This window comes from Dipodomys spectabilis, unplaced genomic scaffold, assembly GCF_019054845.1.
Source record: "Dipodomys spectabilis isolate Male_0828 unplaced genomic scaffold, ASM1905484v1 ptg000633l, whole genome shotgun sequence".
In the NCBI taxonomy this organism is placed as follows: Eukaryota; Metazoa; Chordata; class Mammalia; order Rodentia; family Heteromyidae; genus Dipodomys; species Dipodomys spectabilis.
In genome coordinates, this window is record NW_024871310.1 from 75,917 (window position 1) to 148,005 (window position 72,089).

At 35.1% G+C, this 72,089-nt stretch overlaps 1 non-coding gene and 1 pseudogene across 1 annotated transcript; both read left to right on the top strand.

Moving 5' to 3' along the window:
* Positions 1-11,483: 11,483 nt before the first annotated feature.
* Positions 11,484-11,580, top strand: LOC122101144 (annotated as a pseudogene).
* A 3,883-nt stretch (positions 11,581-15,463) lies between these two features.
* Positions 15,464-15,570, top strand: LOC122101141. The gene has a single exon (XR_006146315.1). It is a non-coding gene; the product is annotated as a U6 spliceosomal RNA (small nuclear RNA).
* Positions 15,571-72,089: the final 56,519 nt, after the last annotated feature.

The following is a 72,089-nucleotide window of genomic DNA, read 5'->3' on the forward strand; positions in this document are numbered from 1 at the left end:
TTGGAAACAAATGCATGAAATAAAAAAATTTAAATACATATCTTAGGGTTCATTTTCCTATCACCTTATCTGACCTTTTCTGCTTGACTCATACATATACTATTGCAAATAAGGGAAACCATGGGACCTATGTTTCTTTGGGCTTGGCTTACTTCACTTCACATAATTTTTTCCAAGTCTAAGGAGAGTCTTAAGAGAGAAGATAAAAGTGGAGTGTTCTTCGGTTTCCTCGAAGCATCTTGTTAGCAAAATATATCTTTGAGGTTAGAAGTTATTGAATCAAAAAGTGGTGGAGTCCTTATTTTTGTGGGCACTTTAAACACAAGAAGACTTTCACGGTAAAAGAAAAAGTATAGCTAAATATTTGTGATCACAGCTCCTTAGACTGTTTTTTCAGAGACAAAGTTTTACATTAGAGTTTGTCCTCATTAATATAGATGTTGGGTTTTCATGGCAACCAAATGAAAGGGTAAAGTTTAATGCACTCTCTTGGACAAGATAACAGCATGATAGAAAAAAATGGTAAATAAAATTTAGTGAATTAGTTTGACTAATTACTTTGCCAGAACAAAAAGGAAAAATATAATTCAAAATCACTTGACTTAAAAGAATGATGAAAGAGTAGTGAAGAGAGATGAGAGAAAATATAGAGGAGTGTTCTGTCTCCAGTATTGCAATGGGTTCTTGATCTTGTTTCTTCCAATCTATCTTCACAAGCTATCAAGTGTGGCTTAGGACTGGAGTATCCAGTGCAGAGAAAGAGAACTCAGCGAAGAAAATATTTGCAGCAGATGCAGGTGATTTATAACCTTAGACAATCTATTTAAATCTGTTCAAAATTCTCTGCTACCCCAAACTTCCCTCTTTGAACAGTTTTGTTTGCTTTTCCCAAGACTACCCTTCATTAAATATTTAAAATTTTGAGAGGTCATATTTATTCTATCTAGAGGTTGCTGTTTGCTTGTGATTTTTGTGTGTTTTTGTTTTTTGTTATGTTTTTAACTGAATTTCAAAATGTTGTGCAAGTGTATTACAATAAATATGTCTATCTAATTTTCCAATGCTCCTGGGTCAGAGTGACTCCTTCTATCATTCTCAACCAACCCCTTCTCCAAGATTTATTTCAGATTTACCACTTCTTTTGTCACATGTGTACATTGAGTATTCTAGGTGTACTTGCCCCTTGTTCCATTTTTCATTCATTCTGTGTTTTTACTATTATTCCTTTCTGGTTTCAACTTCCTGATAGTCATTCTGTTAAACTATCTGTTAATACTTTGAAAGGTTTATATACATTTCATGGAGTTTCAATCCTGCATATACTTGAACGTATGTCAGCTTATATTTCCATATTTCATTCATCTGCAATAACAATTTGCAAGACTGGAGATGTGATAATATTCTCATTCATTTGGAAGATTAATCTTTAGTCAACAAGAAAGTTTAAAAATGCCTCAGAATATATTCCTAGCTACCAGTTTTTTTTTTTAATTTAATTTTATTTTATTTGAGAACATACTGTACAGAGGGGTTACAATTACATGGGCAGGATAATGCATACATTTCTTACCAAGCATTGCAGCCTCCTCCTTTGTTTACCCTTCACCTCCCTTCCCAGCCTCCCCCCTCCCCCCCCACCCAATCATACCCTCCCTCCCCCCCCCCACCGACATTGTAAAGCTGGTTTTGACATGACATTTTGTACTTCTCATTGTTGCAACAGGTCCACCTGAATCCTTAAACGACTTGTTTGTCCCCGTCTCCTCCACATGTTATACTGACATCAAATATAGTAAAAGCGGGGGTTACACTGTGGGGGAGGGACATACAAAGCAACAAAGAAATAATCTTATAAATACATTAGAAACACATGCATGAAAGAAACAGAAACATTAAAATACATATTTGAGGGTTCGTTTTCCTAACATCACATTCTCTGACTTTTTCCGCTTGACTCATACCTATACTAGATATTGCAAATAAGGGAAACCATGGGACCTATGTGTCTTTGGGCCTGGCTTACTTCACTTAATATTATTTTTTCCAAGCCTTTCCATTTCCTAACAAATGGGGCAATGTCATTCTTTCTGATGGAGGCATAGAATTCCATTGTGTATATATACCACATCTTCTTGATCCATTCATCTACTGAGGGGCATCTGGGTTGGTTCCATATCTTAGCTATGGTAAATAATGCTGCAATAAACATAGTTGTGCTGGTAGCTTTAGTGTGGCCTTGTTTGTGATCATTTGGGTAAATGCCCAAAAGTGGGATTGCTGGGTCATTGGGGAGCTCTATGTGGAGTCTTTTGAGGAACCTCCATACTGCTTTCCAAAGTGGTTGAACAAGTTTACATTCCCACCAACAATGAAGTAAGGTTCCTTTCTGTCCACATCCCCTCCAGCATCTGTTGTTGTTAGAGTTCTTGATTTTTGCTCTGCAATCTTATACAATCCCATTTGTCCAACCTTTCTTTGATTTGTTGTGTTTCCGGGTCTCTATTTAGAAAATTTCGGCCTGAGCCAAGGAGACCCAGGGTTTCTCCTATTCCATCCTGTAATGTTTTCAGAGTGTCTGCTTTGAGTTCAAGGTCTTTGATCCATTTGGAGTTGATTCTGGTGCAGGGTGATATATAAGGATCTAGCTTTAGTTTTCTACATGTAGTTAACCAGTTTTGCCAGCACCATTTACTGAAGAGGCTGTCTGTCTTCCATTCTATTGTTTTAGCTCCCTTATCGAAGATTAGATGGCTATAGGTCTGTAGGTTCATTTCTGGGTTTTCAATTCTATTCCATTGGTCCTGAGGTCTGTTCTTATGCCAATACCAAGCTGTTTTGATTACTATGGCTTTATAGTAGAGTTTGAAATTTGGTATTGATATTCCTCCAGCAGTGTTCTTTCCGTTGAGGAGCGTTTTTGCTATTCGGGGTCTTTTATTGTTCCATATGAATTTTTGGATTGCCTCTTCTATTTCCTTGAAGAATGAGGGTGGAATTTTGATAGGTATTGCGTTGAATTTGTAGATAGCCTTGGGAAGTATTGCCATTTTCACGATGTTAATCTTTCCAATCCAGGAGCATGGGAGGTTTTGCCATTTTTTAAGTTCTGTGTTGATTTCCTTTTTCAAGATTTTAAAGTTTTCATCATAGAGGTCCTTCACTTCTTTAGTTAAGTTAATTCCTAGGTATTTTATTTTTTGTGGGGCTATTACAAATGGAGTTGCTTTCCTAATTTCAGCCACACTTTTCGCATTGTTGGCATACAGAAAAGCCATTGATTTTTGAGGGTTTATTTTATAACCTGCTACTTTGCCAAAGTTTTGAATCAGCTTGAGTAATTTGGGAGTGGAGTCTATGGGATTCTTTAAATACAAGATCATGTCATCTGCAAAGAGGGAGAGTTTTATTTCTTCTTTCCCTATTTGGATCCCCTTTATGTCTGCATCTTGTCTTATTGCTGTAGCTAGGCATTCTAATACTAGATTGAAGAGAAGTGGAGAGAGTGGGCATCCTTGTCTTGTTCCTGAGTTAAGAGGAAATGGCTTTAGTTTTTCACCATTGAGTATAATGCTGGCTGTAGGTTTGTCATATACAGCCTTTATTGTATTGAGGAATGTTCCATGGATTCCTAATTTTTCCAAAACCTTCATCAGGAAGGGGTGTTGGATCTTGTCTAATGCTTTTTCTGCGTCTATTGAGATAACCATGTGGTTCTTATTCTTGCTCCTGTTGATGTGATGAATAATATTAATTGATTTGCGTATATTGAACCAGCTTTGCATCCCTGAAATGAATCCTGTTTGATCGTGGTGTATGATTTTTTGGATGAATTGTTGAAGTCGGTTGGCCAAAATTTTGTTGAGAAGTTTTGCATCAATGTTCATCAAAGAAATGGGTCTATAGTTCTCTTTCTTTGATGAGTCCCTGCCTGGTTTTGGGTGAGGGTTATAATGGCTTCATAGAATGTGTTCGGTAGTGAGCTTTCTCTTTCAATTTCATTGAAGAGTTGGAGGAGAAATGGTGTGAGCTCTGCTTTGAAGGCCTTCTAAAATTCCGCTGTAAAACCATCTGGTCCTGGACTTTTCTTAGCTGGGAGGTCTCTTATTGCTGTTTCTATTTCAATGCTTGATATGGGCCTGTTAAGATAGTTTAAGTCATCTTGGTTTAGTTTTGGCATGTCAATATTTGCTAGGAAAAGGTCCATTTCTGTCAAGTTCTCAAACTTATTAGCATAAAGTTTTGAGAAGTATTCCTTTATAATGTTCTGAATCTTGCTTGTTTCCGTGGTGATGTTTCCGTTCTCATCTCTGAGTTTATTAATTTGGGTGTGCTCTCTTCTTTTTCTGATAAGATTTGCTAAGGGTCTGTCAATTTTGTTAAGTTTTTCGAAGAACCAACTCTTTGTTTTGTTGATTCTTTCTATAGTTTTTTTGGATTCTAATTCATTTAATTCTGATTTAATTTTGATTATTTCTTTCCATCTACTGGATTGGGGTTTATCTTGCTGCTCTTTTTCAAGGAGGTTTAGATGTGTCATTAAATTGTTAGTTTCAGATCTCTCCAATTTGTTGATGTAGTAGCTCAGAGCTATAAACTTGCTTCTGACTACTGTCTTTGCTGTGTCCCAGAGGAGCTGGTATTTTGTGTGCTCATTTTTGTTGAATAGCATGAACATTTGAATTTCCTTTCTAATCTCTTCCATGACCCACTCATGATTCAGCAGTGTGTTGTTCAGCCTCCATGTGATACCGGACTTTCTTTGGTGGCTTTTGGTGTTGAGTTCTAATTTTATTCCCTTGTGGTCAGAGAGAATGCAAGGTATAACTTCAATGTTTCTGAATTTAGACAAGTTTGCTTTGTGGCCTAAAATGTGGTCTATTTTAGAAAACGTTCCAAGTGCTGCTGAGAAAAACGTGTATTCCGATGTTGCTGGGTGAAAAGTTCGGTAAATGTCTGTTAAGTCTAGTTGATCTATGCAGCTGTTTAGATCTGCGGTTTCTCTGTTGAGTTTTTCCCGAGTTGATCTATCTAGTGGGGAGAGTGGTGTGTTAAAATCCCCAACAATTAATGTCTTTGGATCTATATGGGATTTGAGGGAAAGTAGTGTTTCTTTGATAAATTTGGGTGCTCCATTGTTTGGCGAATAGATATTTTGAATTGTAATATCCGCCTGAAGGAGAGATCCTTTAATTAGTACGTAGCGACCTTCTTTATCTCTTTTCACGAATTTTAATTTTAAGTCTATTTTATCTGATATTAGGATTGCAAATCCTGCCTGTTTATGGGGGCCGTTTGCTTGTTAGATTTTGTTCCAGCCTTTAACATTGAAAATGTGTTTGTTTTTACGGGCAAGATGTGACTCCTGCAGGCAGCAGATAGAAGGGTCTTGTTTTTTAATCCAACTAGACAGTCTATGTCGCTTAATTGGAGAGTTCAGTCCGTTAACATTAAGAGATAGGACTGAGAGGTATTTGGGAGTTCCTGCAATGTTATCTACCTTCTTGGGGGCTGCGAAAACTGGGTTCTTCCTATGGTTCTTGGCTTCTCAGTTTGGGTGCAGTTTCTTGGCCTTTATTGCGGTCTTGTTGGTTTTCTATGTGTAGGACATCTTTAAGAATCTTTTGTAGGGCTGGTTTGGTGGAGATGTATTGTTTCAATTTTTCTTTGCTATGGAAGGTTTTTATTTGGCCTTCAGTTATGAAGGAGAGTTTAGCAGGGTACAGTATTCTTGGTTGATAGTTGTTTGTTTTTAGGGCATGGCATACATCATTCCAGGCTCTTCTTGCTTTGATTGTCTCTGCTGAGAAATCTGAGGTGTTTCTAATTGGTTTCCCTTTATAAGTGATTACCCTTTTCTCTCTGACAGCTTTAAGGATCTTTTCCTTGTTCTGAGTTGATCCTGTGTGGATTATAATGTGGCGGTGGGATGTCCTATTCTGGTCTGGTCTATTTGGGGTTCTAAAGGCTTCTTGTATCTGGACAGGCCTATCTTTTTGCATGTTTGGGAAGTTCTCTGCTAGGATCCTGTTAAACAAATTTCCTAGACCATTAACTTCTGTTTCTAGGTGCTCCTCTACACCCATTAGGCCTTCTGATGGTGTCTTCCAGGTGTTGGATAGATCTATCATATTTCTTGGACTTGTCTTGGATGGTTGTATGTTCTTTCTCTATAATATCTAGGCTGTCTTCAATCCCTGAGATTCGATCTTCTGCATGGTCTAACTTGCTGTCAAGACTCTCTACTTTGTTTTTTATCTCTTTTCCTTCTAGTTGGTCAGCTTTGATGGCTTCAAGTTCTTTGTTGAAGCTCTGTTTTAGGTCTTGTATGAATTTCTTTACTTCCTTAATTTGGTGTTCAGTGTTTGTCCTCAAATCACTTAGTTGATTGGTTATGGTTTCTTTGGGCTCCCATTCCTTCTGTTGGGTTCCATTCAGCATTCCCTTTGTGGTCTCCCTGACTTCCTTCAGCTCTTTGTTAATGGATTCCATGAATGCCTTTAGTAATCTTTGTGTGTTCTCTACCTGGTCTCTCAATTCCTGTATTACTCTTTGATTAGCTTCCTCCCGTTCGTGGGATTCCTGCAGATCTCTTTGAGTGTTCTCAGCCTGCTCACGCCATTCCTCCCTTTCTCTTTGAGTATTCTCAAGTTGTTCACGCAAATCCTGTATCAGTTTTTGAGTAGCTTCCTCACGCTTATGATATTCCTGTATAAACTTCTGGGATGCCTCCTCTCTCTCCCTATCACACTCATACAGAGTCCTTTGTACGTTGTCAAACTTTTCATTTATCATGTTTGCCAGCAGTGTTTGTAGAGCTGTTTGGGAACTCTCCTCTGGATTATTCATTATCTGTTCTAACCCCTGATTATCAAGATTGGGAATTGAGATACCCGAATTTGCCATTTTTCTTGTGTTTTTCCGCTTACTCTGCCCATTTGAGATGAAGATAGCACCAGTTTTGTGCTAGAACACTATCTTAAGGCAACCATCAACCAAAGTTTGCATTTGTACAGTCAATAGTCTACAGATACAATCTAATTCAACAGATATATCTATTCGACATCAAACAATTATATGTTAAAGGGCTTCGAACCACAGAGAGGAATTTGGAAAACCAGAGATTATTAGGGTTAGGGAGAGATGTGGGTAAAAAATAGGTATGGGGAGGCACAGGGAGAGTTACTATGTCCTAATCACAATGCAGGAAATAGGTTGGGTAGGTTGCAAGTAGAGAAAGAGAGAAAAAAAGAAGAAAGGGAAAGGGGAATGAAAAGAGACCAGAAAAAAAATAGAAACGTAAAAATTAATGTTATTTTAGAGATTAAAAGACCATCTATTTATAGAGGAATATGAATATGTTGAGAGAAAGGGAGGGACATAGAGGAGATGTGAAAAACTTTAAAAAAATGCTTAAAATATTATATAGGTATAAAGAGGTAGTACTGCTATTAATGAATTTAAGTCTCAGAGGTTTTGAATTGAGTAATAAGTTTGTGGATTAAGTGTGTACACAATGGGGGATAGGGTCTACTGGTTAACTACGGGTTTATCTGAGGATGTGCAGGACAAGAGTTAAGTCACATAAAGAAGAACAAAGAGGAAAAGATGGAAAGGATAGGAAAGTGAGAAGAAAAGATCAGAAGTTCAGTAGAGCTAGACAAAAAACAAAAAGATAATTTAGAATGAAAGAAAAAGAGAAAGAAGACAAGAAAAGAAAGGAAAACACACATTCACGTATTCCTAAAATAAAAATTATAAGAGGAGAAAAAAAAAAAAGTTAATGGAAACCAATTATTTTTTCAGAAGAGGCAAAAATTAAAGATTAATAAAAGTTTTAGAAAAGCAAAAAAAATTTTTTATATATATAAGGTAACAAAAAATGAAAAAAAAAGAACAAAACAAAAAAAAAGAAAAGAAAAGAAGAAGAAGAAAAAAAAAGTTCTTTGATTTTTTTTGGGGGGGGAGGGGTGGGAAGAGTCCTGTATCTCCCTTTTGTCTGTAACCAGAGTCTGGTTGGAGTCTCTGGTCAGCTTGAGGTCCTGTGTCTTGATTGGTTTCTTAACTCAGTTTGTTGGAACAGGCAGAAAAATGCTCTGCTTTAACCAAGATTTTGAGATCCCCCTCCCAGGTTAGTTTACTGGGAGGGTGATCTGCTTTGAGAATCACAAAAGAGGGGGATGCAGTGATGAGGCTAGGTTCTGGGTAGAGTTGAGGCCTTTCAACAAACAATAGCTTTTCCCTGGAGCTCTTTTGTGAAAAAAACTCACAGCACCCAGCCTGGAGCCATTCTCAGGGTTTCCGTTTTTCAATTGATTGTGGTGGCTGCTAGAGGGAGGGGCAGCCTCTGGCTCTGGTTACCCGGTGAGGAGAGCCACTCCAATGGCTGGCGCCTGATCTGGGTGACTTTTCCCTGGATGGAACTGAGTCTGTGAGATCACTTCGCCGTTAAGTTCTTGTGACCTGCTAAATGACTCGTTTTATTCCAAGGCCTGAGCTGGAGCTAGCCGCTCCTCCGAGCTTTGTGGGTATCCAAGATGGAGATCACCGGTGCTGGGGGGGGAGGGGTGGCCTTCCCTCCTCTGCTCCCTGAGAAGGAGTGAGGAAGTCGGGCTTCTACTCACGCCGAGTCTTGGATCCTGGGTAGTCTCTGGTCTGCAAAGTGCAGGATGAAGTTGTCCGCTCCTTGTCGGTTCTTGCTGGTGTTGAGTAGAATCCGCTCGTCCACTGCGTCTGGCTCCTTCGTCCCGGACTGGGTCTCAAGTATGGCCCCCACGGCGGTGGTCGCTGCTGCGACCCTCCCGCCGCAGCAGCAGCTGCTGTCAGGCACTCAGATGTGTCTGCTTAGCTTCCCCTCTCTTGACTAACTCTCTGTCCTGTGATGGCACACTTGGTGTGATTCTCTGGCTTGGGACTGTTCACTGGAACTCTGAAACTGTTTTCTATGCAAGAGCTTGTTCAGATTCCAGCTTCTCCTCCGCCATCTTCCTGGAACTCCATCCTAGCTACCAGTTTTTATGAATGGATTTGTACAAAGTTTTGTGATTATTTTATTTGACATGGGATAATATTTTTACTACCTATAAGTTTTGGAAAAGGAAGAAAACTAAAATTTACTATTATAGAGGAATATGATTGAAATAGAAGACAGATTTTATATTTGTCACATCTCTGATGAGTACCCATATTCAAGATTTAAAGTCTTATTTCATACTATGTTAGACAGATAGGGAAAACATAAAACAACATATGATAAGGCAACTATTTGTGACTTTTTAAAATGTACCTTATTAAGTGATGAAATTTACTTTATTAGCTAGTGTTTGGGTTTGAATTATGGGAGGTTGATCTATTTAACACATTTCTGGAAGGCACCTACTGAACAAAACAAATATTGGGGGGTACTATTTCTACACTTTAATGAATGGTTGAACGTGTTTGGCTTTAGTGCTGGGTAAATAATTCAACTCTATTGTAACTTGCTCCCTACACTTGTAAAACTTGTAATGTCACTAAGTATCATTTACTTGTCAAATGTTATTTTGGTGAATGTGATTTTAAAAAGTTTTGAAAAAGAATATATTTTCAGGAGATTAAAGGTAGGTTATCATTGCCTTGAGAATGATAGCATTTTTAAACTACAGAACCAAGATTTACTGTAGTACCAGTAGTTTGAAGCATTAAGGATCTTCTCAATTAATGTTTTTCTGAATTATGATTGACCTGTAAGTAAAGTTTTCCTTGCCTTGGTAGACCAATTATGGATCTATCGTTCCCAGAACAATTTTTAGGCCTACTTATACTGGACTGAAATCTTTCAGTAATCATTAGGAGAGGGGTATAAAAATAATTTTGTGACATTTGTGATCTTGTTCACTCATATGGGCTGGGCATCTGTAAATTTAAAGTTGTAATTACTGTACTTTCTCTCAGATATTGTGATCTCATCTTTCATTTTAAGTTGTCTTGCATTTCACAATTGCTTACTGCTGCGGTCCTGAAATACTATAGGAAATGAGAAATTGAGATGGATTTTCAATTACTTTCTGTTGGCATGTTGCATGGGCCTAGGTGAGAAATCTTGCCCTTGTTATCTAATGATGCGGATAACTGGAACCTGGGATCCTAGGACCCTTGGGTCCTGCAGAAGAATAATACCTTGTAGACATCATATCAGCAAAATTTGTGTATAATCATTAGGAATGCTTCAGAAATATGGAGAAAATCAGTGAGTTAAAACAATAAACAGAGTAGCAGCGTAAAATCCCTTATAGATTAGAGGAAAACTATTTTTTTTTGCAATGTGAATTCAGAAGACCAAGAACATTAGAATGTATCACAAGTTTATACCAAAGATATTGCATTGATATTTTTATATTCTAATATGTATTCTAAACCTAATTATTTATATTCCAATTCTATTTATTGGAATAAATACCTATTTATTTGTCAAATTATCAATTAATTCTAGTAAGTTTCACTGTGTGAACTAAAATATCAGCACATATAAATATAAAATGTATAACTATATATAAGAAAAAGGCACACGTTTTGCAATATTCTGTTGTGGTTAGAGTATCAAATTATTTAAAGTATTTAATGTATTATTTCATTATCTCTACCTCAGTGTTTGGTAGAGTTGGACCTAAAGCTTTACCATTTGAAGATTTACAGCCTAGTGGCAAGAGGAAACACTTTGATTAAAACATTAACAATTTAAGGCCTAATATCGAGGAGAGACATATAGACTTCTCTTGTAACTCTGAAAATATTTGGTGATAGAAATGCAGTAGTGTAAATTCCTGCCTGGTTGGATGGTAGACTGGCCAGGACATTAGTTAATCATGCATATGAACAATTTTTTCACCTTCTTGGCTTTAGATACTTTTGAAATATTAGGTATAATAACCAATTATATTTTGATAAAATACCTTCTAGCCTAAACATTTCTATCTGAACTGTTCCTGTCTCTATGATCCCTTGTAATTAAGATTAGTTTTGTTCCAGTAAGAAAATCTATGCTGTCAGGGTAAGATATTCTGGTTCGTCTGTTCCTAAATGGAAGACAGGTAAAGGGTCAGGTAGACATTTGTGCCAATAAGATCTCATATAGGAATTTTTAAGCTGCAGAAGTTTAGAAGTAGCTCTTAAGCAAGGCTTACTTTGAATCCTTAGCTCCACAAAGCTAACTCAGCTGATAAATAAGTCCTTGAAAAGCCATCACCTTTGGACCTAGCTTTAAATTCTTCAAAGTATGATGAAATCTAAAATGAAAAAGACTTAAAATACTCATTGACAAAAAAATTGCAAATGTGAGCAATCGAACAAACAATATAAGTTTTTTTCCAATATACACAGAATTTTAGAGAAGTAATATCAATAGCATTTTTAGGAACAATATGTTTTCCTAGTTACAAATAGTCAACCAAGGATATATGCCTGTATAAAGATTGCATCATTAACTACTTAAATTTAGAGGATACTACATGCTTCAACAGCAAATCTACCCTAATTGCAATACAAAGTTTAACACGGCACTTGCACAAGGATGATAGGAAAATTTGTGTAGTATTCCATATTTTTCATTCTTCAGATGCAAGAAATGAAAAAGTTATTAAAAATTGATTACAAAAATACAGTTGTAACGATACATGTAATTCATTGAATTGAAAGTTAGTTTGACATCAGTGTATTAAATCATCACCTTAGAAAGGCCTTTACATAGCATAACCTTTACAAGACTTTTGAAATTAGATAACATTTTCAATTTATCCCAAAGAAATAAAATACTATAAGGATCTAGGGGAAAAAAAAGAATCTTAAACTATTTCTATATCGAATGCTATCTGAAATGACACATTTATTAATGAACCTATATATTATGAAACAATATAGAATTAAAAGTATTATATCTAGGAGAGAATTAAATAGATTATGGATATTATACAAACAGAATACAGATTACTTTAAAATATCCTTTTTCAGACAAGCAACAGAAATATCTTTAGTTTCTGTATCACTCATTTCAACAGATAAGTTAAAATTATTTCTGATTATAAAAATCACAAACTTTGCAGAAATCATTATAGATGTATACAAACAAATCTTGAATACATTTTGACATCGAAGTTAGGCAATTCACTTGGAAGAATAGCATGGAATCCATGAATATTTAAAGTAAGATATTAATGTGGTTTTGTATTGTGAAAATATTTTGTATGGACACAAAGATGGATAGGCATTTTTGAAATTTAAGAAACTTAACCAAACCTTTATGACTTAGGAGAAAAATTTTTGCAGCCTTCCACAACTTCAAAGAGGTGATACATACTTAACCTTTTGGCAATATCAAATGCAGCTTCTTCCAAGTTGTTCTTGACCTGGTTTGATATAATATTTCAATAGAAGCAGATCCAGCGTACCTTTGTTATTTCTATTCCCAGCAGCAAGATGCAAGGTTGTCAAGACTTCTTTAGTTTGGGCATTGGTATCTGCATCATGATGCAGTAAGAAAGAAGCCACTCTGGTATTATTCCACATATAAGCACTATGTCTAAGTATCTACTGTAGGCTTCTGGCTGAAGAGAGCTATACTCATCATCATCCCTAGTATTCATATGAGTGGCCTTTTTGGAAAGTAGTCTCTGCACTGTAGTAAGCCGATTATTTTCAACAGCCCAATGAAGAAATTTGCTTGGACACTTCTCTATTTTTTTCTAGCAAATGATACCATTCCTCACTTTTTCATCTAGTTCCTTGTCTTCATCAGAATTTCCTAACTAGAGACTTTGAGTACCAGTGGGAATGAGGTGTACATGTATTCCCCAATAGTTCATGTTGGTTGAAGTAGTCAGAAAAATCCAGTGAATTTTCTACTTCTGTTTTTTCACCATGATTTTTTTCTCTTTTTCCATTTTTACTATTTGAAATTATTCTAACTGGAGAATAGGGAATGGATAGAGAGCAGAAGAAATAAATCCAAAAACAATCTTCACAGAAGCAAATTCTCAGAGCTATTTCATGACTTTGCAAAGGATAAAGTGGCTGAAGTTAGTATAAATTTAGAAGTATGAAAATGGGAGGGGGGACCAAGATGGCAACAGGGCAGTAGGGAAACGTCACAGCTCTCCCCAACCAAAAAGAGAGTTAGAGTTCCTAAGCTTAACCTCCCCAAGAGACCGACAAAAACAAAAAGATGAACACCCAGAGAAATACAGGAGGTGGAAAATAACAAAAAAGAAAGAGAGAAAAAGAATTTCAGAACAGAGAAGCACGAAGACTCCACCTCCAGTGCTTACTGGTGGCAAGCAGCGCAGCAGGGGCTGCTGGAGTCCCAGAGAAAAAGGAGGCTGCCTGCAGATCACCCACGCAGAAGGACTTAAGAAAAGAAGAAACAAAGAACTTCCACTCCTCTGGTCGAACCACTATTAAATAACCCCATGCTGCTGATCACATGTATGGTGTATATGTGTACACCATTATATGTTACAGACCGTGATAGACAATTTGCTCCAGGAAAGCTACAATGAGTTTGTGACTTTAAATGAGCATCATCATCCCAAAATACTGTGAAAATTGGCAAATTTTGTAATCACTTAATTACAAAAAAAAAAAAAAAAACCCAGAAAACTACAAGTGGAGCTATGGCTCAAGTGGTAGAGCATGAGCCTTGAGCTGAATTGCTCAGGGACAGCTGCCAGGCCTAGAGCTCAAGTCCCACGACTGACAAAAAAGAGAGAGAGAGAGAGAGATCTTTCATGTGATGGATTCTAACATATTTATAAAATTATGTTTTTATTGCTTTGTATGTCCCTCCCCCATGGTATAACCCCTGTTTTCACTATATATGAAGTTGATGTATGTGGAGGAGAAGGGAAAAAACAAATCGTTAAAACAGAGATACGGGGAGGACCCATTTCAACAATGAGATGTACAAGTCTTTATGTCTAAAAAAGAACTTTACAACTTTGGTTGGGGGGACGGTGGGGAGGATACGAAGGGATGGGAAGGGGAAACAAAGGTAATGTGCTCATTATCTTACCCATGTAATTGTTACTCCTCTGTGCACTATTTTCACAATAAAAAGAAGTATGAAAATGACCAAAATGTAAAAAGATATTCATATATTTCATTATATAACCCAAACCAGAAAGCAAATGTTGTTTAGATGATTTCTTAAAACATAGTCTTTCAGAAGCTGGGAAGGGGGCTCAGTGGTAGAGTGTTTGCCTTGCATGCATGAGGTCCTGGGTTTGATTCCTCAGCACCATAGAAGAAGAAAAAGACAAAAGTGGTGCTGTGGCTCAAGTGGTAGCACCATCTTTGAGCTGAAAAGCTGAGGGACAGCACTCAGGCTCCAGAGTTCAAGCCCCACAAAAACAAAAACCAAACCAAAAAACTAAACAAAACACAGCTCTCACATTTGTAGCCTCAATTCTGTAAAGACACTGCTTCAGCCTAGGACTAAGATTTTAAGTGTATACATTTATCAACACTTCTGATTCAGATTTCTACTTGAGAAAATTTTAAATCAATATTTTGTTCTTAATTTTTCTCTTTGTACATTCACATGCATCAATAAAAAATGGTGTGGACATCCCAGTAACATTCTCAAAGTACCTCCTGATGATGATTTATGAAAAGTTGTATTCTATTACAAAAAGGAAAACAATGCTACAAATAAAGAAAACCAATAATTAATTATTAATGTTTAATAAAATAAAAACCAAACACCAGTGTTTCCAGTTTTTGAAGTGTTCTACATATTAGATTTTCCTATTTACTCATATTCCTGTACATTTAAAACTGGCTAAGATTATGATTTCACAATAGTTTTGTAGGCTACGGGTAGCCTTTAAAGTTACCCACTAAGGTTATTCTTTCTTTATGGCTCATCTCATCATTTGTATATGGCTTATATCATCATTTGTTTCTCACTAACATATAAAAGAAGCCCTCAAGTTTTAACAGAAACTGTGTAGTTAAAATCTTAACTCTTCTCTCTGTTTCTTTACACAGACTTTGTAACTTCTCATAGTAAAGTTTCTATAAACTCTGAAATGTACATACTTAGTAGTATATGTCTGCTACCATAAATCTTAAATACTTTATGGAAAAGTTTTATGACCTGCCGAACAGTCTTAATTTTGGCATATATAAGCAAATTCCCAAAATTAAACATATTTAAAACAATAAAATTTTTAACAAACCTTAGCACTTGCTACAGTGCTCATTATGACAGGTGCCATGTATAGAATAATTGAATTTCTACTCTTACACCTCTCTTGAACAACAAATATCTGGAATTATTTTGTTTTTGACATATCTAACTTGACTTTATTCTTAAATGTGTGCTTACATAAGAAATATATGGTTCTAAAATTTCACGACAAGTCTTTTGAACTTATTTTTGTTGAATTTTCTAGTTTAGGAAAATCAATTCCACTTTATGTATAAAAACTGTTCTGTGATCAGTTTGGCAACACATACACTAAAATTGAAAAAATACAGAGAGAATTAGCATGACCCCTACGCAAAGATGACATGCAAATTCATGAAGATTTCCACATTTTTACAACAACAGATGCTGGAGGATATGTGGACAGAAGGGAACCCTACTCCATTCTTGGTGGGAGTGAAAACTTGTTCAAGCACTTGGAAAGAAGTATGGCGGTTCCTCAAAAGATTCCACATAGAGCTCCCCTATGACCCAGCAATCCCACTTTTGGGCATTCATCCAAATGATCAAACAAGACCATACTATAACTACCAGCACAGCTATGTTTATTGCAGCATTATTTACCATAGCTAAGATAGGGAACCAAACCCGATGCCCCTCAGAAAATGAATGAATCAAGAAAATTTGGTGTGTGTGTGTGTGTGTGTGTATGTATTTTCCTATCTATCTATCTATCTATCTATCTATCTATCTATCTATCTATCTATCTATCTATCTATCTATCTATCTATCTATCTATCTATCTTTCTATCTATCTATCTATCTATCTATCTAACTACACACACATATATATGTATATATATTTGTATATATGTATATTTATATACATAAATATAAATATAGATTGGAATGTATATATATGTAAGGTATCCCTTACTTGCAATAAATAATATAAGCAGAAAACTGGGATAAGCAGAAAAGATCAAAAGCTACATGCATATTACTAAATAAGATGATGTTAAGCTAAATGAACCCCAAGATAAGGACAGAAGTGTTTTTTTTTTATTCTTTCTTACTGTTGTTTCTAACATATTTATAATGTACAATGTGATTTTTTTTGTTTTTTATTTGGTCCTCCCGCACAGTATAAGCCCTGTTTTCACTGGATTTGATGTTGGTGCACCTACATCCTGAAAATACACTTCTCTAATTTGGGGAAAGGGAAAAATCAAAATACTTAAATAGAGATAAAAGTTGAGCCATTGTAACAATGAGATGCACAAGACAACATGTTGGGGGGTGTGGGGGTGTGGGGATGAGAAGTGTACTTGTGGAGGTGGAGGGGAAGGGATGGTGGGGGGAAAAACAAAGGAGGAGGTAACAATGCTTGATAAGAAATGCACTCATGACTTTGCTCATGTAACTTTAACCCCTCTGTACAGTACTTTTACAATAAAAAACATTAGAAAATGTTCTGAGATGGAAGAGTTTATTTTATTTTACCCATATAATATTGTTAACAAAGAAATTAATGGGGGGAGGATTGGGTGGGGGGCCGGGGGGAGGCTGGGAAGGGATGGGAAGGGGAAACAAAGGAGGAGGCTACAATACTTGATAAGAAATGTGCTCATTATCTTGCCCATGTAATTGTAACCCCTCTGTACAGTATTTTCACAATTAAAACACACACACACACACACACACACACACACACACACAAACAAAAAAAAAAGAAATTAATGGAAAAGACTGACACAAAGATATTTTGAGTAAGTGTGTGAATGTGTGTGTGTGTGTGTGTGTGTGTGTGTGTGTGTTCGTGCCTGCATGTTGGTGTGCTCAGAGTTTTAACTCAGGGCTTCATGGTCTCGCTAAGCCTTTTCTCTCTAGATTGGTGAGCTATTATATGAGCTACATCTCCATTCCTGGACCTTTGCTAGTTTATTTAAATTTTGGAAAAATAATCTTAGGAATTTTTTGGCCTGATTGGCTTCCAACTCTTATCCGTAATTCTCAGGGTCCTGAGTAGATATGCAGAGTAAACAGGATTACACGTGTGACCAACCATCACAATGCTTTCAGAATAATTTTAAAAGTAGAAAAAAATTTACTTCACGGGGGGACTGTTTTATCATTTCCTACTTTTAAAGCATTTTGGAGTGATTATATGTGAATTTATTTCATGTTGAGATTCTTAAAAGAGAGTAAGTGATAGTATTTAAAAGTTTTAGTACTTTTTTAAAAGAATACTGGAACTGTGGGACAGAAGAAATTTGCCTCTCTTTGGACCTCAATTTATAAGCTCAGCTCTGTGCACGATAACCCAATGTCACCAACACAATCTGTGTTGAAGACAAAATGTGACAGAAAACAATTACCATGGGCAATAATTGCTATGCTATTATTTATTGGACAATATGAATATTGAATTGAGAGTGTAAGAGAATGGAGATATTTCACCTACCGTTTTTGTATTGTTGAAAGGCTTTTGGAAACTTTGACTCATTTCCTTCCTCACTGTGTGTCTTTGGGCCATGCACTTAGTGACTTTAATTACAATTTTTCTCAACTCTAAAATGGTAATAACATTAGCATCATAGCAAATGTTTTCTTAAGAACTAAGAGACATAAAACTTGTGAAATACTTAACATAAATTACTAATGAACTTTGAGTTTAGCCAGCAGTTTTTTTTAATACTAAACAGAATGTGCTATGTATTACAGAAATCAATACATGTAGTGAGCCACCAGAAGTAACGTTATCTATTGACTATGCTGTGCTTCCAAGGAAGCCAGGTGGATAACTTCTCATGCTGTAAATCAAACTGCTTATCTTATGTCTTGATAGTGCTAAACTATCAGGGTCAGAATAATGAAGGAATTGTAGACTGAGCTAAGATCCATATGAAAATGTTCAAAATTGATAAAGCCTAAAAGTAACTAAGCAGTATATTGTGTTTTTCATTATTTAAGTTAAATTGCAAAGAAAGGGAAGACCTAGAAGAATGAATTCTCTTTTTGATAACCTATCATAGGTCCTTAGCAGGATGAACTCTTTCCTCATTCTTGTAGAGTCATCATCAGATGAGAGGAACTCTATTATTTTGGTTGAGTCTTCCATTTATTCTTCAGTTTGAAATCTGAACTACATGAGACTGAAAGAAAACAAGGAAAATTAGACACACAGGCTTTGGAAAAAGCAATCAGAGTAAAATAAACTAAATACATATAGCCTTGTAAAAGGCTTCACTAAATTGAGTTATATAGTCTCAAGCATAAGCAAAAATGATTTAAGCAATATCATGTTATTGAAAATTGAAAAATGTTAGGTGTTGCTCAATATTTTCCTTTCTACTACCTGGAATGTATTATTGATTTTGTATAGAGAGATTAAAGATGAGATAAACAGGAACTTGATTAAAAATCGATAAAAGTTCTGAATAGACATATTTTCCAATATGCCCTGAAAATCACCAGTGGCTTTAAAAAGTTGTGTTTAATATCACTTCTATGCTGGCTTAATACTGTGTGAACAGAAGTCATTAGAGAAATGCAATTCAAAATTACTATGATACTACTACATAACTATTATAACTCTTATCAAAAATATTCGAAGGAACTTGGTGTGGTGGTAAAGGCTTGTAATTCCAAGCATTTGGGAAATTGGAGTAAGAGGATTTCAGCTTAAGGCCAGCCTGGGATACTGCACATAATAAAAACATGCCCTTTAAAAAAAACTTAAAAGGTAATAATGTTGGTGAGAGTGTGGAGCAAAGGAAATTTTCTACACTCTTGGTCAAAATATAGGTTAGTATTCTCGTTGTAGAAAGTAGTATGCAATTTTCTAAAGAAATGCAAAGTTGAAATATCATCTGACCCACCAATCATATGATTAATTCTTTCTGGGTAACTCGTAAATATATCTGTAGTTCACTGTTATTCACATTATTCACAACAGGCAAGATATAAATCAAAGTTATGTGTTCAACTACAGACTAATAAAGCAACTGTGGCACATGCACAAATATAATTTTCTGTTTCATCTTTAAAATAGCAAGAGATTTCTCCCATTAGCTACAACTTACAATGACCTAAAAGATGTAATCTAAATGATGTAAAATGTTGCTTTCTGATCTTTGTAAAACCACACACACACACACTCACACACACACACACACACCAACCTAAGCAAGAGAGAAATTTTTCAAAAAGTAAAGCAACTGATATTGCTCGGGCATTTAGGTCACAATATAGATGATAGTGGATATACAGGATGACCAAGTATAGAGTTGTAATGTATAACGTGAGGATACAGGGGACAACACTGGCCTTACATAGGAATGAAGCTAAATATGTAGGAGTTGGTCTTCCTTGTAGGGGTTTCTCTTTTAGGTGTTCTTCCTTCAGTAATGGATGAGATAAACGTAATTCTTTACATATACTTGCCTGTTTGCAGAAATAATAACAAACAATATAGCAATAATGTTTTATGCTCAACATGGAACAAAATGCCAAATTAATGTACATGAAATTATCCTTGATATAAACTAATTATTATTAATAAGGGAACCCATGGGACCTATGTTTCTTTAAGTCTGGCATCACTTGATGTGATTTTTTTCGACGATCTCCTATTTCCTTACAAATGAGGTGGTATCATTCTTTCTGATGGAAGCATAGTATTCCATGTGTATGTATGTGTGTATGTGTGTGTGTGTAACATTTTCTTGATCTATTCATCTACTGAGGAGCATCTGGATTGATTCCATATCTTAGCTGTGGTAAATAATATTGTGATAAACATAATTGTGCTGGTAGATTTAGTGTGGCCTTGTTTGTGATCACTTGGGTAATGCCCAGATGTGGGATTACTGGGTAATAGGGGATCATGATTGTGTACATCAAGGATAATATTAGTAGATGAGCAGAAGAGGTCAATTGCTATGTAGATATGACCATATAAGGTGATTCCAAGTGAAATGAACTCTAACACATGTTCTTCGTTGTTGTTGTTCTAATGTACTATGTGATTTCTTTTTAACTTTTTGTTTTTCCCCACTTATGATTTATCCCCTGCAGACACTATATTTGATTTTGATACCCTGAGTAGTGTAAATATGTTGAGCTGAACTAGGCAAGGGAAAGGGAAAAAACAAAATGGTGAGACAAAGGAAAAAGGGGGAACCTAGGTAACAGTGATACTCACAAGACAATATGTAGGAAATGATCTTGGTGTGGGCATTGGGAGGGAAGAGGGAGAAAAATGAGGGACTGGGTTACAAGTTAGAAAAGAAATAAATCTATTATCTTACTTACATAACTATAACCCTGCTTTAAATTACCTTGACAATAAAATATAAATAAAAAATAGAATAAAATATTCAAGAGCAGCAATACAGGAGATGGGAGTGGGGGAAATACTGTACTATACAAAGAAGACTACAACAGCTGTGGAGAACAGGAATTTTACTTTATCATAGGAAGTAATGAACTGGCGTACAGATTTTCAGCCTCATGTCAATCACTAAAAAGGGAAAACAAAATGCACAATCAGCAAACCAATAAAATAGAAAACTAAACAAGGTGGAGAGATGACTTGGACGAAGAGAAACAAATGACACAACTAGGAAACAAAAAGCTGGTAAGTTTTAAAAATATTACCCATAATTCTAATAAATGTTTTTTGCATCACAATTTGTTAGAACTATACTTCAAATCACAGTTTAATAGTATATCATTTTAATAATAGGTTACACATTATTGATTTCTTAATATTGAATGCTTAATATATAATTTTAATTTCAGCAGCTATAGAAAAGAAGAAAGTGAAGCTAATTTTAATGATATATTTTATGAATTGTAAAATTGAGAAGCATTAGAATTTAAATAATATATATTATTGTTTCATTTCTGTGAATTAATGTATTAGTTCAAAGTGTATTCTACACTTAGCACTCATCTTAACATCAAATAATAGATTATTCCACAATACACTTGGTTTTAGGTGGAAGGGTTCAGCACTGTGGTAAAATTCACACCACACAGTACACGAGAGTATGACTTCTCTCATCTAGCTTAAATGGTGGAAATTTGATTTCTGCATGCATGTTAAATACGTGTCTAGGTGATATCTATTAAATTATATACATGAGGAGTATTTCAGCTGATAATTAAAAGTCATACTCATTAATTAAATTTTTATTATTTTACAAAATAAATATTTATGGAGACTGAATTTCTGAGTAGATGATGGGTTATGTGTGCCAGATTATACATATTGAGGCTTATTTTATATTCCTGACATTGTTTCTACAGTTAGATTTAATTTTCCATAAGGGGTTAAGTGTATTATGTTGAATATATGAAAGTAAACTGAATGTTTATTCCATTAATCCTTTGCAACTTGTCTAATCCCAATATAAATTATCCATGTGCTTGAAGTAATGAAAATAACAACAGATATAAGCAACAGATATGAATCAGTCTTAGTAGACAAGTATTTTCACCTTTATTTTTATAGTTGATCCTCTTTTACACTACAGAATATTATTGGGAAAATGTGCTCCAGGCTGACCACAATTGCAGAATATTATGGTTTGATCTATCATAAGAAAAGAAAGGAAGGGGAACATTCCTTCCAAAATTCTCCTCCCAGGGATGTGATCAGTTTTATGGTGGTAAGTTGGAAATGAACATTTTTCACAGTCAACCTTGAAAAGCCATCTTGATAGACTATTTCTGCAAGTGGTTACAGAGGATTATTCATGGATTTGCAAGGATGCCAGATTGCCTCATTTTGAGACAAATAAAACAGGAATTTAGCCAGCTGTTTTTGTATCTTTAGGAGAATAACACATTGACTGTACACCAGGGGATCACTGGGGCCCAGAGAAGCTAATACATTGAATAGTAATCCTAGACCTCTAAAAACAAAACAAAACAAACAAAAATCTCCAGTGAGCACAGCCAGTCAGGGCTGCTATCACAGCCTACATTAAATCAGGCAAAAAACAAAAGCTGAAAGTCATTTAGCTGATAACTAATATATTTCTTATGATGCAGACTGAAATGAGAGTCCCAAGAGTGGGTCAGAAAGACTGATTAAAGAGACTAAAATTGGTAATACAAAGATTGGAAAGTAGAATTCCTTGTAGAACAAATAAATCATAGAATGACTGTGTGTGTAGGGACAAGACAGCAGACCAAATATCAGAAATGCACATTTTCTTAGAGGTCAGCTTAATGAAATATCAATGGAACTCTTTGAATTCTTAAATATTTGACCACATGTGGAAGAAAGCCAATTGCTAAAGAGAAAGAAAAAGTCATCACTCTGTTAGGAGGTCCAATGAAGTAATCAATCACAGATTTGTAATAAAAAGAGAAAATAATTATTCCAAATGAGGTTTTCATTTGTTTTGATGTAAGTGTTCTTGATTTAGGTGATAGAAATTACCATACAATTGATACAGTCTCACAACTGAGTTGATATTGACTGCAGTATTCCCACATGAAGGAAAAGAGAAAATTTACAAATGTCTGATGAAATGAGTTGAGGATGAAGTGTTTTAATAGTGATAGTTGAGGTTTAGACACTGGTGAAGAGATGAGTTTTCTTTTATTAACCTCCACCCCATTTTTAAACTGATGACAGTGGATCACAGCTGTAATCCTAGATACTCAGGAAACTGAGATCTGAGGACTGCTGTTGAAAGCCAGCCTGGGCAGGAAAGTCCCTGAGACTCTTATCTCCATTAAACCACCAGAAAACCAGAAGTGGCACTGAGGTTCAAGAGGTACAGACCTCACCTTGAGTTGAAGAGCTCAGGAACAGTGCCCAAGCCCAGACTTCAAGCCCCTGGACCAACAACAATAAAAACAAATCTCCCTTTTCTTGGACTGCCTACATCTTTTCCTAACATTCAAAAAAGCCATTTTATCACCCACTACAGTTAAGTCCTATCCTAGCTGCTGCAAATAGGATGATTTGATATCTTATGTCAAAAGTTTCATATTTGAGGAAACAAATACCAGCAGTGGTAACTTTGCTTCCCATCCTTGAACTCTGAGACTGGGCCCTTAACATGTTTATGCTGGTAGCTTTAATGTGAAGTTGGTTGTTATTTATTGGATTACTGCCCATGAGAGGAATTAATGGGTCATAAGAGATCTATGTTTAATCTTTTGAAGAAACTCTGTACTTCATTCAAGATAGGTTAAAAAGTTTAATTCCCCACCAACAGTGTAATAGAGTTCCCATTTGGCTACATCCATGCCAGCATTTGCTATTTTTAGTTTTCCTCATAGTGGCCATTCTAAGTGGGACGAGGTAGAATCTGTCATGTTTACTTATACATTTGTTGGCACCTTCTAACTACCATAAATTAATGAATCTATGAAACCTATATTGCTCTGAGTCTTCATTCCTTTCTCTTTGTAATTTCCCCAAGCCTTTCATTTTCCTTAAGACTGGTGAAAAGTCATCCTTTCTTGCCGCGGACCGGCTCTGTGGGGACAACGGAGGACACCTAGTGGAGGAACTGGAATAGGTGGGGAGATGGCAAACAGACAACTCACACACAAGAGGAGTGGATGCTGAGTGCGATTTAATGCAGGGGATAACAAACTTTTAAAGCAAAAGTCTCCATGAGAAAGGGCAAAAGGTTACACAATCTCCCTGCAGGGCTTCATTCTTGGGTGGTCACCAGCTGGTTGCCTGATAGGCACTTGTTTCCGGCTTTACCTCTATTTTTAAGAAATACAATGGGTTTCGATGTTTATCACCAATTAACCATTACTTTTTTCTATAGAGGCCTTAACTGTCCCATAAGATCTTTCCTGTTCCTTCTTTAATAGTAAGCACCAAGGAGGCCTAGATCTAGCAAGTCTCTTAGTAAATGAAAGAGAGTAACAGGAAGTTATTTCTCCTAAGTAGTTCTCCCAGCAATTGCCATACATTCTTTCTGTTCTAGCCACGCCTACAGCTTCTTGTAAATCTCTTACAAACAATTCTTTCTGCTGAAATGAAATTGTGAAACCCCCAATACTTTTATATTTACTTATGACTTGTCTACTAGCCTCCATAAGAGGGGCTTTCAGGGTAGCACTTAACTCTGGTGAGTCAGTCATATTTTTAAGACACTCATCAGATGTTGGAGTTGTCAACACTCTTAAGAAAGAGCCTTGAATAAGGGAACGTTGAGCATGAGTAAGCACAATGAGCAGCAGGAACAGTAAAAGATTAATAGGCACTCCTATACAGTGAAGAAAAGAAAAACAGGGACAGAAACACATCTTTCCCAGGGGCTTGCCAGCCTTTCCAAGAGGTAGGCCTCTTTGAAGCCCCATTCTCTGAGGTAGACTTCGGTGAAGTCCCATTCTCAGAGATAGGTCTCTGTGAAGCCCCATTCTCAGGTCTGAATGCAGGTTTTCTAAGCTAAGCAGACTCCACCGGAGTAGGCGTGGCACTTTCTGATGGGTGAATAGAATTCCATTGTGTGTGTGTGTGTGTGTGTGTGTGTGTGTGTGTGTGTGTGTGTGTGTGTGTAAGATGACAATAGGCCCATGAGTTCCTTTCTAAGCCTTTTGTTTCAACTGTAATTTTGTAATTCCATATTAAATTTGGATTGCTTTCTCTACTGCATTGAAGAATATTGTTGGGATTTTGATAGGTATTGCATTGTCAATTGTTTAGGGGCAGTATTGCAGTTTTCACAATGTTAACTCTTCCAACAAGGAGCATTGAAAAGCTTTCCATTTCCTTGAATCTCCTTCAATTTCCTTTTTTGGAGTTTTAAAGTTTTCACAGTAGAGGTCCTTCACATTTTTAGTTAAATTAGTTCCTACTTTTATTGTTGTTGTTTTGTTTTGTTTAGGTTTGATTTGATATTGAGGCTAATACATATGAGGTGGTTTTTTGGATTTCAGCCTGTGTCTTCCCATTGTTGGTAACACAGAAAAAGTACTGATTCTTGTGGGTTTTATACCCTGCTACATTGCTGAAGGTTAGCATCACCTTTACTAACTTGAGGTAGGAAGCTATAGGGTCCTTTAAATACAGGAACATTTCATCTGTGAAAAGTGATAGTTTTACTTCTTCCCTATTTAAATTCCCTTTATGTTTTTCTCTTACCTATAGCCCTTCTAGAAAGTCCATTACTATTTTGAAGAATAATAGAGAGAGTGGACATCCTTTTCTCATCCCTAATTTTAGTATCTTCATGCTTCCACCATTAGGTACATGCTTATTATCTCTTTTTCATACACATACTTTAAAATTATATTGAGGAAATTTCCATGCGTTCCTAACTTCTCAGACATTTTAACCATAAAGTGCTATTTGAGCTTGTTAAAAGCTATTTCTACATCCCTATAGATGATCACGTGGTTCTTGTCCTTGCTTCTGCTGATGGTGTGCGTTATGTTTATTGACAAGTATATTGAATCCAATTGGATCCTAGGATGCATACTGTTTCATCATAGGATATGATTTTTTTGATAGTTGCTGAAATTGGTTGGTGAGAATTTTATTAAGAACTTTTGCATCAATGCTTATAAAAGTGCTGGGTTCATAGTTCTCTTTCTTTAGTGAGTCCCTATCTGATATGAGGAAGAATCTAATTCTAGCTTCATTGAATGTGTTTGATAATTCCATTTCCCTTTCTATTCCACTGAAGAGTTAGATCTGAGTATTGTAAGTTATATGCACGCCTTAATTTCATGGTAAATCCATTGAGTCCTATATTTTTCTGGTATGGAAAATTGTTTATTGACATTTAATTTTCATTTCTTTTTATGTATCATTTCTTGGTTCAATTCAACTATAGGAAAGCATCAATTTCTCTAAGATTCTCCAGGTGATTGGCATATGGTTTTCAAAGTTCTCTCTTATCACATTCACAATTTTGCTAATTTATGTTGTGATGTCTCATTTTTTTCCAACTAATTTTATATATTTGGGTGAGTGCTTTTAGGAGCTCTTAGGAGCTGTGCCTCATCTACTCTTAATGTATTTACCTTGTTCTCTCTTAGGGAACATCTTATATTACCAGTTTCTTTTCTTCATGATCTTCTCTATGTAGGATACATTTGATTCACTTCTATCCTGCTGATCTGGTGGAGATAAATTGTTTCAAGTTTTCTTTGTCATGATTTTTTTTGGGGGTGGTGTGTTCATGAGACCTGAACTCTGGGCCTGGGTGCTGTCCTTCAGCTCTTCAGCTCAAGGCTAGCACTCTACCACTTGAGCCACAGCACTGATTCTGGCTTTTTTCTTTTTTCTTATGTGGTGCTGAGGAATTGAACCCAGGGCCTCAGGCACGCACGGCAAGCGTTCTACCAATTAGCCACCTTCCCAGCCCCATAAAATATTTTTATATATCCTTTAAATATAAAGGAGAGTTTGGCTTGGGATCATATTCACGGTTGGTAGTTGTTTGCCTTTAATGTTTGTCATCTATCATGCAAGCCTCTTTTTTCCTTTTTACCATATCAGCTAAGGAATCTGTATTTATTCTGACTGTATATCCTTTATAAATAATCAATCTTTTCTCTATGACACCTTTAAGAATCCTTTCCTTGATTGTAGGTTACATGGGCATCAAAGATGGCACTGAGAGGGAGTTGAGTGGGCAGAGCCCAATTTACTGTAGAGCACATGGGCAGCAAAGATGGTGCTGAGAGGGAGTTGAGTGGGCAGAACCCAATTTGCTTTACATTCAGTGCATAACCAGCCTGTGGAAGCTTAGGTGCATGATAGGGTGTGACTTTGACAGTGATTGGTTCCTCTTCCTCCCCTGCCATGCCTCCCACTCTTTTTTGCTTTAAAAAGGGCTTGCTCTGTTAATAAATGAGTTTCTTCCTGCCTGACTTGACTCCCTGCTGCATCTGATTATCTCCTGGGTTGAGGGAGGCTGGGGAATGGGCGAGCGTCAGCACTTACCTTTCCTCGGGCCCCATCCATCTTTCGTGGGATGGACAAAGTCCCGACATCTGGCGCCTAAAGTGGGGCACAAAGGTAAAAGATACTTGCCGAGGCTAAGCAGTCTCTCAGGGTAAGTGAAACCCTTACTATGGGTAATGCTATCTCACAGAAGAAGGAAGAGGAGACAACATTAGGCCTAGAAAGAGTACAGGAGGACTTGGGAAGTGAGAAGGAAAAGGAATGGGTCAAATTCGACTGAGAACACACTGACACATGCACAGTGGAAGTCAAAATAAGGGTGAATGTTACTCCCTCTAACTCAGATGCTGCTGATGGTTGTAGGCCCCCTCCCTATTCCCCCTATTAGAGGGGAGGCACGGTGCCTTATGCAACCTGCAAAAGGGACTTGCAAGACCTGTACCCCTACCAACCTTCCATGGATGGGCTGAGGGCTGGGGAAGTAGCCTACTCGGAGGCCGCCACTGGAAAGAAAGGGCCACCACCCAAGAGCCCGGACCCTAGGCCACAGAATTCATTTCCCCAAGTGTATCCAGTCAATCTGGCACCAGGAGCTAACAGGCCCTTGGAATGGTATCCATGGGAAGCTAAGAATCTTGAAGAACTCCGTAAGGCAGTGGCGGAGGATGGCCCAAACTCCTCGGGCCCAGACCCTATTACCAGACATTGCTTATCACCTGTGTGTCCCTAAGGACTGGCTGGATGTGGCCAAAGCTGTCCTTACTTGTTCTCAGTTATTAAATGTTGTGCTTTCTTTAAGGAGGAATGCAGAGTGTGAGTGGAGAATAACCGGCAGGCTCAACCAGCTATAGCTATTACTTACTCATGTTTACAGGGATGGGGGAAAGGTACTCCACTGGCATCCAACAGGCCGCAATACCTGGCCTGTACCATGACCAGGTGAGGCAGCAGGACTTGCCGCATGGTACAAACTGGATGATGTGCCTACTGAGTCCCCCATAGCAGGAGTGAGACAAAAACCAAGTGAGCCTCTACCTGATTTTATAGACCAAGTCCAACAGAGCATTCACTGGAAGCTGCCAGCAGGGAACCTCCAAGATCAGTTTGTAAACCTGCTTGTCTGGGAAGAGATGAATGCAAACCACTACATGGCCTGCACAGGATTGAGAGAGAGTTCCCTGGGCAGATGGGTGGTGGCCTCGCAGGATGTGGACAGGCAACAGCACCAGTCCCAATCACTGTTTTAGCTTTACAGGCTCAGACATCTGTAATGACTGAGGCTATTACCCAGGCACTGGCAGCCCAGGGCTAAAGAACCCCAAGACCATCGGGGAGAAGTACTTGTTTCAAATGTTGCCAGGAGGGGCACTTTAAGAGGGACTGTTCACAACAATCTCCTGCCAGCCAGCCTGGGAGCAAACTACCCCCTACACCCTGCCCCAGGGTCAGGGAGGGATACCATTGGAAAAAGAATGTGTATCCAAGTTTGATTTAGATGGAAAGCCTTTAAACTAGGGGAGGGGCATCCTCTAGCCCCATTAACTCAAGGAGGAATCCCCACTGCTGTGAGGCCCAGGCAGCCTCGTGGCAAAAAGACAGCCCATAGGATCATCCCCTTGGTGGAAGGACTCCACCCTACAAATGGATGTCATGTTCACTACAGACCATCAAGCATCCTATGATGATATCCTGGATGGATATGAAGCACAAAGTCTTAAACAGGATCTAGAGGGAGTTAAGAAAAAGGATTTTTTTAACTTTCATAACTACAGAGAAGAACAAAGGGGACTCGCTTGTGTGCACCCCCAATCCTAAAAGCCACTGCCCCCACGAGTACCTCCCATTAGGTGGAAGCCGGGAAGCCCAATCTGGGTGGAGCAGTGGCCATTGAACAAACCTAAACTTGTAGCCCTCCACCTTCTGGTGGAGAAACAGATAAATCTTGGGCACATATGTCCTTCTATGAGTCCTGGGAACACATCCGTATTTGTTATTCAAAAAGCCTCAGGGGATTGGCTTATGCTCCAAGATGTAAGGTTAATGAAGGGATGGAGCTATTAGGAACACCCCTAAGAGGCATGCCCTGGACTTCCTCTCTACCTTCAGAATATACCTTGGTTGTAATTTATATTTGTTGGGAGCCGACAGTAAAGCTCTAAGGTCATCTTGACCCCTGTGCTCACTTGGAGGCACGTACAAGGAGCTGGCTTACTTAAGAAACACTAGGTGGGCTGGGAAGTTGGCTCAGTGGTAGAGTGCTTGCCTTGCATGCCTGAGGCCCTGGGTTTTATTCCTCAGCACCATATAAGCAAAAAGAAAAAACCCAGAAGTGGCGCTGTGGCTCAAGTGGTAGAGCGCTAGCCTTGAACTGAAGAGCTGAGGGACAGTGCCCAGGCCCAGAGTTCAGGCCCCACGACCGGACCAAAAGAAAAAAAAAGAAAAAAAAGAAACACTAGGTGCCCGGGATTGCTTTGCTTTGTCTGCAGAGTTTTTTTTACTCTCTATCAGTTGACCTTGTCTTGTTTTTACTGCACTCTGTTTTTCCTGAAATTTACCTTGTTTTTCTGGACTATTGTAACCTTATGTTACCTCTTGACTTCTAATAGTATATATTAGGGAAAGTTAAAAATAAACGGTGCTGCAGTCTTTAGCTGCAGACCTCCCAACCCCATCCTGTGTCTTATGTCTTTATTTTGCCGCATCCTTGCCCCCTAATTCAGGATTGCCTTTCGTTGCCGGCAGGCTCCAGCAGATATTAAAGATTATTTTTTTTCTGTCCCCCTGCATTCAGATGACTGCGAGAAGTTTGCTTTCTTCATCCCTTCTCTTAATTTTTCCCAGCCTGATTAGAGGTGTGAATGGACGGTGCTGCCACAGGGAATAGCCAATAGCCTGGCCTTCTGCCAACAATAGTTGGCCACACTTTTACGGCCTGTTCTGGGTTCAGATACCTCTCTTGCCTATGCCTACATGGATGATATAATTCTGGGGCCTCAAAACCCAAGCTGCCTGGAGGGCCTTCTGGCTCAGGTTCTTGCCATATTCAAAAAGTGGGGGGTTACCATAGCCCTTAATAAAATTCAAAAGGTACCTCCTTTGAAGGTGCTCAGGACTCACCTTACCTTGACTCAGGCCAGCCCCCTTAAGCCTTTGCTGGATATTCCAGCCTCTCTAACCTTAACCCAACTTCAAAGATACAGACTGAAAATGAGGGCCAGTGGTGTCTTCATATGAAGCTTATTCTAAGAATGAGAAAATATGAAATAATGCCTTCTATGTAAGTGCTTTGAAAACAAAAAGTGAAATGATGCAACAAAAAAATATAAAAACAAAATAAATTAGGATAATTATTGAGCAGTCATATTATCTATGAGAACCATGAAAGGAAGAGGAGAGAGACAGATGTGCAATAACCTAGCTATCCACAAAATCCATGCCTCCGATCAATTTATAGAGTAAACAATTGTATATTATCTGAGTCAAGCAGAAAAGGTTAGATAAGGTGATGTTAGGGAAATGAACCCTAAGATATGTATTCAAATGATTTATTTTTCATGTGATTATTTCTAACACATTTGTAAGATTATTTCTTTGTTGCTTTGTATGTCCCTCCCTCACAGTGTAACCCCTGATTTCACTGTATTTGATGTCGGTATAATTTGTGGAGGGAAAGGGGAAAAACAAATCGTTTAAATAGGGATACAGGTGGACCTATTGCAACAATGAGATGTACAAGTCGTTATGTGGAAAATAAACTTTATAACTTTGGTGCAGCGGGGGGGAGGGTGGTGGCAGGGGAAGGATGGGAAGGGATGGGAAGGGGAAACAAAGGAGGAGGCTACAATGCTTGATAAATGTACTCATTATCTTGCCCATGTAATTGTAATCACTCTGTACAGTATTTTCACAGTTAAAAATAATAATAAAAGAGATGGAAATAGAATTTATTTATTTACCTGAAATTAGTAAATACATTTTTTAGTAGCCTATATAAAGAGACATAGCTGTGAGCAAATCGCAGACAAGAATCTAAATCCGATAATTCTAGTAACAGATATGACTGAAATCAGTTGAATCACACTTTTCCTGTAGAGTGAAGGAAAGCAGCTAGAGAAGGCATGTCGATTGTATCTGGGACAAAACTTTGTGGAAAATGGGATCAAGGATTACTTACTGGTGATCCACTTGCGCTGGATGCGTGATCTTAACAATTGCTTGCTGATTCTGAACTATTGCTTTAACCATTATATTTTCCAAGAAGAAAAGGTGAGATTTAATTGATAGCAAAGGACTACTAATACACTTTGACTTCTCAATAAGCACATTCAATCATCAAAATCACATGAAGACATAGACAGGCCTACTTTTTTACATGAAAACAAGTGTCTTTTAAAAATCAAGGAATTTAAGTATGCCCACAAAATACTTCTATTTTACTACTGCATTATACACTTTTTTTTCCTAATGTTGGGTAACAAATAATGGATCTATTTAAGAAAGCTCTTAAAGCTCATATGTTCAATAGTGAGTTCTCTTATATTATATCATGATATTTTTTGTTTATGGTCTTAAGAAGAAATTTACTAGCTTAAATTTCTGACAGGACAATATCATCACTGTACATCTTGCTTCTATAAAGTTTTAAATTACTATCTAAGTATTTGCATTAAATAACTACAGAGGAAAAAGTAGATGCCACATTGTTGGCTCATGTCTTTAATCCTAGATAATCAGAAAGATGAAATCTGAGGTTTGTGGTTTAAAAGCAGACCAAGAAAAAAAAAGTCCATTAGATTCTGATTTGAAAGTCACCAGCAAAAGTTAGAAATGGAGCTGTGGTACAAGCAGTAAAACTCTAGGCTTGAGAAAACTAAAACAAAAAAACAACAACAAATTCTGGGACAAAACCAGTCTCTGAGTTCAAGCCTGAGTACTAGCACCGAACAAATGAATTATTAAATAATTAAAATAAATTAAGTGGTCACATGTGGCGAGGCAAGTAAAATGTAACACCCATGGTGACTGGATTGTGCATTATTTTGTAATAAGGCAAATTATCATTTGTCCTAATCACCAATATTTTATTTGTACTTTTTTTGGTACTAAATCCTGAATTTGCATGCATGTATATGTGTGTGCATGTGCACACGTGTGTATGTGTATATGTGTGCGTGTGCTGTTGCAATGTTGCTTGCCAATGTGGACAGAATGAGGCTGAAAAGAGCTAACTGTGTTGCCATGTTTTTATTTATCAGTGTTCTGTCATGTCATTTCAGTGGAACCACCCTTCTGTACATTTTATTTGTCAAATAATATCATCACAATATAAGCATTTACAACATTAAGTTAGATAAATGAGATCACTTTCAGCTCTTAGTATATATTAGGTTAGAAGATACAGATATAATTAGGTAGAAAGTTATTGCTGTAAGATGACTGTCAGTACAATATATGTATTTGACCTCTTAAATTGGTTATACTTTTAAGATATACTCAAGGAGTGCGTTTGACCGAATTGACCAAACGGGTATTACTCTCTGTTTATTCCTATGAAACACAAGGTTGATAAACTCTTTCCGGATTTCTGTTGAAAATAACTTTCTTTGTAAAATCATATCTATTCTCACTAAGAGATAATCAACCCCATATTATGTTTGAATATCCCATCTAATTGACTGAAAATAAGTATTGTTAGATATTCCTTTCAAAAATGAACAAACAAAAAGCATGTGTCATCTTGAGATTATGGATGTATTTGAAGTTGTTTTGTACATGCACAAGGATCTTCACTAATGGTTCTTTTGTGGGAGTAACTATCACAACTTTAACAAATAAGGTTTTTTGAATATCTTTTCCAGTATACATAACATCCCAGAGAGGCTCTTGCAATTTCTGAAAGGCGTTTGAATATTTTGGTATTCTTTCAGTTCATTGACTATAGAGCTAAAATTTCTGAAATAAATATTGTTAAGATGTAAGTGAAAATGTAAGTGGGTATATAAGCTTTTCTATGCGTCATTTTATGAAAACCCAGTTTTTATGAAAGTAAATGAAATAGAATAAAAGAATGTAAGTGAGTTTGTTAAGCTAATTATTATATAACTTTGTTTTCTATTAACACAGTCCTTTGATGTATGTGATGTAGTTAAATTATTTCCTTTGTGTCTCTCTACTTCAGTTAGTTTTGGAATCTTTGTAGTTATGAGTGAATTTTTAGGATAAATAAAGGTCTTTGAAAATGATTAGGATTAATCTTGGGTTTTGTGTCCTACTCCCAAGAAAATGAGTTATTTTCAAGTGTTAATATTTTATGATTGAATCTTCAATATCCAAGAAATTTTGAAAATATGCAGTAGTATTGATGTCTTTTTAAATCAATGGTATTCACAAGTTTGAGTGTCTTTAATTCGTGCTTAGGTCTTGGTGTCTATGATTTTTAACCTCTCATTCCTAACATTAATGAGGGGTCAAACTGCATTTTTAGGTATATGAAACGTAAAATATTTATCTGGGGTCAAAGCTGATTTTTATGTCAGTCTTGCTTTAATAGCATTTTAAAGTAGTACCTTTCTCTCAAAATGTTAGGTAAGAAAGCAATCAAAATACTTCTAATGGTAAACAAATTAGGTGAGCTACAATGTGGAAATGATTGGTGCATAAGTACTGTAGTCTGTTTCCATCAGGAATTGGGCAAGTCATTCTTTCAGTATGACTGTGTTAAACAGTGATGGGGGTGTCTCCAGGCAGTGCAGTTTTGAGTCATGGGATAGATTATGATTTCTACAAGTTTGAGCTAGAAATAAAGAATGTTATAGTTTAACAGCTCCTTTCACCAGGGAGGTATAAATTGATTATGAACTTGGAGTTTTCATGTTACATTTACTTATTTCCTTTTTGTTTTTATGGTTGGTCGTGGGGCTTGAACTCTAGGCTTGGGCACTGTCTCTGTGCTCTTCCTCTCAAGGCGAGCATTTTACCGCTTGAGCTACAATGCCACTTCTGGTTTACTAGTGGTTTATTAGAGATAAGAATCTCTCGGACTTTCCTGCCTGAGCTGGCTTTGAACAGCCATCCTCAGGTCTCAGCCTTCTGAGTAGCTAGGATTACAGGCGTGAGCCACTGGCATCCGGCTCATTTACCTATTTTCTAACAAGGATAAAGTGAAATATTATTAGAGTGTGGACAGTAATTCTGGGAAAATTTCCTAGATTTAGTAGACTAAGTGCTGGTATTTTAGTCATAAAATAGAATGAAGTTATTTGATACAGTGGGAATGGGCCGCAGGCTAGCATTTACCATGTGTGCAATGTTGTACTAGTAATTCCAACTCTGAAGACCTCAATATCATCATCTGAGCATTAGAAATAGATGTAGTTCTACTTCATGGGATTATTGTGAGGATTAAGTTAGATACTATAGGTAACGTACTTGGAAAAACAATCAATCAACATTTGATATTTTCTACCTGTTATTTTATCATGTGATGAATTCTAACATTGTTTTCTCTTAAAACGTGAGTCAAAATAATAGTTTCCTCCACAGAAATTTTCTTTGCAGGTATTTTCCTCATAATGACAGAAAAGTGACCAACACAATGAATATCAATACATCACCTTCCATATCCTAAATGCTGGATGCATTGGATCATTTACACCATCCTGAACTATATAGACACTAAGATTTGAAGGACTGCAGGATCCAGGCAAGCTAAGGTAGGAAGCTAGAGACGTTGGTTTGCAACTCTGATGCCATTGATGATGGGAAGGATAAAAGGACAGATCAGGTGCATGTTCTTGTGGAAAGGAATCCCTATCCTAAAATTAGCCACTGATATTATGCCAACCTAGCAAGAACAATATCCAAAGTTGAAATACCCACAATTTCCCACAACCAAAATAAGTATATACATTAACATCCCAAAACTTAGTACAATCTGTTCTTTGTTTTAATATCATCTTTAACTGATTATCATATGATGTGACAGAATAATTCTTTATTAAACTTATGATATATTTAAAAAGACCTAGAAAATTAATTCTCACTTATTATGTGCAAACGAATGGAAAATTGCCTCATTTCTTACATATTTGACTACCACTAAAAATTCATATAATGATCATTATAGTAATATATTCTGATTTACTACTTAACTTTGTAACAGTTTTTAAACATTTTGATTCTCTGCTGAAATTTATGTATTTATATATTATCCTCAAAATATATCCCTTGGGTAAGTGGGGCAGATTTTACAAAGTTTTTAACCAGTGGTTTCTAAGAATTCTTAATTGGAATATTATTTGGTTCATTTTTTAATTTCAATTTAATTTTATTATGAAGGTAATGTAGAGGGGGTTACAGTTACATAAGTAAGGTAATGAGTACATTTCTCATGGAAGGAACATTGTTATCCCCTCCATCAATTTTATTTATACACTCAACTACTGTACTTTTTCTTTCTTTGTTCATGTATTTTTATTATTAAATTTGATATACAGATGGTTTGCAGTTACATAAATCAACTAAACAGTACAATCCGTTTTACTGTGTAAATTTCAAATTTTGAACTTAATTACTTATTTTCTTTTGTTTCTTTACGGTAATTCTTTTTTCATGGTTGTAGGATTAGTTAATTTAATTTTGCATAATTTTAACACATGTAAATTATTCAGACATATATATTTTACTTTTAAAATATTTAATATGTGAATATCTAAAATTATTTTCTGAATTTTATATGGTTGGTGAATTTAAATAAATTTATTTTCTTATAGTGCTAAACATATTTTCCAGGTAACAAATACTTACTGTATTTCTAAGAAGCACATACTTTTAATAAGAAAGGCTTCATTACCTGTTCACTTTTTGGTACTTGTATTTGGTATTTGTACTTGAATTAAAAAAAGGTTTGAGCTGGGCATGGTGATTTGTGGCTTCCATTTTTTAGCAATGGTAGGAACTGCGAATAGGGTTTGTAATTCGGGAGAGCCTGAGAAACTGAGACCTAATTATAGAAATATCCACATTGAGATGATTAGAGATATAGCCATCCCTAGTGAGATATAGAGCAGCCTGTTATCATATTCTAAATCTTGAGTTAAAACACCAGTAGCATCAATCTTTTGTCAAAATAAAAGGATAAATATTTCAAAATGTTTCTTATTTAAAACTTGTTTGCAAAGGTTCTCATATCTTCTATTTCTTAATTTTCAATTAACTTCATCTATAAAAATCCAAGTATATTGTGTCTATTTTATTTCTACTAAATTTTTAAATAGTATGAGCTATATTATGATTTCATATATTAACTTACTTTTACTATTTGTGATAATTTCCTCTGTTTAATATGATAATAACAATATTCCAAATGTGTGTATGTGGTGTTTGTGTGTGTGTGTGTGTGTTTATGTTGTTTTTGTGTGTGTATGCTTTGTGTGTACTTTGTAATGCTTGGGAGATCACACCATTGTTTCACATATGCTAGGCCAAGGTTTAACCACTGAACTATACTGTGTAGTTATAATGTAGTGTTTTAAATTACGACTTTTAAATTTTCATGCCTAGTATGTTTTTTTTCAAAATTATATATGCTAAAATGTGATCTATATTCTATCCATGTTAGCAATTTTTATTATTCTATTGTATTTACAATATTTCCAATGCCTTTCCACTTCCAAACTCTTGCATTTGTTGTTGATAAAGGTTTTACTTTTCTTCTGTTTTTGGCTTCATTCTTTTTCTCTTTAGAGATTACCTATTCTTTCTCTTATTTCTTTGGAAATTATTTTTCATATTGCTATTAATATTTCTTTACATTGTAAGTGGTCTATACAATGCTTTATTTTCTATTTTATTTTTTCCCATCTTCTCTGACTTTCAGTCCATACTATTAGGTGGATTAAAAAGAAAATTGATTCAGGACCCTTTGATTATTTTCCTCCTTCTCTTCTCTGAAGAGTTTCTGATTTTTGAAACACAATACCAATGACATACAGCTCCTATGTGGTCCATCATTCTATTCTATCCCCTCTCACTCTCTTCTGTAGTACAGCTCAAGTCATTATCATTCGGGTTTATTATGGTATAGTGCTATTCATATATCTAAATCTATATCTAAATTTTAACTCATTCCTAAATTAATTTTAGTTGTTTCAAGCATTCTCTTAAGACTTTTTCTATATATAATATCTGGGGTCTTGTGTTTTCACAAAGTGCACAATATGAGTGACTATCAAACATCTAGATAACTCTGTAGAATATTGGTCCAGCTGCTCAATAAACCCATGTGTAAATTCAAGGAATACAGGTCAGTCAGAACAATTTTGTAAAATGGTGTAGCTTGAGCCCCCATACTAGATTTGAATCTTATTACCATGTTTAGTGGTGAAGACAACATTGCACTACTATAAGGACAGACACATAGAAGAATGTAACACATTTATCAAAAATAAATTCTTAGATTTATGGTCAATAGATTTTGAAAAGGATGCCATGACTTTATGAAATAAAAATAGAATCTTAAATGGGTGTATTGGCACTATTGCCTTTCTTGATCTTAGACTACTTCCTCAAAACTTAAAAAAAAATTTAAAATAAAATATGATTATCAAACTAAATGTGAGATGTAAAAACCTATAAAACATAAATGTAAAAATTAATGACATTGGATCAGTAAAGGTTTCTAAAAATTTGAAATGGAAAGCATTAGTGGCTAAAGAAAAGCAAGAATTAACTGGTTAAGATCAACTGATAAGTTTTCATAATTCTATGAAAGAAGTGAAAACATATCCAACAGATAGAGGGCACATATTTGTTAAAGCTACAATGATACTGAGTGTTAAGTACTTTTATATCTTCTAATTTTATATAATTTTTTCCCAAACAGGATATTTCTTTAAAGAATATATGTAAATTAATAGTGAATAGGAGGAGCATATGAAATAAGCTCCTCTTTAGTATCTAAGAAAAAATAAAATGAAAACTCACTAGTATGACCATAATATAAAAAGATGACACAAAATATAGTAATGCATTTGTGGAGAAATTTATATAGTCCACATATTGGATTGATTTGTATAATTCTGCAATCATTTTAGCAAGCAAGTTGTCAAGTCTTCAAATGGTCAAAGAGAATTGTATAAGATCCAGCCATTACACTTTTATGTCTGTATTAAAGAGAATTTAAAAAAAAAAAAAAACTTGTTTGGACAGAGAATGTAGTTTATTGACAGTGCACTTGAGTAGTCTGTGTGAGACCCTGGAAATAATCCCCCAAAACGAATTTTGAAGAGACACACTAGAGAGGATGTATGCTGGACAAATACTTGTAAGTGAATTTTATATCTATTTTAATGTATGTTCTAAAATTTACAGCATTTCTATTAGAAGAATCGCAAGTTTGTGAAAATTAGGCTTGGCAAAACTATGATTGTACAATTCACTTCCAAAGCACTAAAATGTATACTATAGATGGAGATCATATATGGCATGTGAATTACATGTCAGCCAAAAAAAAAACTATTGTTAAAAATTCTTCACAAAAATTGCAGAATATCTGTAAAGATGTTTTCGGTGTTGGCTAAAAACTATTTGTAAACTACAACTTTTTAAACAAATATTTGATTTCTGTTTATTTTGAGTTTATGCAGAGATAACTCAATCAAAAAGTGTATGTGATAACTAGAATACCTGGGAATTGTGCATCACTTGTAAGTAATTGATAACATTTTCTGGAAGAAACTTTTAGCAAATGACAGAAGACCCAAATCTGTGCATCTGCATTTTATGAAAGCCATATGTTACTTACTGAATCCAATTGCTTTTCTCTACTTTCCTAGGAAAAAATTATTCTCAAGGTAAGAGCCATTAGCAGTAAAAAAGATACAAAATACATAATCATCATGATTTATTTGTGAAAATAACAAATTAAATAAAACAATTCCACTTAAACAACTCCAATATTAGTACCCATGAAGATGTTCCTGAATGTCAATATCCATTGAATTTTTGGAATTTTAATTCCTACGAATTAGGACAAACATAGCCTTAGCATAAACCTTGGACTAATTTTCTTAATTGTTTTGAAATTACAAAAGAATTGATACCATTAAGAAAATGATTCTTTCCTATGGAAATCACGTAAAAATATTTATCACTTATTATAATTCAAATACCAAATAAAAGTAATTTACGTAATCATTACAAATATCATTTTATTACTATTGTAAAATAGAATAAAAACCAGTCTCGATATATTATCATTATTCTTAATTCCTAATCATTACCTAAATATCTTAAACAATTTAAATAGTCATGTATTTAACATAGATGTAAATATTCTATACTTTTACTTAACATTTTCCAGGGGCATGTATACATGTTTCTAAGAAATGTTCACTGCAGTTAAAAGATGCTTTTGTGAAATTAATGTAATATATTGTGTTGCTGTTGTTTTGTTGTTTATAAGGCCTCGGCATTGTCCCTAAGCCTTTTTATGCTCAGTTCCAGTACTCTACAACTTGAGGCACAGAGCTAATTCTTGTTTTTAGTGGTTAATTGGAAATAAGAATCTAACAAGTACTTTCCTGTCTGGGCTAGTTTCAAAAACAATTCTAAGATCTCATTACCCAGAACAGCTCCATTTATAGGCATGAGTCACTGGCACTTGGTTTGATGTATTTTTTTAATTTTAATTATATTTTAGGATTTCTGTTTCAGTATAATGTACATTTTTCTATACATAAATTTAGATATATAATTATATATATACATATGATGACAAATAATCTATAAAAATGTATGTCTTTCTATACACACATATGTGCATATATATATATATATACATATATATATATTTCTGAAGACAGACACCTTCTAAAACTTTGATGCTACTAATTTTTGACCTTTTTCACTTCTAAGATATACTGTCTATTTTTACAAAACTTTCCTAGAATAAAATAACTAACCTTCAATAGAAAGTAGAGTTTATTATTTTCAAGGGAATTTTAGATATACACATGATATTGTAGTGATATTTGCAGTATATTACTTGAAATGATCCCGTTACAACTCTTAAATATTTGTGTGTAGTGCTGGGAGAGAGGAAGTTAATTCATACTGGTTAGGAATTTGTTCATAGGGAATTGTTCAGAAATTTTTCAAAGGGAAATATAGAAAGACAGATTTTTAGAAAGCAAAGGAGATCAGGTATGAAAGAAGGATATAAAACTTATCTCAGAGATATTAAGAACTAGCTGAAGAATTTTAGAATGCCAAAGGCGATGAAGAATAAGCCTAGTTGATAACTAGTTCTTCAATAACTGAAAATGGTTCCCTAGAACTGTTTTTGGTATAACTTAGTTATTATTATCATTTATTCCTTCCATCTGGAGTTATTCCTTCTCTTCTGTCAAAACTATTAATTATGTTGTGCCTTTTTGGTGCCATGCTTGACAAAAACATTTCCAAAATCTCACTTAGACTACCCTTCTCATTGTGATTAGCATTGAACACTCAAAAGTTTGGAATCTTTGAATTTCCAGCATTATTTTTCAACTGATATCTAAACACATTCCTGTCATTACTTGCCGTGACCTATTAACAAAAATTTTTTTGCTCAACAAGGTTTTTTTTTTTTTTTAAATATAGGTAAAGTACATGAATTAAGGACTATTGTCAGGTATCAGTATGGAAGGAGCAATTATATATTCTATGGATGGGTTATTTTGCATTTACTAACAAAATGACTTATTTTGCCAATCCTGGAGCTTCAACTCAGGGCCAGGGAACTGTTCTTGAGAGATTTTTTTTTTTTCTCAAAGATAGCACTCTACCACTTAAGCCACAGTACCACTTCCAGTGTTTCTTTTTCTGTGTATGTGGTACTAAGCAATGGATCCCAGGGTTTCATGCACGCTAGGCAATAACTGTACCACAAAGCCACATTTCCACAGCCCTAAACGAGTTTCTTAAGATGGCATTACTTTTTCATTCCGTTACTTTGTATTATAGTTTTGGCCAGGTGGTCGAAAAGAAGTGCAAAACAGTACTAAGTTTAGTAAGCTGACATTCCTATCACATCACTAAAGAAGTACAGTGTTAAAACCTGCAGGACTCATAGGGTTGTTACATATGACATTATTATGTAAAACACCATTAACAGTCATCTCTAACATCCATAACATTCTGCTTCCACTTTCAAGGTCAAGAGCTAAATATCTAAGACTTTTTATTGATTGGGTGTGTTTCCTAGGAAGGAAGAAGGAGGATGTGGAAGGTGATGATGGAAAAATACGTATATTGGCTTCCTGTCCACATTTTTTGCATTTGTAAAAAGTGCTACTGATGAAATCCCACATACATATAATTGACTATGCTATCTGCAGAAGATGCAGATAAATGAAGTCATTTATTCTGGTGGAGAGTCACAAATGTTAACAAAACCCATTTCTGGAAAAAATACTAGGTAAGAAAGTATAACGTATTGTATATAAAATGGTTTCTTCTCCTAGCAGAACAAAATGTAGTATTGAAATGACTAATCGAGGTTTCTTTGAGATTTTCTGCTGTCTCAGTATCAAAATATTCTCTAACTCCTGTAACATCCAAGCATAAAATCATGATTTGAGGATCTCAGTAATTTTAGAAACAAAGGTACATAATACTTCCTTCCTGCAGAGACATGTGATGGCAAGTATGATTGATTGTATTATAGTTCTCTTCTTTTTCCTCTTTATCACAAGTGTTGTATATCTTGGCATATTTCTCTGTCCTGCTTCCTGTAGGTGAGATTAACCTCTACTCTGCAATGTCAAGATGGGTCATGTGACTTACTTCAGCTTACAAAAATGAACCAGAAGTGGTCAAAGGGTATTTCTAGGGGAAGATTTCTATCACATTGTCTGTGTCTAACAGATGATTTATTTTCCCTTAGCCCTAAAAACAGCATATTTCTAAAGGGAGTCTTCTTTCAGCTTATATAGTGGAAGAATATAGCATGGGAAATAGAGGCAAAACTCAAATACAGCCACACACACACACACACACACACACACACACACTCACACACACACACACACACACACACACACACACACACACTCACACACACACACACACACACATATATATATATATATAAAACAGGCAGAACTAAGCTAATATTAGAATATGATATTAAGATGTTAGTTTCTTACCATTCTTGTATAGATTTATGATAGATGAGTATAGCACTAAACAAATAGATAACATTTACTGTTTGATGCTATTAATTTTTTTGTTTTATATATAAGCATTCTCTCCTGTTTGATGCTATTCTTTTTTATATATAAATAAGCATTCTCTATGTGATCACTTGTGTGGTTATCTTTTTCTAAACATGTGTTTAATCACTATAGACCACTGTATCTAATATCCACAATCATTATCCAGACCTAGTCATTGAGATGAGGAAGAACAAAATGTCTAGATTTCTCCTTTTTTCTTCTTCTACTTTTTCTAGTGTGAATTCTCATCCTTTCTCCAAATTCTCCTATTAATAAGGTAAGAATGCACATAGTAGATATCAAGCAAAAGGCTTCAAAGCCAGACTTTCATTCTTTCAAAAATGGGTGAAGTAAATCAGAGTAGCTTAAGGAAGTATAAAAATATGACTTTATTCCCTGTCTGGCTTCTACCATAGGGTGGGAACATGACTCTAAATATCTAATAAACCATTTGCCTTGGCTAATTTTTTAAATAGTTTTTAAAATAAATAGTAATTTTAAAAATTTTTTAAAAATAATTTTAAAATAAATAGTAATTTGCTGTTTGAATAAGACCATTATTTTTTGAGTTGAGAGGCTAAATTTTATCAGAATCGAAATATAATGAAAAAAATGATTTTAAGATAAATAGCTGGTAGTTACCTTTTTAACGTGAAATACACACAGAGACATCTTTTTTCTTCTTTTTCTATCCACACTGATTCAAAATCAATAAGCAGTTCATGTAATTCAAATAGCTGTGTATCAGGAATAGATTAGACTACAAAAAGTTAGAAAAAGAGAACCAGTATTGGGTGGTGCATTCTTTAAAAATAACTGTCAAATAAGTATTAACTATAATTCCAAAATAATAGCAGGCAAATTCTCTTGAAAAGAGAAGATTTTAAACAGAATGTATCAAAAGTGACAGTGCCTGCACTGCCTCAGGAGATGTTCTCTGGGATTTAGAGTTTTTAGTACATGAGAATGTTTTAACCAAGATTATTTGCTTTCAGGGACTAAAATTTTTAGTTATATTTCATATAAGAAATATGTTGTTCAAATTTAATGAAAGGATAACAGCTTATAGTAGAAAGAATGCTACACACTCACTGTAGTAGGCAGCAAAATACCTTCCCAAAATATCTATCATCCTGAAATATCTAATCCCTCAAATGTAGATTTGCATTTTATACATACATATATATATATATATATATATATATATACAACATATATATATATATATATATATACAAGTTTGTAAAATAATCACCTTCATTACCCAAGGAACGCAAATTTGAATAATTATCAGATGGGAAAATTATATTCAAATGGGCATTTAAAAGTCCCAGCTGTAGTTGGAAAGGGACATGATTCGGTAAGAACCCTCAGAAAGATGTAAAGATGCGACATTAGAAGATAAAGGAAAAGACAACAACCCAGATTTGAAGTTTCTGGAAAGCGGAAGTAAGTGCATTTTTGCACTAGAATCATCTGAAAAGTATTTCAGCTCTCTCAGTGACTCGATTTTAATCTAGTGAGACGTCTTTTAGATTTCTGTCCTTTAGAACTGCAAAATGATAAATACAGATTATACAAGCCACTTAACTTGTAGAAATTTATTACAACAGATTTGACTGAGTAAACTAAGTCAACTACAGCCTTTTCCCTATGCAACTACAGGGACACCACATGTCCTAGTTTCTGAGAATAAGAAAAAGTTGCCACTGGCTTTGTACACATGTGTGGTGTACATACTACTAAGGGCCTTGCATTAATGAAGTCTTGAAATTATAAATAATATCTAAATAAAAAGCTCCCTATCTTTATTTTCACATTTGGGGATCATTAAGTACTAAAGTTATGCAGAAGACCAGGGTAAGAATATAGAAATGAAATCTGTCTCCTAATATTATAAAGATAATTTATGTCATTTTGAATTATACTCTTTAAAGTAATAAAAAATAAGGTAAAACAGAAACTCAATTTTTTATCCTTCCTAACTTTGCAACAGAAAATAGAAAATCCAGTAAAGATACAACAATCCCAGGATGGTATAGGATGTTATAGGATCACTAGATGTTGAAAAAGAAGATAACAAAAATGCGTCCCTTGGAACAATGGGAAACAAACTCCACACCGAAAGATTGTGATATAGCTAGAAAATAGTTTCCACTATTCTCTCTTTGATATTTTAGGTTTGTTTACCCAGCAACTTTCCTCTCTTAAGTAATGACTATTTATTAATACTCAAGGGTTTGCAGCATATCTCCCAGCAACAAATAATGCTTCTAAATGTAAAAAAAGAATGATACTAAGAGTAACCAAGGGTATTGTGTTGCTATAGCTGATAAATAAGAATGATTTTTGTGAATAGTCAAACCATTTTGATTTTTTTCATACCTTTCCTCTTCTCCAACATGAGAAATCCTAGTCAAGATATGCAAAACATTAATAAAGGATTTTATATTTTTATTGTTCACACTAAAGCAAATACACTTTTCCTCTTTGCAAGCCTGATTTTGAAAGAGTCAAACCCTCACAATTATTTTTATAGACAAAAGTTTACCGCTTTGGCTTAGGTGTTTTCCTGCCTTTGGCCGTTGCTCTCCATTATTTTGGCAACTACACAGAAAAACAAGATAAATCCATTATGCTTATGTTGAATTGTTCAAAGTCAAAGTACCTCCAAACAAAGTTTTCTCTTCCCTTCTACACTGCTAGTTGAAGTTTAAATGATAACAAAAATGTCATTCTTTAATGTACATTCTCATTGAAACCAGTGAAAACAGGAATGTCTGTGATTGCTTTTATAAAATGCTTTCAAGTATTTTCCTTGGCTATTTTCATTATTGCCTTTGTTCCATCCTCTAATCAGGAACACAGGGTTACACAAAAAGATCTTTCTAAGGAATAGGATGTTAGTCAAAAAAATAGATGTATAATTAAAGATTTTCATCACTTAAGAGATTGAAAAGCTCAGAAGACATTTTGCTATTACTGGAATGGTTCTTAAACTACGTGAAATGCATGTAAATGTGACAGTTGTTCCAAACAATGATTATGGCTTATACTTTTCTCCTTCAATGAGATGAGTAACTCATGAAACCTCTGACAACGTTGGAGGGCATATCGATTTTAGGGCAGAAGAGTTAATGTTAGAAAGCCAAGGGAGATTCCTTAAACAGCACTGGCTATCACTTATCAGTTAATTATACTTATGACATATAAGTATACAAACATGTAAATATGAATTGAGTGAGAAATGTGTGATTTACACAATTGATTCAATGACAACTAAAACTAGAAAACACTTCCCTACATTTATGTAAACTATTATATCTAGTGAAGATTTAAAGTTTTAGAATACATTTTAACATTTACATCAAAATATTTGTTTATTTCTAATTTTTGTCGATCCTGTGGTTTGAAATCTGGGCCTGGACGCTTTCTCTCAGCTGTTCAGCTCAAAGCTAGTGCTCTACCACTTGAGCCACTGCCAGTTTTCTGGTGGCTCATTGGAGATAAGTGTCTCATGGACTTTCCTGCCTATGCTGGTTTTGAACCATGATTCTGAGCTGTGCGACTCCTTAGTAGCTAGGATTACAAATATGAACCACTGGCACTTAGCTACATAATTATTTTTTACACATTTATGAAGTATGGAGTGGTAATTCCATTCATTCATAACTTGTGTAATGATCAAACTATATCATATCTATTAGTTTCTGTATGTAACATTTCTTTTTAGTGAGGCTGCTCAACCTTATCTTTTGGCTGTGATGAAATGTCTATTTTTAGCTACAATCACTTTGCTTCTTATGGTATACAATTAATATATTAACTTTTAGTCATGGAAGTCTGCTAATTAAAGTTATATAAAACATGAATTGTAATGAGAAAGAAATTCATGACTCTATTACTTGTTTTAGGAAAACAATTATGCCTCTTGTTTTCAATTATATTTCTGTGGGAATGTGTAGTATTTATTGATTTAACTGTTAAAATTGATAACAGTTACATTATATCAAGTTGATTCTAACTTGTATTTGAAAATTGCACACTTAAAACAAATATAATTCCACTTTCTTCTACCACATAATTAAAATAACAGTAAAGAAAAGATAGGTGTTACTGGGTCATGAGTAGAATCCTAGAAACTCAGGAGGTAAGACCTGAACATTTTGGTTCAATGTCAGTCCAAACAGAAAAAAAATGTGAAAATTTATCGTCAATTATCCAGCAAGAAGGAGAAGGTATGGATGTGGCTCAATGAATAGTGTCATCACCCATGAGCAAAAAATACAATGGAGACCATTAAACATTGAGTTCAAGCCTTAAAAATGGCATATGTGCAGAAGACAACAATAAAAAGTACTATGAGCATCAATAATGAAGAAAAATAGTAGAAAAGTTACTGAGATATGTTGTGTTAACATCTGGAGGACAGAAATCATTTGACAGAATTTTAATTCATGAGAGGGAAAAATCAAAGTCTCATTTGTACACTCTCATTGTACTCATTTGTGTTGAAACCTTGCTATTGGGAAACAAGTGAAAGAGTAGATTGGATTACCTGTCATAGTAGACATTGCCTGTGAATATGCACCATCCCATTCTGCAAAACTCTAAACTCTTGCTTTGTAATTTAAATACAACCTCATGTTAGAGAGTGTTTGGTTCACATAGACAAGGGTCTTTATTTGGAGGTTTCAGACCAGAGCTTTTGCTTATAACCACTCCTGCTTTACCCGCTTCCCTTGCCTTACTTAGCTGACACCAAGCCAAGTCTTTGAACTAAACCCCACTGCCTTAATCACTCCCTTTCTCCAGCTACAACTCATTTCACATGCTATTTATGTCTTAGCATTACTTGTTTTCATTATAATCTCCACCAGAAAACTCGTATATTCATGTAAATCCACTGTAAATAACCTAGCTAGAAAAGGGAGTAAGTGCTCCCACAAATCTGTGCTACACTATGTCTTTTTTCTCCATGGCTTTTGAGTTTGACAAATGATTGATTTGGTTTGATGTAATTCCATTTATCCAGACTTACTTTGATTTGTTGTGCTTCGTGATCTTTGGAAGTTTTGACCTATGCCAAGGGGCCCTCATGTTTCCCCTAACCCTTCCGGTAACATTTTCAAAGTATCTGACTTACATTGTGGTCTTTGATCCATTTGGAATCGATTCTGGTGCAGGGAGGTATATAAGGATCTAACTTCAGTTTTCTGTGTACAGACAACTCTACCAGCACAATTTTTTTTAAAGAGGCTGTATTTCTTCCATCCTGTTTCTGGCTCTCTATCAAAGATTATGTACCTATAGGAATGGATTCATTTCTGGATATTCGATTCTGTTGTATTGATGGAATTCTGTGCTTCTATTGGAAAGAATGTTACTACCCCATTCATGAGGAAATAGAAAGACTGGGAAAAATGATGTTTAGTGAGATAAGCTAGATCTAATTAAATATATGCTGCATTGTTTTCCTCATTTGTAATAACTAGAATATGTCCATAAATATACAAGTTAATCCAGTAGTTAGTAAATGAAAAATACATATAGTTGGACATGATTAACTAACAGCACTTTAAGCATTCACATGGTGAAAACAAGTGAAGCTATTCTGAGGAGAGGATCACAATGACTCAATATCTATGCGCATATGACCATATTGTAATGTACTCTAAAAATCAATCATGCATGTGAAATACATATATCTGTATATAATTTTAATAGGTGCCATAAAAATAGCCGACTTCCCTGTAATCTCGAAGCAAAATTCTAAGTTTAGAAGATAAATTGAAGAAAGTTTTTAAAACAAAAACTAAAATACATAGAAGAAAAAGCAGAAGAGAAAAGAAAAAAATAAGATGAAAAGTAGAGTAGCTATCTATTGAAAAATTCATAAACAATTTCCAGAACTATACAAGAGTTCTTGGGTAGAGCTCAATTGTAGAACTTGACTAATATATACAAAGCCATGGGTTCAATCTCCAAGAAGGCATAATAAGTTAATAAATAGTAATAATAAAATAATTACAAATGCTTTCATGTTAAAGAGGCCTGAATCCTAAAACAGTATACAAATTACTCTCAATTCTTGTATATAATGACATGAAACTACAAGAATAAAGAGGTAATAGTTTTCCTTTTCTATCCTTTCCTTTAGTTTTCTGTTTTCTTCTTCTCTTTTTTCCTTTGGCACTACTGATGCTTGAAGCTGCTAAGGCTCTGACCACTTTAGATTATTTTTCAGATAAGGTCTTACCTTTTGGCCAAGCCTTCCCTGAGCAATAATCTGTTACCTATGGCTTCCACAAATGTGAGGTATCAGGGAAATTACACTATATCTAGCTGTCTTTGCTTTTGTAGTTTCTCACAATTCTTTTGGTCAGAGCTGTCCCTGGATGTCAGTGTTCTACAGTTCTGCCTACTAATTAGCAATGTACATTTCATTCCATGTTTGGACTCAGACTATTTTACAATGTATACACTCAATATTGACTTCTATTTTCTAGATATTAAATTCTATTGAGGTTAGTATGGATTTTTATGATGTTATAATAAAAACACAGAGAAATCCATTGGTTATTTTCCCAGTTTCTTCAAATATTTATAACTATGACATGAAAAGTAGGACATTAATATTTCACAAGCAACTTATGCAGACCAGTTGTTTTAATAATTTTGTGCACATATTAAGTCCAATAAAATTTTATCAACTCTATATTAATATATATTTATAGATATGTTTCTTTACCAAAAATGAGTCTGTCTCATGCTTCCCTTTTATAATTAAACCCAGTACTTCTCTTTGTCTCATCCAAAAACTGTTTCATTCTGGCAACCAACACATTTTTTTTTCTCCAGCTTCTAGATCATGCAATAAATAAGCTTTTAGGATTGCCTTCAACTCTTTGGTAGATTATTGCCAGTTGTTGTATGCCTTAATATTGTATTCCCACGAGTTGCCTTTGGTTCTGTCATTATAGAATGTAGCACAATTCATTTCCTACTCACCTGAGGAAAGCCTGAACTGATTTCCATTTTTATGACTAGAGGAAATAATGCTGCTATAAACATCTGTGTTTTGGCTTTTGGGTGAATGTTACATTTCATTTCCATGAGCCAAAGCCGGAAGAGCTCCATTCCTGTGCTATACTGTGAGTGGTTGCATATTTCATATTATAAGAAACTGTCAAAATGTTTTCAGAAGTGGCTTTCCCATTTGACATTCCTGCCAGCATCCAGTTTCTCTGTTTCTTTATAGCACTTATTATGGACATTATTGTATTATGTGAAGTAATTCTCATACATGTTTTATGATGTAATTTTAGTTTTAATGTGCATTCATTTGATGACTGATGATGCTTTTCTTGTGCTTATTTTTCACAAGATGTACTTTGCTAGGTTCCAATTGATTTTTTTTTTGTCCAGTCGGGGGGCCTGAACTCTGTGCCTGGGCGCTGTCCCTCAGCTTTTCAGCTCAAGGCTAGCACTCTACCACTTGAGCCACAGGGCCACTTCCGGCTTTTTTTTGTTTTTGCTTATGTGGTGCTGAGGAATCGAACCCAGGGCTTCAGGCATGCAAGGCAAGCACTCTACCACTGAGCCACCTTCCCAGTCCTCCAATTGATTTTTTTAACATTAGGTTTTGAGAGTTCTATGTAGAGTCTAGATTTGAGGCATTCTTCAGGTACAGAATTTGCAACTATTTTATCCTTGACTATGGATACCCTTCATCATCATCACCATCATCATCGTCATCATCACTATTAGTATTACTACTATTAATTTTGTACGTGTATGTATGGTCCTGGGGATTGAACTCAGGGCCCCTGAGATTTGTTGCATTTGGTTAACAATTTACCATTTGAGTCATGCCTCACTTCTGGCTTTTTTGCTGATTAAGCAGAGATAAGATTCTCAAGAACTTTATTTTTTTTGGCTGCCTTCAAACAGAAATACTCAAATCACAACCCACCAATTTGCTAGGTTGTGATATATGAGCACCCTGCTCCCAACTTCTATTCATTACTTGTATGACCTTTCATAGACTAAATTATTTTACAATTTTATTGATTACTACTATATAAAGTTTTCCTTTCGTATAATTTTAATGCCATATTTAAGTATGCTTCATCTCTAAAATTATCAAAACATCTTCCTTTGCTTTATATTTACATCACTCTTTTTGTTTTATATGCCACCTTCAAAGCCTGCTTTAAGATAATATTTGAATAAATTGTTATATTTAAGTCAACGTTCACTTTTTAATTCTCCCCAATACTGTATAATCTATCACCACTTATTAAAGAGAATGTCATTCCACAAGTGTTTTACATTCTTATTAAATATTCCTTGATAATATGTATGTTCCTCTAATCTGGTGCCCTACACTCCCATTGAGCTGTATAATCTTTCCTATACAAACATAACAATTTTACACTAACAGCTTTAATATTGGAGAGAGAAATATATTCCAGTTTATTTTCCTTTGTCAATGAGTCAAAGAGTGTTGGTCAGGTGTTTTAAGAAATTGTCAAAAACTTATAAATAAAATTGTGAAGCTGTGCGCTGATGGCTCATACTTATAATCCTAGCTGCATAGGAGGCTGAGATCTGAGGATTGTGGTTCAAAGCCAGCTGGAATGGGAATGTCTGTGAGACTTTTATCTCCAATTAACCACCAGAAATCCATTAGTGGCAAAGTTGCTCAATGGGTAGAGCACTCATTTTGAGCTGAAGAGGTGAGGGACAGTACCCAGGCCCACATTCAAGCCCCAAGAATGTCCAAAAAAGGGACGAGGAAGTGGGAGAAAATATGTATCCCCCAATCCATAAAAATTATATGTCTCCATTTATTCAGATTTTTGCCTTTATATTCAGCATGGTATGATTTTCAATGATGGTGGGTGAAATACATTTTGACGATGTGTGGAGATAGCACAAAGTCATTCACAGAAAACCATTGAAAAATAAGGGGCAATGGGAATGGAAAAAGACAGAAACAGGTTAATCAGGCCCTTGATCAATATATGAGTGTGCAAAATATTTCAATAAGATTTCTTCATGCAATTAATAGACACCAATTAATAAATATCTTCCAAAGGCATTGGTATTCAAGTATGACATAAAGGCTAAATACAGATTGCGTGGTGAATGAAACAAAGATAAGTGAGAAAATACATACTTATAGTAATTGTGCAAACAAACTAAGAAATTTGGTCAACATACTGAGGGCTCATGGCTCATTAGAATTAGAAGGCCATTGGTATCTAAGATAATACTAAAATGTTAGACTTGAGCCTATCTTTAAGACTGCTTAATGCTAAAGTAAAGTCAATAAAGGACATGTTTGGCAAATAAAGTAAAATTATAATTTAGAGACAAATGAAAATAATAATATACATATATGTCTATATACATGTATGTATACATCTGTATATTCATATATAGGTATACATATATATAGGTATTTGTATATATACACCTAAGAAGTATGAATATATGCATATGTACACATAGTGTTTATACATATACATATTAATGCCAATGAAAAACTTTAACCATCCTGAATAAGTTATCAAGAAGTCCAAATATATATCTCTGTAATATACCAACAACCAAAGAACATATGGAAAGATCATAACATACCTAGACATTGCAAACATATAGAGATTAGTGGAAATAGAAACAATATGATAGTACTGCACAACCACTATGTAGAAATTGGAATCCTTACACATTGGTGTTTAGAACTTAAAATTATATAGTCAGTTTGTTAAACATACTGGAAATCTTTAAGATATTACACATATACTTGCTCTTATTTTCCAGCATTTTGAATCATAATTTGATATCCAAAATAGATTTCAACACATGCCCAATGAGACACATGTACAAGAACATACATAGCAAAACCGTTTACAATAATTTATAATAAAATATTGAACTGATCATTGAGGACATTATACAATTATACACATGCATACAAAACAATATGCTCTATCCGTGAGAAAAATTTACTTGAACTTACTTGGGAAACACTAATATTATATGGGAGAAATGGATGAAATATACTGCATTTTCTAATTAAATGAGCTTTTTAAAATTGGCACATCTGTAGTGGTAGACTATGAAGTAATGGTTGGTCAATGGAGGGTAGGTTGAAATGATGACAGGAAGTGACTACTAATAAATATTGGAGTATTTTGAGAGGGTAATGACGATAAAATGTTCTAGAACTGAAGGTGATGTTCATAGTACAACTCTAACTTTCTAAGAATCATTGTACTTTATCGAAGTATTACAGATTGCATTTGCATTAACCTTACGAAAAATTTTAGAATAGTAGTGGGTGAATCTGAGTGGTAATTTAGGATTTAAAATCACAGAATTCTGTAATGAGTTTAGTATGTTGATGAATGAGACTATCAATAAAATATGATCTGTGACATATCCTCTAAATGACTATATATGATATTGCGAGTCAGTGAATATTCTACAAAATTATGTAAATTGAGGGATGAGATAGGATTGAGAAGCATGAGGGAAAATGATCATCAAGATGCACTGTACTGGGCTGGGAATGTGGCTTAGTGGTAGAATTAGTGGTAGTGTGAAGCCCTGGTTTGATTCCTCAGTACTACACAAACAAAAAAGCTGGAATTGGCACTGTGACACAAGTTGTAGAGTGCTAGTATGAGGAAAAGAAGCTCAAGGACATTGCCCACTGTCAAGACCCTAAGTTCAAGACCCAGGACTGTCCAAAAAAAAGAAGGAAGCATTGTATTAAGACAGGCACTAGTGGCTCATGCCTGTAATCCAAGATACTCAGGAGGCTGAGGATTGAGGTTTGAAGCCAGCCAGGAAATTCTGTGAAATTCTTATCTCCAATCAAAACTCAGAACAATCTGAAAATGCTGCCTTTCGTACAGTGATAGAGTTCTAGTGTTCATCCATAAGAGCTCAGGGGCAGCACCCAGGCCTACAGTTCAAACCTCAGGAGAGAAAAAAGGAAAACAAAATAACTCACTAAACACTATTTATAAACTGCATGGTCAAAGAGCAACCCCCAATCATGTACTTAAAGTTAATTAAAAATATTATTAGAATAAAATACAAGTCATTTTAGGGACCAAATATAGATAGAATTCAAAAGTTGTTTACAGGGGCAAAGTAAATTCTATATCACGCAGTTTGAGTTGAAATTTGTTCTTCTGTCTTATTAAATCATTCTTAAAATTGAAAATACTGCCAATTATAGGTCAATATCACTGAGGAACAGATTGAATTCTGCTGTCTTTCCATAGCAAATCATAGTGGTGAATTTTTTGGCTCTTGCTGATATATATCTGAAATTTTAAAGTAGATTTGCAATCATATAATATTAATTTAATCCATCATTTCATTAGGGTGATGTTGGTCAGATTTTTTTTCCAGTAAATCTTATCCCTTATGATAAATGAGAGCATGCTATGACAGTCTCCTATTAATATGACAAAATAGTTTATAAAATCAACTTAAAAGGAGGAAAGATTGATCTTGGCTTCTGATTTTATACATTTCATTTTATGTTTTTTATCCTCGTTGCTTTGGGTTGGTGGTGGAACAGTACCCCATGTCAGGAACATGCGATGGAGTATGTGTATTCATGGAAGCCAGGAAGTAAAGAAGAGGAGTAATAGGAGTGGGAGAGGGAGAAAAAGGAGGGGGAGAGAGAGAGGGAGAAGGAAAAGGAGAAAGAGATAGAGAAGAAACAGAAGAAAAAGGGGGAAAGGTCTTTGATCTTATTGTCCTCTTTGATCACAAGTTCTCAGTGACCAAATCTCTACATTTGTGCCCACTTGAAAATGTTCACCACCTCTTTATGGTAACATAGTGAAAACTAATTATTAATCCCTATCCTTTATGAATTCAGATTCTATTTCTAGAATGGGGGGGGGGGGTAGATATTTCTGTACAATTGTGAAAACTACTGCTCCTAAATAGTTACTTGAATTAATCAGAGGAGCTATTTGACATGGAGTTGGTTTGGTTATACTATTGTTGGAGAGATGAATGAAATATTTAGAATGCAAATACATTTTATTTAACAGATAAGGAAGCTTCAAGATATTTCATTTTTGATTTTCAAAAATTACTATTTCATTCAACTCATAATGAGTTGAATTTTTCATTATTTTATGGCATTTTTATTCAAGTTGTTTGTCATCTATAATGAGGTTCATTCTTTCAAGTTGAAAGAAAAATGAATACTATAACTTATATGGAGAGTAGTTATAATATGGATTTCCTGCAATTCAACAATAAGTTATATTCAAATCTCTAGGAATAATTGGATATGTCATATATCTTGCTTTAGTTATCTCATATTGAGATTGATTCAATTTCTTAAAATCAGTGTTGACATAAAATACACAAAATTCAGTGTTTCTCTGAAATGACTTGGTACTTGAACCTCAGAAATACATGACCAGTAACTAAGATTTCTGCATACTCAAAAAATGTATGAATCTACATTTTTATGTCAAAAAAGATTAGGGTAAAAGCAATAGAAAATCATGTAGCCACAGTAGAAAAAATTTAAAGTTAATAACAAATTGTTTCTTTCAGCCTGACAGAGCCTATTGACTTTAGCTTACATGAGACATTTGATTAATGATCCTTTTGTAGCTTTTGAATAATAGAGTATTTCAATTTGTCCAAAGATTCTGTCATTTAAACCTTCGAGTGTATATTTTTTAATAAAAATGAAAATATTTTTCCACAGTGCAGGTTCAGATTTAGTAACTAAATAAATATCTAAATGTTAATTTGTTAAATTGACCTCTGGATTTCAAATAATTTTTTTTTTTGGGTCCAGTCGTGGGGCCAGAACACTGGGCCTGGGCGCTGTCCATCAGCTCTTCAGCTCAAGGCTAGCGCTCTACCACTTGAGCCACAGCGCCACTTCCGGCTTTTTTCTTTTTGCTTATGTGGTGCTGGGAATCGAACCCAGGGCCTCAGGCATGCAAGGCAAGCGCTCTACCACTGAGCCACCTTCCCAGCCCTCAAATAATTTTTTATTCTCAGATATATTATGTGCTGAATATGTGTATCTCAATCTTCTAATCCTCCGTACACTGGAAGCTGGGATTCAAAGCCAGCCTTGGCAAGAAATTTTGTGAGACACATCTCAATCACACACACACACACACACACACACACACACACACACACACACATAAATACACACACACACACACACACACACACAGAAAGCCAGAAGTGGAGTTGTGGATCAAATGTTAGGGCACTATCCTTGAGTGAATAAAAGTAAGGGATAGGCCTTGAGTTCAAATAAAAAGAACAACACACATACACACAAACTCACACACACACACACACACACACACACAGAGACACATACAATATTATGTCTAAATTCTTTTTTAAGTAAATTGTTATTTTTTTATTGTGAAAATACTGTACAGAGGGGTTACAATTACATGGGCAAGATAATGAGTACATTTCTTGTCAAGCATTGTTGCCTCCTCCTTTGTTTCCCCTTTCTATCCCTTCTCATCCTCCCCCCAATCCCCACCCAATACTCCCTGCTCCTCCATCCCGCACCAAAGTTGTGAAGTTCATTTTCGACCTAATGACTTGTACATCTCATTGTTGCAGTGAGTCCACCTGTATCCCTAGTTAAACGATTAATTCTTATTTTTGTTTGAAGAAATAAAAAATATCATGAAAAGTAATATTTGTTACATATACTTCAACTTTTGTGAAGTGGTTTTTAGTACAATATGTTTTAAGGTATTGCATAGGTCATTAAAATTAATGTCAATCTACTTAATAGTTATAATTCCTCATAACACCTTGGAGTGCAACATTTGGTATTGTTTCTATAGTCTTAAGAATTATTCTAAATAAAAGAAAGAAAGGAAGGGAGAATAGGAGAAAAAAATGAAGAAACAAAGAAACCAAGAAAGAAAAAAAGAAAAGGAAAGAAAGAAGAGAGAAAGATAGAGGTGGGGATAGAGGGAAGGAGGGCAGAAGCAAAGAAGAAAAGATAGGAAGGAAGGAGCACACAAATTCCCAGCTCCTCTGGGACACAGCAAAGGCAGTACTCAGAGACAAGTTTATAGCTCTGAGTTCCTACATCAACAAATTAGAGAGATCTGAAACCAACAATTTAATGAGACACCTGAACCTCCTTGAAAAAGAGCAGCAAGATAAACCCCAATACAGTAGACGGAAAGACATAATTAAAATTTAATCAGAATTAAATGAATTAGAATCCAAAAAAAACTATAGAAAGAATCAACAAAACAAAGAGTTAGTTTTTCGAAAAAATTAACAAAATTGACAAACCCTGAGCAAATCTTATCAGAAAAAGAAGAGAACACACCCAAATAAATAAACTCAGAGATGGGAATGGAAACATCACCACAGAAACAACCAAGATTCAGAACATTATAAGGGAATACTTCTCAAAACTTTATGCTAGTAAGTTTGAGAACTTGGCAGAAATGGACCTTTTCCTAGTAAACATTGACATGTCGAAACTAAACCAAGATGAATTTAACCATCTTAACAGGCCCATATCAAGCACTGAAATAGAAACAGCAATAAGAGACTTCCCATCTAAGAACAGTCCAGGACCAGATGGTTTTACAGCAGAATTCTACAAGGCTTTCAAAGCAGAGCTCACACCAATACGCCTCAAACTTGACAATGAAATTGAAAGAGAAAGTTCACTACTAAACTCATTCTATGAAGCCATCATAACCCTCATCCCAAAACCAGGCGGGGACTCATCAAAGAAAGAGAACTATAGACACATTTCTTTCATGAACATTGATGCAAAACTTCTCAACAAAATTTTGGCCAATCGACTTCAACAATTCATCCAAAAAATCATACACCAAAATCAAACAGGATTCATTTCATGGACGAAAAGCTGGTTCGATATATGCAAATGAACTAATATTATTCATCACATCAATAGGAGCAAGGATAAGAACGACATGGTTATCTTAATAGATGTAGAAAAAACATTCAACAAGATCCAACACCCCTTTATGATGAAGGTTTTGGAAAAATTAGGAATCCATGGAACATTCCTCAATACAATAAAGGGTGTATATGACAAACCTACAGCCAGCATTATACTTAATGGTGAAAAACTAAAACCATTTCCTCTTAACTCAGGAACAAGACAAGGATGTCCAGTCTCTCCACTTCTCTTCAATCTAGTATTAGAATGTATAGATACAGCAACAAGACAAGATGTAAACATAAATGGGATCCAAATAGGGAAAGAAATAAATCTCTCCCTCTTTGCAGATGACATGATCTTGTATTTAAAGAATCCAATAGACTCTACTCCCAAATTACTCAAGCTGATTCAAAACTTTGGCAAAGTTGGAGGGTATAAAACTAACCCCCCAAAAATCTCTGTATGCCAAGAATGAGAAAAGTGTGGCTGAAATTAGGAAAGCAACTCCATTTGTAATAGCTCCACAAAAAAAAAATCTAGGAATTAACTTAACCAAAGAAGTGTAGGACCTCTATGGTGAAAACTTTAAAAACTTGAAAAAGGAATTCAAACAAGAAGTTAGAAAATGGCAAAACCTCCATGCTCCTGGATTGGAAAGACTAACATCATGAAAAAGGCAATACTTCCCAAAGATATCTACAAATTCAATGCAATACCTATCAAAATTCCAATCTCATTCTTCAAGGAAATAGAAGAGGCAATCCAAAAATTCATATGCAACAAAGAAAGACCCCGAATAGCAAAAACGCTCCTCAACGGAAAGAGCACAGCCGGAGGAATATCAATACCAAATTTCAAACTCTACTATAAAGCCATAGTAATCAAAACAGCTTGGTACTGGCACAAGAAGAGACCTCAGGACCAATGGAATATAATTGAAAACCAAAAAATTAACCTACAGACTTTTAGCCATCTAATTTTCGATAAGGGAACTAAAAAAATAGAATGGAAGAAAGACAGCCTCTTCAGTAAATGGTGCTGGCAAAATTGATTAACTACTTGTAGAAAACTAAAGCTATATCCTTATATATCACCCTGCACCAGAATCAACTCCAAATGGATCAAAGACCTCAGAGCCAAAGCAGACAATCTGAAAATATTACAGGTTGGTATAGGAGAAACCCTAGGCCTCCTTGGTGCAGGCTGAAATTTTCTGAATAGAGATCCGGAAGCACAACAAATCAAAGAAATGTTGGACAAATGGAATTGCATGAAGTTGTAGAGCTTCTGCATGGCAAAGGACATAGCTAGCAAGATCAATAGAAAGCCCACAGATTGGAAGAAGTTCTTCATTAGCCATACAACGGAGAAGGGTCTCATATATAAAATATCCTTGGAACTCAAAAAATTAAATCCCCCAACAACAAATCCTCAAAGAAACAACTGCCCAATAAATAAGTGGGCTAAAGACTTAAAGAGAAACTTCTCTGAAGAAGAAAGAAGGATGGCCAATACACACATGAAGAAATGCTCAACCTCCCTAGCCATAAAAGAAATTCAAACCAAAACAACATTAAGATACCAATTCACCCCAGGTAGAATAGCAAAAACCAAGAACTCTAATAACAACAGATGCTGGAGGAGATGTGGACAGAAGGGAACCTTACTTTATTGTTGGTGGGAGTGTAAACTTCTTCAACAATTTTGGAAAGTAGTATGGAGGTTCCTCAAAGACTCCACATAGAGCTCCCCAATCACCCAGCAATGCCACTTTTGGGCATTTACCCAAATGTTTGCAAGCAAGACCACACTGAAGCTACCAGCACAACTATGTTTAATGCAGCATTATTTACTATAGCTAAGATATGGAACCAACCAACCCAGATGCCCCTCAGTAGATTAATGGATCAAGAAAATGTGGTATATATACACAATGGAATTCTATGCCTCCATCAGAAAGAATGACATTGGCCCATTTGTTAGGAAATGGAAAGACTTGGAAAAAATTATATTAAGTGAAGTAATCCAAGCCCAAAGAAACATAGGTCCCATGCTTTCCCTTATTTCTTTGTTGCTTTGTATGTCCCTCCCCCACAGTGTAACCCCTGCTTTCACTGTATTTGATGTCTATATAATTTGTAGAGTGGATGGGGACAAACAAATCGTTTAAATAAGGATACTGTTGGACCTGTTGCAACAACGAGAAGTACAAGTTGTCATGTCGAAAATGAACTTTACAACTTTGGTGGGGTGGGGGAAGCTTGGGTGGGGGGCGGCGGGAGGCTGGAAAGGGATGGGAAAGGGAAACAAAGGAGGATGCAACAATGCTTGATAAGAAATGTACTCATTATCTTGCCCATGTAATTGTAACCCCTCTGTACAGTATTTTCATAATAAAATATTTTAAAAAAAGAAAAAAGAAAGGAAAGAAGGAAGGAAGGAAAGAAGGAAGGAAGGAAGGAAGGAAAAAATGAAGGAATGAAGGAAAGAAAAATGGAATGAATGAAGGAAGGGATAAAAACAATTTAATTTAAAAAATCTGCTATTTAGCCCAACATAAATTTCATGTAAGTTAACCCTTTAGTAAATGCAAGTTTGCAATTGTCACTTCTCTGCCTGTTCTCTATCCATGAATGAAACCAACAAATGTAGTATCAGAAATAACCACGATAATGTTTGCATCTGTAGTAAATATGCACACAAATCGTTTTCTCGGGCTGGGAAGGTGGCTCAGTGGTAGAGCACTTGCCTTGCATGCCTGAGGCCCTGGGTTTGATTCCTCAGCACCACATATGCAAAACGAAAAAAGCCGAAAGTGGCGCTGTGACTCAAGTTGTAGAGCGCTAGCCTTGAGCTGAAGAGCTGAGGGACAGCGCCCTGGCCCAGAGTTCAGGCCCCATGACTGGACCAAAAAACAAACAAACAAACAAACAAAAAAAATCATTTTCTCATTTTCTATACATTATCAAATAACTATTTACAAACAATTTACATTTAGTTATAAGTATTCTAAAAATTGATGTAACCAAAGGCTGTCAATGTATTATATAATGTTAACACTAGTTTTTATAATGCTAATAATATTACAGTCTTCATGTTATATTAATTATAACAAATATATTATGTATTTTATCAGAGAAATTATCATCCTCTAATTTTGGTGTCTGTGGGAGCCCTAATAGCAGACATTATTAAAACCAAAGAAGATCTGTATTGCTGAAAGCAATTAAATCAGTGGAGATTGTTCGAATACATCAGAAGGGCTTAGAAAGGTTGCACCATGTTTAAATGATTACCTCTGATGTAATTCAAGAGCCACTAAACAATCATGCTTCACTTTGCCATCACTATAATTATTCCATTTGTAAGAAGAATCATTCACATAATTGACATGATATAGGTTTGTCCTTAAGATATTATTTTCTATGAAATTATATCCAAATGATAAACTACACTGAGAGTTAAAGCAAAAGTTGCCAAATATATTGGACGATGTAACTCCTTCCAGATACTCATTTTGAAATTGTATTTCCCTGTCTGGTTACATTATAATCACCCTTTCAGAGATGACCCTGAAATAATGATCCTGATAAAAGAAGCCCAATAAAACGACCCTGCCATGTGAACATCCAGCAAATAAAGTATAATGAACCAGAAACTAGACGGCCATAAGACAAGGAATTCATTTGTATAACCATTTTTATAATCCATGTTCAAGCTTCTAGAGTATGGATAATATACTCCTGATGTTTTTAAGCCACTTACTTTGAGGTATTCTCTTATAACAGCCCAATGATTGACAAAAAGCAAAGTAGTTTTGATTTAAATTTCAAATTTTCAGAAAAAAAGATTCATAATGTTTTATTATTTGAATTTTATTCTCCAAACCTCCAGGTTAAAAATATTTTTAAATGAGAAATAATTGAGGGGCAACTCTCTATTCAACTATCATAATTTATTGACTATTTTAGTATCTTTAAGTAGTTGTACAAAGGAGTTGTCATTCACTGAAACAGTTTATGGATGCAGTGCATCTTGATGAATGTCACCTCTTTCAATACTCTCATCCACTCCTCCCAATTAACCCCAGTCTTTAGGTATCTAAATATTATGTTATGTATGGAATTACTTGCCATTTAAAAAGCAGTTTATGTGTACAATGCACTTGTAATTGTGTTACCACTTCAACATCTTCACTTTCATTTCACACTACCCCTTGCTTTGTATATTTCAATTCTGGGAAGTATGCAATGGTTTCTTGCCTGTATTCTATCCTTTACCGCTTCAATTTCCTACCCCTCTCACACTGCCCCTCACTGTCCGCTCTTGCAGTACACATTTAATGGTATTTATTTTGTTGGGCTTTGACTTAATCTTTTAAGAGCATAATAGTATTTCCACTAACTATGGACTCTGACACTTCAGATAATTCATTTGTACCTGCTTGCATACCATCCAGTATGTTTAACCCCAACGGTATAACCCCCGCTTTCACTGCATTGGATGTTGGTATAATTTGTGGAGTGGAAGGGCAAAAACAAATCGTTTAACTAGGGATACAGGTGGACCCATTGCAACAATGAGATGTACAAGTTGTTATGTCGAAAAAGAACTTTACAACTTTGGTGTGGAGATCAGGTGGGGAGAAGGGGGGAAGTATGGGAAAGGATGAGAATGGGAAAAAAGGAGGCAATAACGCTTGATAAGAAATGAACTCATTATCTTGCCAATGTAATTGTAACTCCTCTGTACGGTATTTTCACAATAAAAATTTAATTAATTAATTAATTAAAAAATAATTTTACCTTTATAAGCCCCTGGTATCTACCACAAATGAGGAAAATCATGCAACGTAAGTTTCTCTGGGTGCAATTAATTTCACTTAACATTATTATTTCTAAGTGTTTCATTTTCCTTAAGAATAGTGCAATATTATTCTTTCTGATGGATTAATGGAATTTGATTATTTGTGTATATAGTTGTATGTATACGTGTATACATGCATACATATATACATACTTGTAAATAGGGATCAATAATTTTGTATATATATGTATATATGTACATATGTGCATATGTATCTGTCTGTGTGGATGTGTGTAAGTTGCCTGATTTCGCTCATTTGTTGTATTAGAATGTGCCTATAATTTTACAAGTAAACAAACTTGGATGGTAAAAGAGAAAACATTAGGCTTGGACAAGATAAATTATATGGGAGTCTAAAAATTTATACAGTGAGATCAAACGGAGGATGCCCTTGGGAGAGGATCACAAAGGCTCAATAGCTATATGAATATTATCATATAAAATAATATTTAGCAAAATGATCTCCAAGAAATGATTATAGTTTTATTATTTTACTTTTCCTTCTGTCGTCTGTTGCTGTTTTGATTTTTGTACCTTTGGTCTTATATGTAAGTTTGTAAAGGGCTAGGGGAAACACAATTGGTGGGACAAAGAGTGAACGAATCTAGCAGTGATACTCACTAAACACTACATTAAAAATGAACTATACTACCAGCATCCTTCAGTGAAGTTACTCCCTTTTTCCTTTTGTAATAATGAAAAACTGGGAAAGGTACTTTGAGATTATGTAAATATCTTATGTCTCATTAAACTTTTACTCACTAATTATAAAAATTAAAATTAAAAAAATGAACTATACAACTTATGGGGGAGGAAGGTTGAAAGGGAAAATCTGGGAGAACATGATGGAAGAGGTGACACTGTTCAAAAGAAATGTGCCCAATATCTGATTATGGAATTGTAACCCTTCTGTACATAATCTTTTTTATTTTTTTAATTGCAAAAATACTGTACAGAATGATTAAAATTACAGGGGCAAGATAATGAGTACATTTCTTATCAAGCCTTGTAGCCTCCTCCTTTGTTTCCCCTTCTCATCCCTTCCCATCCTCCCCCCACAAACCGAATCAACCTTCACCCCTCCACCCCCTCACCCAATTTGTAAAGTTCATTTTTCGACATAACGATTTGTACATCTCACTGTTGCAATGGGTCCACCTGTATCCCTATTTAAACAATTTGTTTTTTCCTTCCCCTCCACAAATTATACCAACATCAAATACAGTGAAGGCAGGGGTTATACCATGGGGGAGAAACATACAAAGCAACAAAGAAATAATCTTATAAATATGTTGGAAACAATCGCAGAAAGAAAAAAAATTTTGAATACATATATTAGGGTTCAAAAATTAAAAATGAACTTCATAAGCAGGCCAGAGTAGGTATACAAACATTGGATAACGTAGGCTTTAAATTAAAAATGGTATGAAAGTAAAAAGAGACAAAGAAGGACATTAAATATTGACAAAGAAAACCCTCCATCACAGGGATATAACAATTCTAAATAAGAATGCCCTGAATCCTAGGGCTTCCAAGTTGATCAAATACTACTTAACCTAAAAATACGCATACATCCAAACACATTGTTGCTTGAGCACATCATTCTTAACTCTGGACAGGCCAACCAGGTAAAAACTTAGCAAAAAAACTTCAGAGCTAAATAACTGCAATGACAAGCTATACCTAATAGATAGCTACAGAATATTTCACCTACCAGCATCACAAAATATATCTCTCTCAGCAGCCCATGGAATGTTCTCCAAAATATATATCTTAAATCACAAGGAAAATCTGTGAAAATTCCAAAATAAAAATGAAATTACTCTTTGTATCCTGTCAGACTACGATGGGACCAAATTAGATCTTGGCATCAAAAGGCATCACAGAAAATTCTGCAACTCACAGAGACTGAATGACACATTGCTAAATCATCTGTGAGTCACTGAAGAGATATGGAGGGAAGTTCCAAAGTTTATGGAATTCAGTGGAAGTGAACACACAAAATACTACCTCCTCTGGGACACAACAGCACAGGCAATACTCAGAGGAAAATTTATAGCTTTGAGTATGTACAGCAATAAATTAGAACAATCTTGTATCACAGCACTAGGTCATTGAAAAAAAGGAACAAGCCAAACCAAAAATCAGAAGACAAATAATACAAATTAAAGAAGTAAATAAATCAGAGTCTAAAAAACCATACAAGCAATCATAATTGACTTTTATCTATTAGTATCTCAGAAATTTGCCCAATGAATGTCAATGTAGCTATTTTCAGAGATAGACTCAACCAGCTCAAACTAGTGAACAAAAAAATCTTCTAGAATTCTAAGAAGTAACATTCTGTTTGACTTAAAAAATTCTCTGTTGTTATTATTAAGCTGATTCATAGAGGGATTACGATTACATGAGTCAGGTAATGAGTACATTTCCTTTTGTGAAATGTCTTTGGTTCCCTCACTTGTTCCTAGTCCCTCCCTCCTGTCCCCATCCATGTGTTAAATAGTTCACCTTCATAAATGTTCAATTAACTCCACTGTTGCAATTTTTCACCATTTTCCCTAAAGCTCTGTCCCCACCCCTCACCTTCCTGAAGACCTTCAATGAGTATACCGGCATAAGGTAAAGACAGAATCATCACAAACTATAAAGAACAATAAAAACAAAACAAAAAAGGAGACTTCTGTTTCCATGTTTTATAGTTTGTTTGAGTGTGTATATCATGTTATATAAATATAATTGTTTTTTATCATAAAGTCAACTCAGGCACTAAAGTATGATAAGTTATAATGTTGCTTTCTATTTAATAATGCTTTTTATTTTAACATTAAAATTGTAAGTAAAACAATTCAAGTCCTAGTGAAATTTTCAGATTTAAAGTTAAATTTTCAAAATGTCTAATAGTTCCATTTTGGCAACCAAAATGAAAAACAGGGATGTTTTATGCTCAATAATGTCATTATTACATATGTACAAAAGTAAAATAAATGGAATATTAATTCAGTGGAAATAAGAAATCAAATATATATGCAATGAATCAATTCCATATATTAATAGATCTATTGATAAAATTAGTGAAACTAGTAAAGTTGTTTTTTCGACATAACATCTTGTACATTTCATTGTTGTGATGGGTCCGTCTGTATCACTTTTTAAACCATTTATTTTTATCCTTCCCCTAAACAAATTATACCAATGGGGAGATGGGAAGGAATGGGAAGGGGAAACAAAGGAAGAGGCAACAATGCTTGATAAGAAATGTACTTATTACCTTGCCAATGTAATTGTAACCCCTCTGTAGGGTATTTTCACAATAAAAAATAATAAATAAATAAATAATAAAACCCAGGACTGGCAAAAGAAATTATTTTAAGAGAAAAAAATTAATAAAACTTGTTTTAAGTAGATTACTTAAGACATGAAGAAAGTGATAATTTTCTTTTCCAGGTGAAGTTGATATACAAATCAAAACCCAAAGATTCCAGAGTTCTGTGTGCTTAATACGTGTCAATTTACACATTTGCTTGATTCATCTCAACACTATATGAAGATAACTGAAAACAGGACTAGAATAAAAAACATCATTGAAAATGTTTATTTTGTGAATGAATATCTCTTTTTTATATATCTTTATTTAATTTGAAAAATCTGGTAATTAATTTAAGTCACATCAACAATAATGAGAAATAAAGAGCCTCTAGCTCCTTAAAAGACAATCAATAAGACAAAAAAGAAACAACAAAGAAGAATATTGAACCTCATTTTGCACGTAGTCTTTGTATATTGTGGTGGCTTGTAACTGTAGGTTATGTGCCTATCCCATGAATATGGGCTCAAATCACTTCGGTTACTAGATGAAAATTTCAAAATCTAAAGCAGCTAACATAGCTGTGCAACTGTTGTGGGCTTCTCTACAGTAGCAGCTGGGCATAAACTGCACAAGGGAAATAATTTTAGTGCTTTGCAGGCAAGAATGTGATGAAAAGCATACTTTTATCTTCTTAGATGAAATAAGAAGACCACATTTTAAAAGCTTACTAAATGACCAGCCTTTTAAAGAACAGTGCCATTTTTAAGGCACTCTAGATAATTCAAGTCCTTCATTCCAACCACAAACATTGCTGCCATTCGCAAATCATTGCCAAGGTGAATTTCCAGTTCTTTTTGATAATTCAAATGGTTTAGGAGTAACATAAACAATAATTCAAGTTGTTGAGAAAATATAATTTAGAATAAACGAACGAATCAGATTCAACTCCATAGCATAACCTTTAGGAAAAATGAACTAAGGAATATGGGGTATCCTTTGTAATGTAATATTAGACATTAGGGAAAAATGCCAGAAACAGACTCTGCAAGGAAAAAGAAGTCTTTGATAAGATATACAAAAGATTACCCAGGTAAAAGTAATTTTACCTACATGTTCTATTATGTAACATGTTTTTGTCTGCTAATCAGAGAGACTCAAAAATATTTTTAATTATGATATGAAAAATACATTGTCATAAATGAATTAAATCAGGGAGTTGATGGTATAGGAACTGGGTGATTCTGTTAAATATTCTCAGTATTTTAAATGATCTGGTATTTTTGTATGTGTGGAATTATGAATGTATTTTATGTCTGGGCAGGAAAGATTGATTATTAGATGATTGTCTGTTACCCAATGTCAGGAGCCTAACCTGAGTCAGAGTGGTAAATATGTGTGTGTGTGTGTGTGTGTGTGTGTGTGTGTGTGTGTGTGTGTGTGTGTGTGTGTGTGTGTGCCTGGAAGCATGTATTTCGAAGGAAGAATCTTATTTTCCTCAGGGTATATACTTAACTGTGTTAGTTATACTACATTAATGCAGCAGATAAAAGTAATTAACATTGCTGGGAAGGTGGCTCAGTGCTAGAGCGCTTGATTTGCATGTATGAGGCCCTGGGTTTGATTCCTCAGCACCACATAAGCAAAAAGAAAAAAGGCAGAGGTGGCGCTGTGGCTCAAGTGGTAGAGTGCTAGCTTTGAGCTGAAGACCTGAGGGACAGCACCCAGACCCAGAGTTCAGGCCCCACGACCGGAGCCCCCCTCCAAAAAAATTAATTAATATTTTGGTCATATGTTTGTTTCTATGATTGCATGAATAAACTAAAAAGTTATGTTTGGGGTATGAGTTTTATGAAAGGTCAGCTGAAAGTCTAAACATTTGGAATCTTGAGAAAGCTATCAATGGCAATCATTTCAGTGTAGGTCAGTTTTAGGCAACACTTGCAAGGATACTTAATTCTATATGAAAATGCAACATTTATTGATTTTCCAAAGCTACACTATTCTCTAAATTTGTAGAAAAACAAGCTAAATTATGGAAACATAAAAATGTGATTATTTATTGCAGTTTTACACTTTAGTTTTGTCAAATCAAAATACCCTTTATTTCTACTGTATAGGAAGTAAAACCCTAAATATTACAGTTTGTGCCATATTTCACATTGGGAAGCTTTTTCTGTATTAATAAGATTATTTCTTTTGTTTCTGCTTTCCTATTCATAATTCTATTTCTCATAGTACTTTTCTAAGGACTTTTTCTCTCTCACAATTTGGGGCTTGAACATAACTCATGCTCAGTTTGCTAACAGTAGTCAGTCTATCATTTGAACCATGCCCCAGCCCAGAAATTTTTGTAGTTAATTGGAGGCACAACCTCATGAACTGTCCTACCAAACTGAAAACCATTATCCCCCAAGTCTCACCTTTCTTAATCACTACCATTATAGATGAGTCATGGGACCCAAGAGTCAATGACTTTTTATGTTTTATAGATTACACGTGTTTGCTAATAATTGTAATAATAAACTACCACAGATTGAGTAACATTAATACTGTAAATACATTTCCTCTGAGGTCATGGAACTAAAACTCCAAGATCAGTGTTTTCTTCTTCTGAGTCCTCTTTCCTTGTATTTTCAAGGCCTTCTGCTTCTCGTGGGAGAGCTTCCACTTAAATGCTACTTTTGAGATTCTGTTTCCAAATGCAGTCACTTTTTAAGGCATTGGGTTCTTTATCGTTAGCATGATTTCAGTGGGACAGTATTCAACAGATAACATATTACTTAATGGATAGGAAAAAATCTCTAATAGGAAATTATTTGATTTGGGCATGAAAGTTATGGTATATTTTTGTAAAAATAGCAAAAAGGGTAAAGATTTCATTAGAGCTTGTAAAATGAGTATGAAGTCTTGACCTTAGACATGCCTAATTCTTACCTTGTCATACTCTTAAGTGCCTACTGTTACTGGAGGATTAAACCCAAAACCCTATACTTGTGAAACAGCATGTCTGCTACTGCCATGCCTACAGATTGTAATTGGATTGCTTATTTTGAAGTAATATCACTATTCCTGGGCCTGCTTGGACTGTGGTCCTCCTAACACAAGCAAAACACTTTGCACCCAGCAAATGCTTAGACTTTCTGGAACTTCTTTTTTTATCTGGGCTTGCCTGGAACTGGAATTTTCTAATCTCTGTTTTCCAAGCAGATAATATTACAGGTTTGAGCCACTTTATTCAGTAAAAGTATACAATTTCAAAACATCTTGATATTGCCTATATTTGTGCTTAACATATATTGCTAACCTTTATTTTCTCCCTCTTTACTTTAGTACTCTGAGTTGAAAACTTTGACTTTCTTGATATGCATGGCTTTGTTTTGGATGGAATCCCCTCACAATCAAAAAAATCTCCCAAAAGTTTATGTCAAAAATCATGGAAAAGAAGGCTTCAGGTTGGAAAAAAAACATTGATCTTTAAGTTATAATTGCAGTATATTTATAGTGTTAGTCAATGCGTTCTGAAGTATGAGAAGAGAAAGGAGGCAGAAATGTGAAAGGTGTCAAGTCTCTGTAGAATTTCTGTAGTTTTCACTTCATGTTATCTTTCTTCCTTAAGGCTTGCTTTATTAAAGCCCTCTGGGGACTGGGACGGTGTCTCAATGGTAGAGTGCTTGCCATGCATACCTGAGGCCCTGGGTTTGATTCCTCAGCACCACATAAGTAAAAAGAAAAAAGCTGGAAGTGGTGCTGTGGCTCAAGTGGTAGAGCACTAGCATTGAGCTGAAGTGTTGAGGGACAGCACCGAGGCCCAGAGTTCAGGCCCCACGACTGGACCCAAAAAATAATATAAAATGAATAAAAATAATATAAAACCCTCTGGGTGGATATTGGTTTGACTGATTCGTAACCTTACCCAGGAAATGAAGCAGATTTTAGAAGGCAAATGGTTTGGTAAATAAAGAATGATGAAAATGAGCACAGATATTGTCACAGAATGAGCTGACAAGGTTCAATTGCTAAACAGCAAAACAAATTGCTAAACAGCAAAACAAAGCAGTTTCAAGTCAGATAATCCAGATAGAAACATATATAGATAGATACATACACTTATACATATACACATACGTGAAAAAGTAAATCTCCAGTAGAATATAGAAAAATTTGGTGTGACAAGTATTAAACTATATCAAACTGGTTGCAGGAAACGTACAGTAAAAAATCAATAGTTTAGCATAGATTTTGCATGGATTTGTAAAGGATGAAAATTCTTCCTTCATTTTATACTTTACAAATATCCTTAGTATGTTTTAAACTTTTTTTTATATTGTATTTGGAGCATCTATACAATGCTGAGAATTGAAATTATATAAATTATGCAACATGTCTAGGCCAGCCTGAATAAGAACGTTCATTAGATTCTTATTTCCAATTAACCACAAGGAGAAATGGAGTTCCAGATCAGATTTTATGTAGAGCACTGGCCTTGAACACAAAAGCACCATCCAGGCCCTGAGTTTAAGCCATAAGATCTACAGAAACAAAAACACAAAATACAACATGGAGTTAGATATTTTATAATGAAGCACATTTTTATATACTCCACATTGTTAGAAAGACTAGAATTCTGTGTTAGCTTTATAACCCACCATAATAAGTGATAATGTCCATTTATTAAGCAGAAAAGCTTACTCAGATTTACAAGTTGGAAGGCTTCAGTGTATGTTCAGTTGGTTTTATTGCTTTGGGGGGCCGTGACAAGACAATGTCAAGGTGGGTAGTATGTCAAAGAGAAAAGTTTTTGACCTAGAATGGTTAAAAGATAAAAGAAGAAAGTAGATGAGAGTCCATGTTCTCATAGGTTTCACTCTGAAGAATATAATCTCCAGAAAAATTATTCAGATATTCTCCACAGCATGGGAGGAAGTGGAAAGTCATTTTTCTTTAACACATATGTCTTTCTGGGACATTCTAATTTCAAATGGCAACATCTTCACCAATGATAATGACTTGCCCAGGGGTTGAAGCAAATAGATATTGCTATAAATTCGAATCAGATCTCAGCAGACTAAATATTTTATGGAATTCCTATTGAAATGTTTTATTGAAGACTGGGTCTTCATATTTCACATGTGTATATCTGTGTGTACGTGTGTATGTCTGAAGGTGGCTCAGTGGTGGAGCACATGCCTGCATGCATGTGGCCCTGGATTCGATTCCTCAGCACCACATAAGCAAAAAGAAAGCTGGAAGTGGTGCTGTGGATCAAGTGTTAGAGCCCTAGCCTTTAGTTGAAGAGCTGAGGGACAGCGCCCAGGCCCAGAATTCAGGCCCCACAACCGGACCCCAATTTTTTTTTTAATCTAGGGCTGGGAAGGTGGCTCAATGGTAGAGCACTTGCCTTGCACGCATGAGGCCTTGGGTTCAATTCCTCAGCACCACATAAGCAAAAAGAAAAAAGCCATAAGTGGTGCTGTGGCTCAAGTGGTAGAACACTAGCCTGGAGCTGAAGAGCTGAGGGACTGTGACCAGGCCCAGAGTTCAGGCCCCATGACCATACCCAATAGATAGATAGATAGATAGATAGATAGATAGATAGATAGATAGATAGATAGATAGATAGATAGATAGATAGATAGTAGAACACTTTAGCCAGAAAATTGAAGGAGTATACATTATAGGATTTAATTTAAATATTTATTCACTGAAATGGATATTCTATATTCACAACTTAGAGCACTTTTAAACTATGTAATTACAAACCTCATCTATTACCATCTTCCATGAAGACAGTCCTTGCTGAAAACAATCCAAATATGGTAAACCAGTTAAAATGTACGCCTTTGTCAAATGCTGTTGTTATAAAGCATGGAAGTGACAGAGCAGTTAATGCAATTCTACAAGGCCTTCAAAACAGAGCTCACACCAATATTCCTCCAACTCTTCAATGAAATTGAAAGAGAAAATTCACTATCGGACTCATTCTAGGAAGCCATCATACCCCTAATTCGAGATCTATAGACCCATTTCTTTGAACACCGATGCAAAACTTCTCAAAAAATTTTGGCCTATAGACTTCAACAATTCATCCAAAAAATTCATACACCACGATCATACAGCATTCATCTCAGGGATGCAAAGCTGGTACAATATACCCAAATCAATTAATATAATTCATCACATCAATAAGAGCAAGCATAAGAACCACATGATTATCTCAATAGATACAGAAAAAGCATTTGACAAGATATAAAACCCATTTATGATCAAGGCTCTTCAAAAATTAGGAATCCAGGGAACATTCCTCAATACAATAAAGGCTGTATATGACAAACCTACAAACAGCATTATGCTTAATGGTGAAAAACTCAAGCCATGTCCTCTTAGGAACGACACAAGGATGTCCACTTTCTCCACTCCTCTTCAATTTAGTATTAGAATGCCTAGCTCTAGCAATAAAACAAGATGAAAACATTAAAGAGATCCAAATAGGGAAAGATGAAGTAAAACTCTCCAGATGACATGATCTTATATTTAAAGAATCCCAAAGCCTCCACTCACAAATAACTCATGCTCATTGAAAACTTTGGCAAAGT